The sequence below is a fragment of the Halichoeres trimaculatus genome, unplaced genomic scaffold (genome assembly GCF_033239565.1).
Source record: "Halichoeres trimaculatus isolate MK-OKI-2021-1 unplaced genomic scaffold, fHalTri1.1 fHalTri1_scaffold_5, whole genome shotgun sequence".
NCBI lineage: Eukaryota > Metazoa > Chordata > Actinopteri > Labriformes > Labridae > Halichoeres > Halichoeres trimaculatus.
The window spans coordinates 19,090,313-19,161,952 of record NW_027437183.1 but is presented as its reverse complement, the minus strand read 5'-3'; the positions used below and the strand labels follow the sequence as shown (position 1 = coordinate 19,161,952).

Below are 71,640 nucleotides of genomic sequence, written 5' to 3'. Positions count from 1 at the left end.
GCACCCATGAAATCAGTCATTTTATCCAATACTCTTGCCCAATTAAGTTTTGTGCTACAAGATCAATTCTGATATGATTGTGACAAGTCTATCACTTCATAGTGCACAACAATAGAAAAAAAAATCAAATGAAAAAAAAAAACTTGGAGCCAACATTTTTTCAAGTTTTCAAAATAAATTACTGGGAAAGTAAAAATTTTGCCTATTTCTTTTGTTGCTAAGTGCTACATAGTACATTATTACATGGTATTACTTTTATGCTAATCAATGTTATGATATTGAGAGGATCCATGGAAAAATGTCAAACCTAAAACGGGTCCGTGGTCCAAAAAAGTTTGAGAGCCCCTGCTTTATCAGCCAAGGTTTGGAAGGTGTGAATCCAAAAAGCTTTGAGCTGTTTCAGCAGCTGTTAACATCACCTGTCCTGGTTTTATATCTCTACAGGTTTACCATGCTTTCTACAAACCTCTGGAGTTCACTGTCGCTGAACGAGATGCCAGCCAGTGTTACTTAAAGGTTCGGTCAAAGTATCTCAGTTCTTTGAAAAACACTTTATTGTGATTTGTATTATTTGTGTATGCGTTCATGGAGGAAACAGGTAACAGCAGCAGCAGGTTGGTTCAGGTCCATCTGCTGCTTTTAGAAACAGTCATTCACTTATTAAAAAGTAACAAAATCTACCCATTAGATGATCTCAGTCACCTCTAACATGTCACTTTTTGTCCTCCTCAGGTGGTGTGTGAGCGGGGCGGAGACCAGAAGATCCTGGGCCTGCATTTCACTGGTCCAAACGCTGGAGAAGTCACGCAGGGCTTTGCTTTAGGCTTCCAGTAAGTTCAGTAATACAAAAAGATTTTGTTTAAGATTAATTGAGTGTTTCCCCTTTTTTATATCTGTGTTTCAAAGAACAATAATCAAAACAGTGACAATTGAGGGTTGTATTTGATTTGTCTTTTTTTCAGAGTGAACTCATGTGTTTATTGTTGTTACAGCAGCAAAACTAAGACACTGATAAGAATAAAGCCGCAAGTCTGTTTGGGGAGAATCAGGACTTCAAAGTGACTAAATTTTATCTCAGTGGTTTATACTTTTTTATAGTAATACTGTTTCTAAACAGCACAAACCTGAAGTTTATCAACATATTTCCTCAAAAAGACTTTCCTCGTGCTGCTTGTATTGCTGTAACGGTCAAACTGGTACATTTGTTCAGTAATATTTATCATTGGTACGTGTGTTTGTGATCTCTGGTTCTCAGCAGTCCCCCTTTTTTTGCATGTAATCTGTTAATAAGAACCAATACATTTTGCCCTGACAGGGTGTTACTGATATGATGGAAGGCCTTATTGAAATTATTAAACACATAATAGAAACAATGTGGAGGCAAAATTGTGAGAAAGGAAGAAAACTCAAGATTTGGATAATAATCACCTGTGATCAGTCATGACAGATTATTAGTGAATGCAACTCAACTGACTTCTCTTTGTCTCTTTGTGTCTCAGGTGTGGAGCGACATATTCCCACCTGTCTCAAACCGTAGGCATCCATCCAACCTGTGCTGAGGAGCTCACCAAGGTCAACATCACGAAACGCTCTGGGTTAGACGCCACCGTAACCGGCTGCTGAGGTTAAGCACCTCGGTCTCTGAACATGAGTGAGCACACAGGGTCTCTCTGTGACAGTGGAGAGGTTAGCCCGGGTTGGTCCTGCTATTTCTCCTCGTCCTCTCTTCATCTATTGGCCCCTGCATGGCCCCCGGCGGTTCACATTGCTCGCTGAGATTTTGCTGCACCAGAGTTTCTTTGGGAGCCAGTCATGCAGGTCATCACCGGCTGCCCAGGTTGTCATTCGATAACCTCGACTATGATTATAGCATATACAAGCCTGCTGTGAATATACGCTGTGAGAGCGCAGGCTATAGATCAGGTCGGTGAGAGCCCTGGCCGCAGAGCGAGCGTCTTTTAAATAAACAGGCTCATCAATCAGGATTACGCTCCATGCTCAGAGTTTTGTTGAAATCATACGAGAAGCACGGTCCAAGCCTGAATGTTTTTCTGAATATATATTCTACAAATATTGTTGTTTCTCCGGCTGTACTTCCTGTCCATTAGTCTTGGAGGTGACACATACCACGCACTCCACCCCCCATGACACTGATGGATAGCCCCAGGGCCGTCGCTGCAGTGACACCGCCCCATTTCCCATGGACACACACAAACAGTCGGTGGGCTGCCTGTCAGTCAGACAGCTAAGACCTGTCCAGGGAGTGCTGATTGTTGAGACGGTAGACCCTGTCCTCCTTCTCCCATGCCCTTCTGTATCCAGCTGCATAAAAGAATACACTGATACTGTAAACCTGAGGCGTCTAAAGCTTCGGCTGTGCTGCAGCTCAGGCTCAGAGCAGCTCTTCTCACTGATAAAAAGGACTTTGACAACACTGCAGTGCCCAGCCTTACCTAAAGGTGGCACTATTGTCCTCCTGTTCTCCTGTCTTTTACTGAGCCAATGATAGGAGATAGGATAAGGTAGTCAGTGGATAAAACTTAAGCCTGAATACATTCAGGTTGCACATTTAATCCCTTTAATCCCTATAAAAGATACGCGCTTTTGGGTAGAGTTTGCTCACAGATTGGCTTTAAAGGTGCCAGACTGATAAGGGTTATCTGTTGTGTATTTACATGGATGGCAGGTTTGGTCTAAAAGTCATCACCTTGGAAGATAAGGCCGCTTGTTTATATCAATAAAGCAGTAATAGACCCCCACAGTTTGCCAAAGTGCTCACCCTGCTGCCTGCTCAGGACATCTTAGGTTTATGAAGAGGAGGAGGAGGAGGACTGTTAATAAAGTGGGTTTATTACAGAAATCTCGAGAACCATGAGGAGGCTGCTGGGCGTAGTTTATTTTTATTTGAAGTCTAATCTGCTCAGGCTGATTAATGATTTCGATGAGGGGAGTGACAGTGTGCCAGGAGATGGAGAGAGGAAAAAGAGAGACAGAGGGGTACCAGGTTTATTTGGACCTGAGCCAGAGGAGGGAGAGGGAGCTGGTTTTCAGGCCTGGTTAGGGAGGGAAGGGGGGGATTCCTGTGTGCTCTGTTCAGGGCCGAGGTGCTGACTGAAGGACCCTGACCCCCGCTCAGCAGGAACAGCTTGACTCTATCACTCGGAGCACAGAGGGCTCACATGCTGCGGCGCTGCACGGCAGGGGCCTGGGGGAGCTCGGGGCGGAGTGTGGAGGGGGGAAGTAGGATGGCCAAGAGACGGACAGTTCCAACCAGCCAGCCAACCAACACAACGCCGAGCGGTAGCGGCATGTTTGCCCAGAGTAATTGAGTCTATGTTCCTGTGCTTAACGAGCCACTTCAGAGACCTCAGGGTGGGCCCAAGGCAGCGAGGGGGAAGTTATTGAGGCCATCAGTGTAACTGTAATGTCTGTTTGCTTTTTACCCTCGACTTCCCTTCTCCTTTTTCTCCTTTCTCTCCTTTTTCTCCTCTGCCATGTTTTTTATGCACACTTTGGCCGCTCACGCACAAACAGTTCTCATTGGATTTTTCTATGACCTGTCTGATTTGTAGGATATCTGTTCGTTTATCAGACTCTCCAGGCCCAATACTTGCCACGTTAGCCTCAACCACCCAGGGAGGGGTCAGGGTTCAACTTACAGGTCGACCAGCTAATGATGACCTGCACTAAAACCCAAACCTGGGGAGTGCAGGCCTGATGTCACCTGGCCGACAACTTTAGCACTTGTAAATAGATCAGTGTCATTTTCCATTAAAGCTTTGTGATACATAATTTATATGTAAAGTAATAACACACTGGAATGCACAGTGTCACCATTAAAGTAATGATGTCCAATAACTGAGTGTCCTCTCATCTGCATAATTGCATAGAAGCTCAGGTCTGTTTGGGTTTACAGGAACGGCATTTCAAGCATACATTTAGAAGTCATTGCAAACCTTTATTTTATTTAATTGACAAATATGTCTTTTTTTATTTTTATTATTTTGTGTCATGATTGAAACAAGGAGATTAAAAACACGTGCAATAATGCAAAGATTGCATAAATGTAACATAGTCTAAAACACAATTCACAGGCCATTTAAAGCCTCGCTTTGCAAGACTGCAAACTAGCTGCATTGCCGCATCTAAAGATAACCTTGAATAAAGGGGAAATAAGATATAATGAGAGGGTTTTGTTGGTGGATTTTGTTATTATGCTGTTAAACAGCATCTTGCAACATTACTAAAGTGAGTGTTCCTCAAGGAGGTACCAATAGGGCACTTGAATACAACAAATATGATTCATCATTTACAACGGAATCACCCAACAGAGTACCAGAATCATCAGAGAAAGGGATCGGAAAATGAAGCACATCAGCTATAGCGGCCATATTGGTAGTGGCAAGGGCTTTTCATAAAGCTATAGGGCGCCTGTCAGTCACGTGACCCTGAGCTGTGCCTCTGATGGGTGAGCTTGTGATCTTAATATCCTCTGAACGGCTGAGTTAGATAAAAAATTCTCTCCTTGTATAGTGTGCCAATTGTAAAATTAGCGACTCAGACAAGAGACGTTTGTTTGAACCAGGCTTTAAATTGGTTAATTTCTGTGTTGAAAACTGCTTTTTTTTGGCTTGGTGTGCATGTGACTTTCGGTACTTTCGGAGCCAGCCTCAAGCGGACACTCGAGAAACAGCAGATTTCAGCACTTCCGCATTGTCTCATATTCTTAGACAGAAGGTTGCCGCTTGCATGTGACACATACAGCCCCGCAGCCCAGGTAATCTACACACCAGTAACGTAGGTGGCAGTGATGCACTTTCAGCTAGCTGCCAATCACTGAATAATTTAACAAAAAGGAAGAAGACAAATAAACTAAAGACAAACTAATACAGTAATGACGCAGCACAGTGCATCGATTATGGAAAAATGTTGTCAATGCTTTTACTAATCGATTTTTAGCGATTCGTTGTTGCAGCTCTAAAAAAGTCAGATCAGAGGTCAAAAACTCGTTATTGAGACATCCCTAATACTAAGAATACCAACCCGAAAGTGGCATCAATTATCCTCTTTGAACATCCCTTCAAAATAACTAAAACTAATAATACTCATAATTCTAGGTTAAAAAATGTAAATGGAAAATAAAATCCAGCTAACCTCTCATGATAGTGATTATCAAATGCACTTTCTTGTGTCTCTGCAGGATTATCTTATAATACACTGTATGAATTTGTCTCAATATTGAGCCGTGTCACCAGAGGTGGTCACACTTTGACCTGGACTCGTTTCTGCTGACAGGCAGCCCTGCTATGCAGCCCTGTCACTCAACCCTCCACACCAACAATGGCAGAAATTCCACTGTGTTTGTTTGGTTAAGGACAGAGCTCTCTGAAACCCCTGAACCTCCTCAGGATCCACAGCAGCCTCACTCACCCTAAGAATGAAGACAGTGTCAGCTCTATCCCAGACAGCAGGAGTAAAGTTCACCCGCCACCGCCAGAATAGTCAGCCCTATTTAGCAATTGTGTCTCTTTCTGTCCCTCCACAATGGAGCAAACAAGCTAAATCCACCTTGAAATGCACTTAGTAGAACATGTCAACATGTCAGAGTGCGCTCGGTTCTTCGCTCCGTCTTAATCCTGCCCATTGATCGCTGACAGTTGTCTGTGAGTCAGACATTCACTGGGTCTTTGTCAGCTCAGGCCTTGAGCTCTTGCAGCTTCGCTGGAGGAGCAGAACCTTCAGACACACGTTCAAACACACACATGCTGAGTATACAACCACAGAGTCGGAGCAAAAGCCTCATGAGGAGGAGAAACCAATACATACCTTGTGTAAACATTAGCAAAAAAAATGACGCTTAGAACAGAAAAAGCTCAAGCTAGGTGAGGATTATCCCTGAGAAATGAATAGGTGCCAATTACGATGGCTCTGTTGTTCTGCCAGTATCTGGCTCACAAGCTGTCAGCCTGAGATGCCTGCAGGCTTTAAGATGGGTGAGGGGGGCAGGTAGACTGGTAATCCAGGGTGAGTCTAGAGGCTGGATTTGGTGGTTTCTTCCTCATCTGGCCTCCCAAGTTCAAGACAATTAGCCCAAAGGACTCTGAAGCGATGTGCTAAAACTAATGGTGGCTTCACAAAAACAGCCATGTGAACATGGGTGCTGGGATTAAGTCAGAAGCCTTTCCTGTCATTTACCGAACAAATTTACACAGTTTACAGACAGCACTTCCTTCAGCAGGCACTCCTCCACCCACAGACACTTTTTAATCTTTCAGCCAGCAGCTCCCTGCCAGGACAGTCAAGGTTGTCTCATCTTTTTCAAAGATTGAAAAAAGCTATATAATATTTGACTTTGCTACAACTGTAGCTTCAGAAAGATTCAGTCAAGGACAGCTTCCTCCCTCAACTGATCATTCAACCACAAACAATGAGAATGAGTCAGTGAGGTCAGCTTTTGACAGAGTGGGGTCCTGTTGGTAGCCCAGTCGAGGTGAGGGTCTGTGAAATGAGCTTATCTGACCCCTGATAAGAGCAGGATACCCCCAGGAAAGGTCTAAACTCAATACACATGGCTTCTACAGGGGCCTTATCTGAGGAGATGTGGGTGTTGGAAAAGGAGTTAGACATAGCACTGTGGTTAGATTTAGCCTGCCGGACCACAGCCTCATGCAGAACACAAGTATCACCGTCAAAAATGAGATGTGCTCTGATATAGTCTGTGGTCATGATCTTATTCTGCCACTTAGAGAGCCATTACGACGAGAAACCTCAACTCTTAAATCATTTAGTCAGGTCTTTAGTCACTCAGGAAGCAGTCTTATTACCTCTGGAAGCTGCACAGAGATTTATTGAGCTGATACCTGAAGATGTCTTACAACAAAGGGACTGTGTTTGAGAGTGTATGAATGCCCAAACATGCGTTTTAGTGGATTACTTTTTGGCTTGCAAAAGCACAAAACACGCTGAAGTTTATATTAAAACAAGACAACTTTGGCACTCTTCCCTTAGACTTGTAGATACTTTAACTCAATTGCTGCACTTGGAAAACCTCTGAATCTTTAATCATGAAATAAGATAACATCAGGTATGTTTTTCACTTAATTGCATGGTCCTACAGATCTACATGGCTTTTTAGTTGTTTTTATTAGTACTGGAATAAATCAGAACTTCAGTGCTTCATGCATGGATTGGAGGAGGCTAAGAAGTTGAATGTTTCAACAAGTTCACAAACCAAGACTTTTTTTTTAACCTTGGAAAGAGCAGTAATATTACAAAACAAGATATAAAAGTTATGTCTGTCTTTGCTATTTGAATTTTTTAAGTGCTATCAAAGCCTTCATCCCCATGGTGTACCATTTTTAGTTGTTTTCATATTTGTTGCTTTGTTTTTTGTTTTTTTTTAGCATAATTGCATCATTACTGTGCAGTTGGCTTTATCACTTTTTTGGGAGGACAAACTGCTTTCAGACTTTAATGTCTACTTGCCAATGGCATTACTAGTTAGACAGACACTTTTAGACTCCAAACTCAGACTTTTCTTCTGGCTTATTTGCATCCTCATTTGGACAAACTACAGACAGTATAACACATGGACTTAGTTTCCTTGAGGCCACCTGTTTATTTCTGATACAGAGCTTTTGTTTACAGTGACCATATTAGAAATGCTGAACTCAACCTATCTTCTTTTTAAGGGTATTGAGTTAAAGAGATGGGTGTTCAGCCTCTTTGAAGACAGAAACAGATTGGCCATCTGTCAGTAAAGTCAGTGACCTTAAATGGGCAAAACTCATACATTTAATAAATCTGAAAAACAAGTTATGGAAAAAAAATTACACCCGTAATGTGTGTGCCAATAGAGAAAAAGGTTTTCAGACTGTAATAGTAATTTTAATGTCTTTGTTTTCACTGCTTGAGATGCCCCATATCCTGCTTCCTTGAGACACCCCATCTCCTGATTCTTCAATAAGCTTCCAGACTCTTTTGTCTTATGTCTAGACTTCTAACACCTTCAGCCCAACTTCTAGGCCTCTGATCTCAATGTGAATTCCTGTAGCAGACAGAAGGGTGTGAACAGTACCTTTTGGGGCGTTTTTCTCAAGCATAAATGTTGAGCTCGAACTAGGTTCAGGGTCTTTCTTCACTTTGACCGCTCGCGTGTTGACTGACCTTTTTCTTTGCAAAGCAAATTAAAACCTTGCTGGCCGGCAGAAGTCTCTATTTCATTCTTCACCAGAAACAGGAAAATTTCCACAACAAGACTCAACCAAATTTTTGAACCAGGCTAAAAAATTTTAGTGTTATTTTTGTTATTAAGATCATCTGTTGTGAATTGGTGTGTGGGTGGTTTCTAGCATCCTTGAACAAAATCTCTTAAAGAGCCTTAAGCGGAAAGTTGATACAGAGTATCGCACCTCAGGTGAAGAATGCACTGATAGGTTATAGCATCAACTTTTAGAAATACTATGCCACTTGCAGGAGACTGCAGATACCGCAAGCCTTTTCTTCCTGCCTGGCCAGACTCTGACTTTATAATCAGACTCCATTCAGCTACAGTTAAGTGCCAGAGTTAAGTATGCTAGACTAAGCGGAGTGTGCTATAAACAATATATACCACATAAAAACAAAACTATTTCATTTAGCAGGACAGTCTTGCTTGACAAGTGTACTATTATTGACAAACATGTTCAAATGAGCATATAATAACCTTAAAATAAAAAATGTTTTTTCATTTAAGTTAAAATTGGGGATCAGGTGCATCCTGTTATGCCGCTTTGAACCAGGTTTCTGTAAACCACGACAAACATTCCAGTGACTGTTGTGTGTTTTTTTCCATCCAGTGGTGACCACAGAAAATGACCTGTTGGAAAAAAAAAAAAAAGATGTTATTAATGCAAAATAATTCATAGTAATATGTGATTTTTGTGTAAATTTTTGTAGAAAGTGAAACATGTCAACAAGAGAGTTTATAATCTTGCATTGCTGTGACTTTTTGTTTCTGAAGACCAGCTTTACTTCACCAACAGGAGAAGGAGGTGAGCAAGCAACTATTTACATATGGCAAAATATACCAATTTCTGTACACTGTAGCTTTAATGGGAAAAGGATGGTTTTGAGTGTATGTTTCAGTAAAAAGAAACATAACTGTTATTTAATTCACCTCTAAGTTAAAAATGAGCTTGATTTAGTTCCTAAATAAGCTAGTAGCCTAGCTTGTTCTGTAAGCTAATGTTCCTCTATCAGGCTATTCAACATGTATTGTTTACTTTAATAATGAATTCACTCATGGCTGGTTTCAGCTATGGCTTTAGTATCTTGCAGTTTCAGTTGTGGGTCTTTCAGTTTTGTGAATCAAAATAATGTTTTCAGGAGGTATCAGTTGAGTTATGGCAAGGTTGCAGTGGCTTGAAGGAGATAATTAATCTAACAAGCCTCTGCAGCTAACATAACAAATTACTTCATAGCACTTCCTAAAGGTTTACAGAACACCATCAGATCAGGAGGAGCATCAGTATAAACACAGTTTTCCTCTGAATGTGTGTGCTCCAGGGCTCGTGGTGCTATCAGTCTGACTCACTTCACATAAATCACAGAACCTTCCAGAGCCTCCATGGCTCTGCAGCAAAAAAAAAAAAAATGTGTGGCTACAACTTTGGGCAACTGCCTGGGCCCGAGCAGAGCGTGTAGCTGGCACAGGCTGAATTTCCTGCTGAGGGCTCTGCACATAAACATGCTTATAGAGAGAATACACACACACACGCACACGCACACGCACACAACACAGCTAAGTTGCAGGACGTGTTGTTATGTGACAGGGATGCACTGCATGCTGGGCTCACTACTGGCTGCTGTTGACGCCCCTCTGATTGATTGTGTCTTTCCTGTTTAGCCAATAAAAACTCAGTGTGTTGCACATACTCTCTTACACACACACACACATTTTGCATGCAGTGTGAATTTGCTATTTTGCTCTTGGAGCTCACACCTATGCCCTGCTTGTGTTTATTTGTTGGTCACAGATTTGATGAGAGATGGCTTGTGTGGTATGTTTTGTGTGTGGTGTGTGTGGCTGAAGTGGGGGCAGGTGGGAATGTGTCTCTGTGGGTGTGTCTGCAACGTGATCCCTCTTGTGTACAGCTTATTTGAATGTCTACACATTGTGTATGTTTCAATGGCATGTTGGACACAGTGTAAGGCTGCATTCAGTTCACATGAACCTTCACTAAAAATAAAGCTGCAGAGGCCTAAAGTTACCTCTGCTCTGTCTTTCCAAAAACAAATTCAACGTTTCCAGACGTTCTATAACAGGAGCATCACTGTCACAGCCAAACAGGGGTGCACATGCTCACAGACCAAATATAACCAGCTACTAATTAGTCTTCAGAGAGTGACTGTCCTGTGTGATGAATGGCATATGGTCAGCAACATGAAGACTGGTCATTACTGTTTGCAAAGGCTTCTACTGAAAGCAGCGACATGGTTTGCCTCTCCACTGTTTTCTCTTCTGTCCACCTAGTGGTCTCTGCATTACTCTTTCTTTTTCTCCTGGTAAAGGTTAGGGGTTTCTAAACTCTTCAGCCCATGATCCACAAAATGAGCAGTACCAAAGACTGGAAACCCCCTGCTATGGAAACACACTTAAAGGCCAATCCAAAAACAGACACAAACATACAAAAAAGGCCCAAGGCAGGAAATTAGACTACCTATGTGTACATACTGTTTTCTTCCCTTTAAATCAACCCTCTTCTTTTGATACTATTATAGCATGGCTCAGTCACCTCAGGGGGTCTAGTGGCAACAAAAAAATGTGAAAAGCAGATCAAACATTTTTAGCTTACATGGTTATATAACAAATGAAAAATGGTATCATGAGTGAATGTGTTCCAAATTGCTGAGTTAAAAATAGATTTCACCTCCATACAGTGTGTGCTGATAGCAAAATTGGTGCCTCAAACTGGAGCTGTCTTTCTGCAGCCAGCCTCATGCAGATTCTTTATGAACAGCTACTTTTCACACTTCTGCGTAGGCTTCATTGGCCAAACCAGATGTTGATGTTGCACCTTCACTTCGACACAAGTGCTTCAAAAGGCAGGTAATGATAATGGGCGAATGAACCTATATGTGCATGTGTGTGAGTGTGTGTTGCTATAAATTAGCACTGGTTTAGATAGTTTTTTCTCTGTACAAAAAGTAGCTTTACAGGTTTTCTGTGTCAACAACATAAAACTAAGGTTATGAGTGAATAAATATGTAATTGGTCTCTGGATCTGGGTATCTCTGGGCATGAATATATAAAAATGAGTAAAAATTGCACGTTCTGTGACGTTGATGTCCTGTTTTGTAATATATTATTGACTGAAATAGGCCATCTAGTGTACTTAAGTAGTTATAGCCTTTTTCTAAGTTGTTTGGAACCTTGTCATAGTTATGAAGTCAGCCATGATCCTGCACGTAACTTTTCATTCATTTGCCTGTAAGTATTTTGACATTTGGAGTTCTTAGTATTTTTTTTTTTTTTTTTTTTTTTTTTTTTTACAAAGAGTAATTGTGATAGGTCTCTGTGATGAAAGTTGAAACTCTATTCTGAAGCCGAAGTTATACCAATGTATGCTAACCACTAGCATATCAACTCAATTTCCCGTACACATTAGCATCAAGCTAGCACTCTTTTGTTTATATGTTTTTTTTTGATAAATAAGGAGATTTAAGCCATGTTGAATGTACTGAATAGGAATCTGGTGTGAGAGAGTGACATACATTTCTCCGTGTGTTCAGTTCTTTAGCAAAACTTTAAGCTGAAAATCCAGAATCAGAGTTTTCTTGGGAAACTGTTATCTTAGCCAAGGTAGCTGCGGCAGACCAATCACAACGTCCTGCGGGTCCAGCATAGTGTTAAGAATGGATAAGGGAATTGTTTTGCATAAAGACTAATGATATCAAAGAATTAAAACATTTCTTACTGATTCTCAACAAGAACCGGTTTTGAATAACCATCCCTTGTTTTTAGATTAAAATTTTAGCCACACCAAAATATATGTTCATTGCTTAAGGACTGTGTAACCGAGAAGTGATGAATAGGCTAATAAGTCAACCTTGCCTGCAAATGAGTTGTCATCATATAGATGTAAAAATGCTGTGTGCGAGTGATTGTATCATGATTTGTTGGTTTTAAATGTAAAAATGGAGGATTCCTCTGATTTATAACAAGATAGTTGCATGTTAAGGTAAGAATGGTAGGTAAGTCCACATCCTTTTTTTTCATACATCCTTACATGTCTTTTAATCAGCTTTTACCCCAGAGACTTTCTCAGTTATTGACCCCCTCTAGTGGTTCCTGAAAGTGTCTTTTCTTATCCCAAATGGCCCCTAAAACACCTTTCATTTACCATTTGATGTGAATTGGAAAGCACTACCCGCAAGTAAGTTCAGAGAAGACCGTGTAGCGGCTGTGTGCTCGTCGTTGTGTTGTGTGATGAATCAGGCAAAAGCTTGATATCTCTGGCACCAACTCGCCGTTTAATCTGATTAACACAGAGGAAATATTGGTGTCTCACGTCGTCTTTGGCAGTCTTCAGCATTTAACAGCACAAGGATGACTCAAACAACACATGAAACAAAACAAAGACATCTCATAAGATGAGATGGCAAGTGGAATCTTACTCCACTACAACCCCACCAGTACTCCTAACTCAGTTTGTTTAATGCTTTGACATTTGAATTTCTATTACTATTTGTGTTGACGCTACAATGCCAAGAAGGCACAAGAGGTCACTTGTGATAAGCCAGCATTGGCAGTTACTGCCATGTGCAAAGAGATGTCTCGGGAACCATTAGTTTGCAGCAGGTCCACCTCAAGCTGGCATTTTAAACACCAGAGTTGGTCATCATGATGGAGACCAGTTTGATGAAGTAAACAGCAGTGCATCTTGAGGCCAGGCTTCTCCTAGATATGACCAATCCAGTAACAAGCAATGCACCTGTGACTCACTCACTTCCCTTGCATTTCTGCATGGGAATGAAAACTTGTGTTTCATGATGAGAACAATCTGAGTGATGTTATCCCAGCTATAGAGAGTCAGCCACCAAGCCACATTGTACCAACCACTGTATTTGATAAGCTACCTCAAGATGAGCCCACCACAAGTGTTCCACATTTAAATGAACCACTGATTAATACTGGTGTTAGTACTAATGTGCCCAATGACAGTAAGGCCAGGCTCACAGAGAGCCAAAGGGACCTAAGGAAAAGTCCTCCTAGAAATCAAAAAAGAGTCTGGCTAATCTCCCCTCTCGGCTTCAAGAACACTAAGAGGTCATCCTTGAGAGGGGCTCAAAGCTGATGAGCACAGATGAGAAGCTGCAAAAAGCTCAAAGAACAGCAGTCCATCGAGAACTCTATTCTCCAGGTTTGGCTGGACAAGATCATTACAGAGAATGAGAACCTCAACATTGAGCTCAAGTTGATCACAATGGAGCTTCAGAGGCAGCTGAAAACAAGGCTGAAAGACTCAGCAAGATAATTTTATCCTCCTCATCTGAAATCAGCCGGGACTTAGAGCTGTTGAAGATCAAGAGAGTCTTCAGGAGGTTCAGTCAGAGTCCTCTTGAGCAGTTCCCCTGCCTTGGGTATGTTTTTATGTAGCTACTTTTATTCTCATTCTCAGGACATCTCCCTCAGAATTATTTTCATCTGTGCTTTTACATTAAGGTATTAAGTTATTTAAAGCTTCACTGGAGCTCCTGACTGAATTTTGTCATGAATCAGAAACCCTCCCAAACCAAAAAAAATAGCACACAGACTGCTGAGTCTGGTTCATAATAAAAGAACCAGAAAATTACGTCCATGGGCCTAAACCAAATCAGGATATTAATGGTTGTGTATTTCAGGGTTTATGGACTGGTTAACAATTTCATGGTATTCCGTAATTTCACTTTGATCATGAAATCTTTTTCTGTTAATCATTATTTATAGGTTCACTTATTATCAACTCTCTATATTGAGGTCATATTTTGACCGGAGTCTGTTTTATCTGGTATCAAGAAGCTTCTTTGTTACACAACACTATCAATAAGTTTATCTGAAAGGACCGTGGCTTGAAATCATTTTTTAAACCTCTACAGTACAAAGAAGGAGTCAAAATGAGTTGGCCTGTTGCTCTCTGTGGACATGACCATGAGAAATAGCTTTATCATTGCTGAGGAGTTTCAAAACAAACTGATAAGAATAACAACTTTAGACACTGGGTTCCTCCTCTTCTTCACTGTTCAAAGGGAGGATGATTTAGTGCTGCTGATAGTGCCTGTGCACTGGGCCTCTCCTTCCTGCTACACACTGATTCATTTTTTTTGAGTGAGAGGCAGGCCAGTCACTCCTCACCCTCCCTGAGATCTCTCCATTCACACCTGCAAAGATGCCCAATGAAAACATGAGCCGGGAGAGCCACACCGTCACTTCTTAAGATACCTGCATACTCAACACACTCACCCCAAACACACTATCTTCTCCTTCTGTTCTGAATACTTGATGCATATTTTTTCTCTGACACAAATATGGTTGATTTCATTCCACTTACATACTCATTCTTGTGTACAATTGGTGCGACACTTCTGAATCTGGCTATACATTCTGGACTATTCTGGATCAGCCACTCAAGCTTCATAAAAGTGAAATAAAAAATTCATTTTCATTATACACTCAGCTTATGGACCCAAATTTCAACACAATTGTCATAATTTTGGGGGTAGCACAAACAAATGGTATCATTTCGGGTCCATTGGGAGCAAATGTGGGGCTGGGTGATGTCATCGCCAGAAATCAAAGTGGTAATAGCTTAAAAACCGTAGCAGCACAAAAGAAAGTTTTTCGGCACCAACCAGCACAAACAAAGCACAAACGAATGGTACCATTTCGGGTCTGTTTGGTCCAATGGGGGCTGGGTGAACACTGAATGACCCATGAAATAGTATGTAATAACTTAAAACCATAGTAGCACAAACAACAATTTTCACGGCACAAATGAAGCACAAACAAAACATACTATTTTCCAAAAACTTTGCATGGGGTGGTGGGGCAGCTTCACACAGGTATCTGTTTGTGTGTTAGCTCTTTTTGTGTACACACTGTATTCACTAAGTTACAGTCAGTCTTTATCGGACCTGAGTTTTGCCCTACAAGGTGCAGAGGTGCAGTCCTTTACGTCTCCATGATGAGAGAGCAGCCTGCTAAATGAAAGTCAGTGGACTGCATCATAGCTTCTATTTCTACCTCTCTGTGGTCTGGCTGCTGCTCGGGCTGACCCGCAGCCTTTCTAATTTGGTGATGAGCTGTAAAGTGACCTGCTTGCCCCCACTGCAGGGCGACAGGAGCAAGAGTGGGATTCCAGGGATTTCCTTACCACGCAGTCTCTTGGGTTGGATGTGTGATGTACTCTCTTCCACAGACCCACAAGGAGACCAAGGCTCCTGCTCTCAAGTGCACCCTGGCATTGTCCCTCCAGGCCCCTGGGTAAGCTGAGATGCCAGGAATAATTGATGATGATGTCAGCCATGGTATCTGTCCAGGCATGGCAGCAGACACCTTCTCCCACCTCCTGCTGAGGGGTTACCATTCTGCCACCTCCATTTGCACTAATTGGTTTGAATTCACTGAAACCCACCCTTAGATGTATGTCAATGAGTGCATATGCATTTCATTTTGGTAATTAGTAAATATGATACACCGCTAATCTTCTTCCACAAATCTTATATGCCTCACTTGGTATAAATTGAATATGATACATCTAAGAGATGAATTTTAAGTGGTTTTAAATTTGCATTAGCACCCATGCACTGCACAACAGTAATACACCAGATCTTGTGGTGAAGGTTGTTGGTGTTGAATCTCAACATTGACTCGCTTAAAATTAAATCATATTAGCTAAGCACTATGTCTTGACCTTATGGGTCTTTTTGTTTCTTTGTCTAATAGACTATTTAGTTTTCTAATGCACTGGACTCGACACGCTGTGCGCCTTCTCCCACTGAGCCACCTGTACTCCTCTTTGTTTCATTTCAGACTGCAGCAGGGGGACTGTCTGACTCTAATCCACAGCCACTGAAGAGGTTTAAAACACTCTGGTTTCATCTAATCTTCCAGCTGAGACCTAGCCGAGCTTGAAACCCGCTTTCCCCATGATAGGAATGGACAAATAAAGGTCTCCCCCAGCACTCCCATGAAAGGGGCCTGTGTGCTCTGTGGATTAGGACCCTGTGTTTTCTCTGTCTGTCTTTCTCCATTAGACTGAAAAGGATGAAAAAATAAAGACTCTCCTGTTTGAGCAGTATTGTAAGGCTTTGCATGTTCTGTAGATATTACTCAGTTCTGCTGGTTTTGAGGAATCAAAGTATTTGGGAGCCAATTTTAGAAGGAGGTTATTGTGATCATTTTTAGTATGTTGTTGTGAAAGTCGTTTTGAAGGCAGATGATGCATTTTTTTCTTTCTCTGCTCTAACAGGTGGTTTTAAGCCCATTTCAACAGTTTTTATAATCAGGTTTTAAAAAGTACGTTAGTTAAGTAAGGATTTTTATGAATGCATCTTTGAAAAAAAAATGTCAAAGAGCTCTTTACGAATAATTATTAAAAGAAATTGCAAATCTTAAACTTATTATGGTGTTACTCTTTTCAGTTATCCCCGTGTATTAAATGAAAAATAAAAATTGTAGTTTGATTAAAAAAACAACAATAACTCTTGTTTAGAAGAAGTCACAACACAGGTTTTGTATACATTACACACACATGTAGTCAATGGAAATAGATAAGGGAGGGGTGAGGTAGTCAAAGAAGGACAGGAGACAGAGGGAACGAGAGAGAGAACATGAATACACACACACACACACACACACACACACACACACACACACACACACACACACACACACACACACACAAATAAAAATTAAAAAAAAAGCACAGGAGGAAAATAAAAGTACATATGTTTTTAAAAATAGTGACTGTTAAGATGCCTCTACCATTTGGTAGAACACATTTGGAATCACTTTATCTCATTGAAATACGTTGAACTGAAGTTTAACTTCATTGCTTTTACAACTCTTATTTTCTTAAAGTAAACATCAGAGTGTCAATTGGCTGATGTCCTAAACTGTCATTATTTACCACTGTTATTAAAAAAACGATATATTTTTTTCTTTGCCTTTTAATTTGTTCTTTAGTTTTTATATTTCTTTCATATTAAAGGTTTTACAATGTGATTTGTTTTTATGTCGTGTGGTTTTGGGATGTACAGTCAATCCATTACAGCTCGCTGAATTTAATTAAATTTCTAGAGAGCGCGCTGATCATTTTGGACAGGCACCTCTGTGGACAGCTAACCTGCAGTAAGTGGTCCTTCCTCTCTCTGGCTCATGTTTTGAAGTTTCTCTCCTCAATGCTGTCTGTCTGACTCCTCACTGTCGAAACACCGGGCTCTACCTGAAATGGTACCTTTCTTTGAAAAGTTTTGTCAGTTTGTTTTACTTTGTGACCGTACTTTACCCTGCTGTGAGCCTCTCATTTCATGTCAGCGGAGTATGTTTGTTAATAGCAGCTGTTGTACATGTTTGCTAGCCCGCAGCTAACCTTCCTATCACAGAGGAGGCAAAAGTTTAAGAAGGTGTCTTTAGACAACCAGAGTATTCTTTAAAAATGTAATATTAGAACTGAAAGTCGAGTCACTTACTGAGGGACGGGCATTCCATAGTTTATGTAAAACGCTTTAAATTTCACGACGGATTTATTCATGATCAATATCAATCAAACTTATCCCCTTTCAAGTGTTAAGATGCATTGATCTATCTGCTGGGTATCGGAATTGAAGAAGTCAGCCATGTCGAGGGTTCTTTGCAACATGTAAGCCCCATATAAGCAAATTATTCGGTAAAATAAACCCCAAACCAAAGCTGAGCAAAATCTAAATTTATAATTGTAACGGTTCATTAATATGTTTAGATTTAACTGCCATTTTCAATTTTGTCCTGGAATTTATATTTTAAATATCAGTGCTTTAGGTTTCTTCTTTTAATACAAGATTTTTTTCCTCACTTTTAAAACAGTGAAATTGCTTTTAAGCATGCAATTGAAGCAGTTATATCTTCTCTAGAAGGTTATCTGACAGATTGTTTTATGTACAATTGCATATGTTTTTTCCCAACAATAGTGTAAACAAGCCTGAGTAATACTGACAATGATCTTTGATATCATTTTTTTATGATTGAGTAAAGTTTGTTTCCCTGGCCAAGATGGGGTAAACAAAGGTAATAAAATGAAATAAAATAATCCAAACCACAAAAAACAGTCAATCAAATAAGTAAAAACATGATTTTTCCAGTAGCTGAACTGTTATTATCACAGGGTTTTATTGGCCGAGTTCACAAAAGTGTAGTAAAACAAACACGTCAACCCCCTCAACAAAGAAAAATACCATTTATCCAATGACCTACAAGCAAAAACACTTTTTGGGAAATATAAATTTTGTAACTAACCCACATTGTAAGCCAGTCAGCTTCTAGGCTGAAATTAGGAATTAAGCTTTATCCCAACTGGAATACTGGTTGTGAAGTAGCCAGTTCTAGTACATTTGACCTTATAAGAATTTCATCACTAAAAGGTCAGCACTGACAAAAATAGAAAATGCATTTACAAAATCAAAAAACATTCAGATTTTCAAATTAAGTTTGGTGTGACTAGTCAAAGATAAGAATTTCAAAATGTCTTGTAAACATGGTAATAACAGGGCAAGATACTAAAATTCCATTAAAAAAATATTAAAGTAAGAGGTGGAGAAGTTGGTGATTATGAAGGTGGCGTTTGCCGTTTTTGAGCACATGCAAATACAGATGCATTCAAGTTCAAAAGTTGTTATGATCTGAGCTTTTGAATCACAACGTTTTATCTTAGTCTTTTTTAGTGTCTTTAATTCAGCTGCAGAATCCTGGCAGCCCTCCGGAAGCTGTTTGTCATGTCCAGATACTTTGCACTCTGTCAAACTTTTCACCGTCCATTAGTTAGCTCTCATGCAGTCACTCATCACTCACTGTAGATGACAGGCAGATGTAGCACTGCGGGGTGTGCCGTTTGACAAAGTGTAGCTTATTGTTGTTTTCTGTGTTCCCTCTCCCCTTCCTTCATGATGTCTTATTGGGATTATTGCACAGAAAACATTCACTTGTTTTCATGCTCTTGCTGTAAATCCTCCCCAGCTATCACACCCCTAACGTGTGGAGATGTATGATGACACTCAAGCTGTCAACCCTCTTGTGTCTCTTTATCCTCTGGTGTCCAGGTAAATGACCTTATGGAGGAAATGGATGATAATGCAAACAGATAAGGCTCCTGGTACCTGTTGACCACAGTCAGGACCTCCTAAAACCGAGCCTCTGACACAGTGCTCCATCAGTGCCTGCCTCAATGACACCCACAAGGCATTTAGCTCTTATCTGCAATGGCCCCTGCTTAGCATTCACGCCATTCACGCGAACAATGCCACCTCTTCCCACTCAGTGGATCTGTGACTGACAGTGGGTGTTGGTGCACTTGTGTCCAGCTTCGGCCTCTGTCCGCCGCTGGTCTGTTTATCCAGCCCAGATAAACCCACCAAGACACAATAAAGGGCGTGTGTCTTCCTCGCCACTTCCCGTGTTGTTTGTCTTACTGGACTTTTATAATGGAGCGTGCTCTTTATTTGGCAGGTTGGTTTCCTTCTTCTGAGGGTCTGTATTAGCTGGGGGATGGTTAAGGGAGAAAAGCTGAGTAATGGTCGTAGATCCAGCTCACCACCCACTGACCAGGGAGGAAGTGCTCCGTTGGAGAGATGAGGAAAGCAGGGAAACAGCAGATAAGAGCACTGCCTGTTGGTAGAATGATTAATAGCTGAGGTATGATGCTGCTGCAGTGGATGGATGAAGTGTCTGGCTTGCAGAAAACTTTGTTATAAAGTCGCCTTTTCATTCCCAGCATATCTCGAATGCAGCTTTTGAGTGGTGTGTAATCTACTTTCAGTTTTCATCACGTAGCTCAGATCTCATATTTGATGAGACTTATATCAGCAGAGGATCTTGGGATCCCATGCCTCTATAATGGCTCCTGTGAAGCTGGGGCACTATAAAGCTTCTATAATAAACCTCTGTGATCAGCATATCCCTTCCTCCATGCTCTTATTTATGAATGGCTGAACTTGACAAGGGGGCAGCTCAGGTAGGTAGCTGCCGATCACATGACACTAGGACTAAAAAGGCAGGCGAGGAATGTGGACAGGACTCCCTCCTAGCCTCTGTTTAAAAAAAAAAAAAAACTTTGATGCCCCATATCATAACGAATACCCGCTCTGCCCCCCCGCCTCAAGCCCTCATATGTGCGGCAATGCCGAGGAGGGAAGGGGGGGCACTGATAGTGGCTGCGTTTGATCTGAAGGTCGCCAGCCCCTTGCTGGTGTTGAGAGATCCTTGGCGGATGAGGCTGGCTCTTATTTAATAACATGAAGGGGAAGCGGACCTTTCTCTCATAATTAGGCCTAATTACCCAGTAGGTGTGGACAGACGGCCCAAGAAGAGACAAACTGCCTTTATCCACAGACTTAGAGTCAGATTACCCCCGAGCTGTCTTATCTGTTACAGGGCAAGCAGGAGCCTCAGTCCTCCACTGCTGCCTCTTCCCACTGGCTCAGGTTTATTAATCAGTCAGTCTGATTTATCACGGCCTGTCCACCACTCACAGGTTTAATTAGTCGGAGCTGGTTACCCTGTTCTGCCATTTTTCTGATGCTCCTCCTGTGGACATTTTAATAAGAAGACGTGTTCTGACCTATTGAGTATCAGTTATCCTTCCCTCAATCACTGTATGACAGCTTTAAAGTTCATTAAAACCTCAGTGTGCAGAGAGGTCTGTTTTTCTAGATGAGCCACTATCTTTTACAATCTTTGGCACTGTTGCTGCTTCAGAAAGGTGTCTTGAAATGTTTTCTTTAAATCAAAGTTACTAGCTTGACAAGTGACCAGCTTGATTGTTTGCTCTAGGAACAATTTGAAGGTCCTTGCAAATAGATTTGAGTGACATCCCACTGCCGTCTTGTTTGTTTACAGTCTCTCTCTCCCCCTTCCTGAGCTGCCTGCATGTTTGTATTTGGGTTTGTGGGTGACACACTTGCAGCCACCACAACGGAGCTATTGTTGAGGGGAAATCAGACCCTGGAAATGCTGACGCCTGGAAAACTCTGAGGTAACAGTGGCTTGGGAAAATGGGCATTATATGCACCCTTTGTTTTCCATTTTGCATTGGCCTTGCAGTCCTCAGGTGACATTTCTACCACTGTTCTCACTGCTTGTGTGTGATTGACAGGGCGCTGTGGTGGCTCAGTGGAAAGTCTTGCAGCCCCTGACCTTGAGACAATAAAAACAGACAGTTTGAGGCGGCTGTGCCCGTGACTCAGAGCTCCATGCAGGTCTGCTACTAGAAGACAATAAGGGAGTCCTAATCCACCTGTTATCAGGGTCAGCCTCACCCAGCGTCACACTCACACAGGCGCAGGACTCGAAGTCAGGAATGCAGCCATACCCACCCATTCACAGCTTAACTGATAGACCCTCACAAAAACCCTGTTGACGTTTTTTGCCATTTCTGTCATTCCACACTGAAACTAGTTTGTACAGTTGTTGTCCAAAGAGTTTCCTGTTGGTTTAGCTCACAGATATGAGTGATACATTAAGCTCAGTTTCTTATCCAAACAGACATTTTCTGAAGCAGTAAACATGGAAACGTTATATTCTTGAAGTTTTTCTTTTTGTTTAGTTTCTAGAGCTGGTAGAAACTAACTTTCGTCATCAATTTGTTGCAAAACTGGTGTCTTGACTCTGTCCCGCTGAATCCATCAGACCGCAGCATTGTGTCTTAATTAGGCAGGCTGGTCAGGGGTCTCTGTCTCTGTGCTTCACAGATTCACACGCACAATTTAACCACTAACCTCCTGAAATGAGTTGCTCCTGAATGCCTCAGGCTCTAGTTTCAGCTTCCACTGATTACAGGGATCAGGGGTTATGATAAGTAAAAGTGGAGGAGGGGTTTGAAGGTGGTGAGATCAGGTCAGGCTTATTAACTCTGATGAACCTGAATAATATTGTGCTCTTTAAGTAATGTAACACACTTATACTGATACCTGAGCTTTGGTATCGGTCAATCTGATCCAGTACTAGTACGAATTTAGCTGCATTTCTCAATGTGAGGTTAAGAGTGGGAATTTAACTATTCTTTAACTGTAAAAACCAAAATGTAAGATATTAAAACGTAGATGTAAACTCATTTAATACCATTCTGAACCTGTTTTTGGATTTTAAACCTTTAAAATCAGCTGTCAAGAATTAAAATTCTTGCATTAAAAATGCATTAAGTGAAAAAAAGATAAGTCAACATTTACTCATGGTTATGTAAGGAGAGTGCAAAAAAAACCCTGATGTACTTTATTTACCATGGTGTTCTGCTGACTAGGCAGATAATAACTGCAGTTTGTGGCCTAGCCCAGGTTGTGTGACCCGGAATATGCATTTATGCATTGTCGCTTTTATTTGTCATCTGTAATAGACTGAGTAGCACAGACAGATAGACACACAAAATACATCTCTTGGGAAGTTCACTGTTTTCACTCAGTTGTTGCAGCTATCAGGGATGCACCAATCCTGGTGTTGGTCTGGTACAGACTTAAAAAGTTTCACTGGATATTTTAGACAAAAGGAAGATCCATAGAACAGATCTATGAAACTCTGTTCTATGCTCTCGGGTGAGCAACAACCATGTGCATGTAATATGTCATCAGATGCGCAGTAGGTCTGATCACTTTTGCTTTGCAGAGCTAAAAAAAAAAGAGGAAGAATACTTAGTAGTTTTGGAGGTGTTTCACTTGTTTCTCTGACAACTCTGACTACAACTTCCTGTATGTTCAAGTTTAATTCTTCACTTATCTGCAACTGAGATTTACAGTTAAAGTGTAACTCCCATTAGTTTTAGAGCTCTACTCACCACATTTACACATTTAAAATCCCATAAAACATTAGTAAAGTCACTTTGAATATGTTTTTATGTCATGTTGTTTTACAAGAAGCCTTTATCTTCACAATAAGAAAATACTGAATGTTTGATTTATGCTGGTATAGGATCAGATAAATACCCATAACACCTGACATCAGAGCCCAGGTTTTGGTACTGGTATCTGGACTTAAAGAGTTGGATTGGCGAATCCATAATTGCTGTTCACACATGAACAGTTTTATTCCTTAGAGCAGTTGAGTTAGCACTTTGCTGGGGGCACTTCAGTTGTGCCAAGGTTGTGATGTAGCATCATTCAACCAAGCAGCCTCAGTTTAAGAATTAGTCTGTAATAATACTTAAACCAACAACCCCACTGCTACTGCTACTCCTTATCATCACTTTTTTTTATCTATTCAATGATACAGATTTGACACGTCAAGTTGGCGTGATCAAGGCCGGAGCTAGCAGTTTCTCTGTTGTCACTCTTGTCTCTGGTTTCAGTGAAACAAATGAATTAAAGTTTCTTAACTCTTCTTGCAGAAAGACAAGTAAAGATCATTTTCAGGATATCATTTCTCTATGGAAAATTTTAATGCCTTGCTTAGTTTGATTTTGCTTATTTTGATTTTGCCGGAAAGCTCTATTTAACTTTTGTTCTTGTGTTTATGAACGTGTTTTTACAGATAACCAGGTCTAAAATAGCTGCATCTTGGCACGGGAGGAATTCGTTTAAAATCTCAAGGTGTGGCAGTTAGTAACAGCGACACAGCCTTTTATTTTTAGCCTTTCGGAGGCTAGGCTTACTTTGGAGTTTTTAAAATGCTCAGAGCCATCTGTCAGTACACACGACAAGCAGCTCAGAACTCGTACGGTGAGATGGATCTTCGGTTTTGGAAGCTATCACTAAAAGTCATTTATCTGTGATTGTGCTGCAGGTTAACAGTGATGCATCATTTCCTCGCAACATACCTGTGGTCGATTTGGTTTCCTCAGCTGCCCGGCCTACAATCGACATGAAAGCCTGAGCTGTTGCCTCTGCCTCTGGGACAACGGCTGTTGATCGCAAGAGCAGAGAGAAGCTTGAATCTCTGTGTGTTTACTGTAATTAAGCTGTCAGGAGCTGTGATTTATGACGTATTGAGTAAGAGAGGTGTTATCATGTCGACTGGGGGCAGGATGACGGAGAGAAGGAGAGAGCTGCAGGGTTTGTAGCTACCAACAATAGAGAAAGTACAGACAGCGCATTAAAAACAGCCGTCTGCTGTGTGCAGGAGAAAGGCTTGGAGGCAAACTGGAGTTACTTTCTTAAAGTCTGAGCTCACTGAAGTGAACAAAAACAAATGAAGTGATCACATCGAAGCCTACTCTTGACTTTCATGTTAGTGTAATCCAGAGTGTTATTATTCTGCTCTGACTGACACAGACCATAATCTGTCTGCTGAAGCAGCACAGGATGATGTGATTGACAAATGTGAGCTTTTACTGCTTCTGCTACTTTAGTTGGCTAAATCAAATCTCTTTCCTCTTTTTTTATGCAGGAGTCCCTGACGTAAGTCTGAGGTTTGCGTACTCTTTACATCCATGCATTGATTGTCTGAACCAGAGATGTCTCGTCCTGCTCCGACCCCTGTCTACACCCTGAGGGGTGCTGGTGGGCCCCTCAACACCCTCCACTTTAGCTGCCATGGAGGGGACACTCCTCTCCTGTACTCTGGGTGAGTCATTTATCATAAAAATTATACTTTAACTTTCTGGTTTCACATAAACACTGAGGTTTTCCCCCTACGTGGAATAGTGATACAGAAGATGGATGTGTTAGAATGCAAAAATGTGCCAAAAGCTTGGTGTTGTTTCTGTTTTCTGCATGTTAGATTTTAAATGCTGTTTTATTTCTTGGGGTACAGTTGAAAGCAGAGTTGTCATAGATATTGTGCAAGAAGTGTAAATATTTTGTCGGGTTCTGCAGGTCAGGGAAGGGCTCCATCCATATCTGGAACCTGAACACCCGGAGAGCTGAGAGGATTGTGGAGGGGCATTCTGGTAACTCGATCATCTGGGTGAGCACGCTGCAGACTACAGATACCCTCATCAGGTGAGAATGATGCTTGATTTGGCCTCTTGGCTGCTTAAGAAGCTTTGAATCAGAATGATGTGGGAGGATGGCATTCTCTAGAAAACATATATGGTGTACATGCATTGAGATGAAAGTTACATGAAACATTGAAATGACTCCAAATTGAGGTGTTTGACTCTTCCTTTTTCCGTTTTGTTTGAGCAGTCAGGGTCGAGACATGCAGGTCCATCTGTGGGATCTGAGTGAAGGTCGCAGTGAGGTGGTGGACTCTGTGTGGACCGGCAGTGTTGGGTTCTGTCAGTGCTCCAGGCTGGAGACGAGCCCTGGAAACCACCTGCTCGCCTTTCCTGGACAGCAGACAGAGGAGGTGAGACATTATGGATGGAAACTGTCGTATGTCTGTCTGGATAGGAGTTTGAATGTATCCAGTGAGCAGTCCATAGTTACCTAAGCCTTCACTTAGTGCATGCTGGGGTGTGTTCAAATCCTTCATAACCTTTGGGTGCATAGAAAATCAAATTAATGGTTTATTGCTTGAGTATTGTTTAAAATTCAGTCTGATTTGTTTGATTTTAGTTCTTCAATAATTACTTTAATTTATTATAGCATTAACTTTATGGATTCTTAATTTGACCCTGACGCCCTCCAACTGGAACAAATCATCGTCACATGCTGTTTAACGTTCAACAGGAGGAATCATTGTTGAGTTTATTTGCGGGGGAGGTGGGATGGTTAATTAGTTAAACTGCCAGCTTGAGTATTAAAAAAAATGCCAGCTTGCTCAAACCTGACCAGACTTGCAGTTCCTATTTTGCACGTTAGACATGAAGCTCTCAAACATATTTGTGGTCTTTGGTTCAGTTAATCTGTTAAGAGATAAATGGAAATCCCACAGTGAAACTTTTCCTTTCACCTGAGATCCCCGTCACCTCCATGCTAGCTTGCTGTGATCTCCTGCAAATGCTCATCTACATGAATTGAGTGATATTTCAGCTGTCATGAGTCAGTCCACTACACTTTTCACTGCCAAAAATGTTGTACATGACTCTCACCAGCATCATCAGCACAAGCCACTGATTCACTGATGCACTAGCTGATTTCCCCACTTAATTTTCAGGTAAACAAACTAACCAAGGGATTTTATTTATTATATTATTTAATTTAACTAGTCCTTCACAAAGCCAATATCATGACTCAGCTGCACATTGCAGTAAATTACTTAGGATTAGCAACATCATATTAGCAACAAGCTAAATGCTTGTTCATTTTACTAGTGGCTGCTAAAGTGAAGCTTGGCCAACAGATTTATGAAACTTAAGACTAAGAAAGAGTCACATACTAACACCAAATCAAGCCTTAAAAGACAAAAATTACACTTGAATTGCTAAGAAAAAAAAACCGCCACTTGTGTAAGAAAAATGTACTTGCCAAGTATCTTGAATGAAACCATTATTCTTTTTACAAGAAACTAAACCATTACATTTTCTGACAACACGGACAGATCTTTTTTATCTTTCTCAAGCAATTCAGGTGTTTGTCTTTAAAGATTTTGGGAAAAGGTGATTTTTCAGGTAAATGGTTCTCAAATTAAGTCTAAAAATAGATTTTTTTTTAACCAAAAAGACAAAGACTTGCTTAGTTTTCAAATATTGCATTGTGGCATTATGTTTTCATAAATATGTTAGTTGTATTTTGCTGTTCTGTTAATCTTGTTGCCCTGTGTGGGCCTCAGACATCAACTTTAGTTTGGTTTCTTTACAAGTAGCTGCTTCTTGACTAATGGAGCACTCGTAATAGCTGTATATATTTAATCTTTTGCTTGGCTTAAAAGAAAGTGAATTCCCTGGCCTAAAGAAATCGGGCACCAAATGAGATTACAGCCCAGTCTGCAAAGTGCGTCTCCCAGTTAATGAGCGAATGCTCAACACCCACGAGCCTGTGGGCTTTTTGTGCAGAGTGAAGGAGGATGAGGAGAGGGCAGCCAGTGATTCAGCCGTCTTTTATTGCCTCCAGATTCATGTTACTTGGTCCTCTGTGGAGGAGGCACACTTGAAAGGGACAGAGCGGTCACCTGATCCAGTTAAACGTGCCTCTGCTAACCCCTGTCCAGCAGGCCAGGCATCAGGGCGCCTGTGACTCCCTGCACCTCAATAATGCCATTGTCCCAGCTGACACAGACAGACAGAGAGACACACACACACCCATACAAGTCAGACCAAAACAGGCCACGGTTGATTTTTGTCATTCAGTCTCCTCACCTCATTCCTCAGATATAACCAGCCAAGACAGATGCTTATCGTGCGCCTGCACCGAAAACAAACGTTAATGAACTCCTTTAAAAAACAATATGACATGATCAAAACAGACAGGTCAGTATTCAGGTATGTGACCCAGACCACAGAATGAGTTTCCTCCAAAGCTAATTCAGGTGGTTTCACTGTTTACTGTTCACACTGAGATCTCTGCCAGCAGATTTCTTCTGTGGCAGAAACATTAATTAATAGCGTGGGTGTTTTTTTATGGGCAGCGTGATGCCACACAAGCACAGCAATTACCTGAGGCATGAGGAAGTCCTTAAAGGCCCTCTTTGTCAGGCACGCAGACATAAACATGCAGGACAGATGTAGCCTAGCGCTAAAATACAGATCGCTCCCTTAAAGCGCTTTTAGGCCCTAATGAGGATGAATATGCGGATCATCAGCACTGAGGAAGTGGAAGGAATGACTTTTTGGTAGTGATGTGGGTGAGCACTTTATCACTGGCTCCATTAGGCTGTGTATTTTATCAGAATCAGTGCCAATGTGTGCAGGAAAACACCATTCACGTCACAAGGTCTGGCTTTAGCAGGATTTATTATAGACAGTGGGGCGGCTGCTCTGCTCTGATGGATTGTACTGTACCGCTGGTTAGAGGCGCTCTGATCTGCGGAGGTCCTGAACCACAATGACAGATTCAGGTTGCTGCTTTGTTATTGAAGTTCAGAGGACAAACAAATCATGACAGGGTGCACAGCTTGTAAATAAATAAGTATGAGCACAACTGCATGCTTTGTGTGGAGCTGGAACTGGGTCACAGTAAAAAAAATAAACATAGGAAGCTGTTAAATTACAATAAAATGCATTCAGAAATATTGGGAAAGGCTATTAAAAATGCCCTCATGGTAGAGGACAGAGGAGGTCTGCTAGCTAAAGCCTCAAAACATAGACAGGCTAAAAACTTAGCACAGTTGGTCAAAGCAAATTTCAGCATGACAAAGGTCACCTTCATATGAACTGATCAGGGCAGTTTTACAAGTTAACGCACATAGGTTTTCATACAGTGCATCAATAGTTTTTCATCAACATCAACTCTCAGTGACAGCTCTTGGACAGATTTCCAAGGTGGTTTGTTCCTAGGAGATGAAGCACACTTACTTTGGGATACTAGACTTTTCCAGTGAAGCTTCAAGAAGTTCACATCTGTGGTTTGCACTTAATGTCCTCACCGCTGTCAAAGTTCTCAGTACTTAGATCTACAGATTTACACTCATTTCTGCTCTTTAGCTGAGGAGAGTGGGCAAGAGTGTTGAGAGAAAAAGTCAGAGAGCTGATGGTGCCAATGTAGGCAAACAGAAAAAAACAGAAATTATTTTCTGATTGTTTCACAACAATTACAAAAGTTACTGTATATACACTCCCACACCTTGGCATAAACATGAAGGAGGGTGCCAGACTTAAAGTTGCACTTCTTCCTGTCAGCTGTGTGTCTCAGTTCTCCTTGTCACCATTCACAGGGAGAAAGAGCACCCTATGCTCATAGACACATCACCATGCAACTCCTCTGCTTTATGAAGGATAATTCTATGAGAAAAACACTCTTTTTGGGTTTATATTCGTTTCAAGAATGATGACCTCTGAATATTATTCATCACAGTACATGCAGTCTTTTACATTCTGTCACACAATAATCCTTGTACCAGGCGGTAGTTTCCACTTTGTCTTTAAAATAATACTAATATGTCCATCCTCAGTTAATTAACCATAAACTGAAATAGATAATATGTTTACTTTACCAGCACTGTGTGCAGGTTCGAAACAGAAATACACAAAATGGGCATATTTTAAGTGACCAGAAGTAAAATTTGAGTTACTGTGGTTTCAAAACAGGTATCAACAACTTTTCATTTTAATTAGTATCATATGAGAACTCAAAAGTCTCACCATAACTAATTATTATCTGCTAATCAACTATGGACTAATTACCATCCGAATTGGCCCAAACAGCAAGCCATAGTCTAAAACATAAGGCTTATGCAGAAATGCTATAAACGTGTAAAAGTGTCCATTTGAAGCAGTCGAACACAAACCAAGCCAAAAAGACAATTTTAGCAGCATAAATATAAACATATTTAAAGCCTGCTTCCAAAAAACAATTTGGGTCTGTGGAGCTTATTTCTCTATCAGAACACGCTGTACAGATAAGAATTTTTTTTCACAACCAGTTATTTTTGAAGTTATTAAACCTACAGTTTTTGTCCATATTAGTGCATGGCTGATATGACTGACAGGTGGGCACCCTGTAGCTGTCTGCAGAGAGGCTTTAACCCCATCTAAACTTGAACAAAGCTAAGTTGAGTTCAGTGTTTCCACTATGGTCCCCGTCATTCAGAAACAGACAGTCTATACGTTATCATATATACAGTAGGGGTGCATTGATCACAATTTTCTGGGAGATCACCGATCTTTAAAAAGCCTTACCTGCGGATACCGATTTGGGCCAATACAGATTTTTGTTTTTTTATTTTTTTTATAACTGACAGCATATACCTTCAATGTTCCAATCTTATCTTATTGAAAATCATTGAACAATACCTGTGAAACAATGCAATCTTGATGTTTTAACTTAAACAACCAATGAAGTGTCCTGAGTTTTAGGTCTCGGAGCAAAGAGCAACAATAACTGGCTGTCAGACCTACCCAGAGGTGTATAAGATCAGTTTTATATGTAGGATAGGCTGATCACCGATCCCCCAAAATTAAGGAAATGAGCACGATCGATTGGCACATGACTAATATACAGTCTATGATTCTTCAGCTGACACTAGTATAAAAATACTTCTTCTTCTTCAAAAAGCATTCAGATAACTGTGTCTGATTTTTAAATCACATTTATTGAGGTACAAAATTTCAGCAGATTCAGCTGAAGTCAGATACACTTTTGTATGATTATGTACATTCTTTCTGTCAGTGACAATGCAACTCAGCTAATAGCAGTGAATGCTGGATTGAAGATTTGGGTGTGTTGCACTAACAGTAGCTTGGATTCTTTATCTGTAAACACACCAGTGATGAAGTTCTCCTGTGAGACTGAGATGTGAACTTTCTAGTTTTATTGTGAGCATGTTAGACTAATGATGTTAGCATTTTATGTGTGACGTGTTAGCATGAAATGGTCAGTAGCTAGTTCTAAGATTTTCTTGTCATGTTCTCTCTGCAGATTAAGATCATTGAACTGCAGAGTAAGACCCCTGTCTGCACCCTGAAACCAGACGCCAAGGTGGGGATGGTCATGTGTATCAAACTCTGGCAGGTAAGCACCAAACAATACTCTTTGATGCTGTTTGAGGAGACATGTTGCAGGGTTTATTACTTCACCCTAACAAATAACTTTCAGTTCATCCAGTTTATCCTGGCAGCCATTATCAAAAAAAACCTCTGCACCTTCTCCTATTTTTGTTTGCTTGAATAGTAACGCCTAGAGTCTTACCTGCTTTGTTCTGATTGGGCAGCTGCCCATAACGAGGCCCAATGATAGAAAAGTCAACAAAAAATGCACACGGGAGCTCGGGAGACGTGGCACATGATTTACAGCCCAACAACTCGTCCCGGGCCTTTTTTCCGAGCATTTCTTCTCAGCTGGCAGCGAGTTCCGACACTGTAATTAGAGCGTTTGGAAGGGCCGGGGGTTCACAGCAATATATCAGCCTGCAGCTGTACATCCAATCTGATCCCAGCAGAAAAAAAGTTTGCTCTGTTTTGTAAATGCTGTCGAAGGCTTTATTTTTTTCCCCAGCCATTAACGAGACCCTGTAATTATTTTTATGGCTAATTATTAACTTTTTGGGTTTGGGGCTCTTGGGGGGAGTGAGGTTTCAAACTAATGCAAGACTGAGAATAGTTGGAATAAATATTATGTGCTGTGCAGTTTACAGGCAACAGGACACACAGAACAACCTTTAATTTTAAAGCCTGAGTGTAACAGGGTTTCTGCTCGTACACACTCTGCCCTGTGTCCCTCTGACTTTAATAAGAGGGGCTTTAATAGGATAACTACAAAGGTGTTAAAGTTGTTTGTATAATTATTACAGAGATGTGTCGAGAGTTACGCCGCACGCTGATATTGTGTTTGTGTTTTTCCCTCTCTCTTTCTCTTTGATTTCGCCGTTACACCCTCCTTTCATCATCTGATTTATGAATCGACGCCGGTTGAGTGTTGAGTGCCAGGAAACATAATGATCAATTATATCATTATAAATTATACAATATCATTGTAATACAGCACAGGCAGCTGTCTGACTTCAAAGCCGAAGGGCCCAGGTGATTCTAAATCATTTCAGGCCGGTTCCTTTCAAGACCGAGGCATGTTCATCTGTTACCGACTGAGTGATTCAAGAGGACAGAGCAGAGGGAATAGACTTCAAAACCCTGTGTGTGTGTGAGAGCGTGTCTTAAAATTATTTTATATACTCACATACAGGCAGGTTTAAATCACTCCCTTCACGTTTTGTCGGTCAGTCACATTAAGAAACTCTCATGCTGTCTTTCACATCAAATGCTCAACTGGTACCTGCTGTTTCCTTAACCTCACACAGCAGGAGGCACCGGCTCTAACCATGCCCCTCTTTCTCCACCCTGTCTCCCTCCATCACACACACATCATGCAGAAGAAGAAGCCACTGACAACACTCTCCTCTCTGTCCTCCCTTTCTTCTCCACTGTTAAAGACAAGAAGTGATTATCCTCCATTATTTCCACGACAGACTCACCAACAGATTTATAGTTGGCCTTTAAACCCTCTCTCTGCTGGAGTTGGTGGAAAAGATTAAACGCAGCACTAAACTGCACTTTTTTCTCACGTCTGCTTCCCTTTAGCAGAATCCCTCCAGCCTTCAGATCCTGGCCTTTACTCTGTCTGAAAGGTGACATACAGTCACTATCTTGTGCACCTGAATCTGATTGGCTGTTAGACACTGAACAATAGAGCGGACACAGAAAAGGAAAGTCTCCACACGTGGGTTTTATGTGTGTACGGATGCAGAGCTGTGCTGTGGGGGCAGCACTGATGTATGATGTGCTAGGCTTTTAATGTGAACAGAGGCTGGCGGGGGAAAGGAAATGTTCCTATACAGATATCCATCACTCTCAGCTCATCACCTTGCAGCCTCGTGGCCATGACATCATGGTGGAGCAGGACAAAAAGCGGAGGAAGCGATTGGTTCCTGATGTTGAGGCTGTGGCTGCCTGAGGCCTGCAGCGGCCACATCAGCAAACAAGCTGCCGGTCTCTGGGTAGTTCATGAGCTCTGAAAGACTCACCACATGAGGAAATGACATGAAAGTGTTTGTGGAGGATGCTATCGATCCAGGATGTCACTCATCATATTTTCTCTCATTACATTTGAATTGTATTAATTCTTTTTCCTCTTTTCCCTTTACTGGTTTACAGAAAAATATCTGTAAAAAGAATTTTTAAAAAGTCAAATATTTTACTACACCAGAGCGCTCGAGGAATAATACCAGATAACATATTCCCTTAAGAATATGTACACTGTACACACAAAATAGCCCAACATACAGTATAAAAATGACCCAAAGAAACAACTGAAGGACAATATTTGTTTAAGAAAAATAGAAAATCTGCTCTTTTTGCCTCCTTTGAGAGTAAGTTTTAAATTGGTATGTCATCATTAGTGTTTTTGTTGTCACATTTAGGCTTTTCATTTATCATCCAGTTTATAAATGGCTGTTCTGAAGACCTTGGTGTTTGAGGCCCACCCCTCCATGTGTCATGAATTAGCCAGATGATTTTAGCAAGTCTTGTGAAGATCTTGCTAAGATCTCACGCTACTCTGTAGAAAAGGTGGTTTACAGATTCGGGGATATCCACAACATACGAATATGTAGTGCTCAGATCCTTTTTCCCTCCTCCGACACATTAACTTTAGAGACACAATGCTCACTTGCTGTCTTACACTATGCCCCACCCATTGACAGAGGCCATTGTGAAGAAATAGACAGTAAACTGATGGTTCATCAGTGTGTATTAAGAATGAATGATTCAGATTTCTTTTTAAGCCCATTCCTCTTTTCAGCTGGTGTTAAGAAGTTATTCCAGGTGCTGATCTGGCAAAGCATTCAGAAACATTTTAATGTATTTAGATGGGTAGCAGCAACTTTGAACCATAAATATCAACGTTATCCATGAGTGTTTTTATCTGCCTTGCTTTCTTTAAACAAATAAAGCAGATTATTTTAAATAAATTAACCCTATTTCATTAAGCACCTGCTTAAGTAACTTGAAAAACTTAAAAAATGAGTAAACATCATGCAGTGAAACTCAGTGGAGCTCATTTCAGGTGCCTCTAATATAGACAACTACTGTGGATTAAAAAGGTTATTTACCAGATGTCTTTACATTTACAAAGATCTGGCAAGAGTTGGACTTAAAAGGAAGTGGAATAGTTATTTTGCAAATAAGACAGTGGACAAGTTAGTCAACTAACCTACTTTCTTCTTCTCCTAAAGACCTCCTGTGTTTGTTTTTCATATTCCAATAAAAATTAAGCCTTTGTGAGCTTTAGGTTGTTTGTTGAGAAAAAATGTAATTCAAAAAGAGACCTGTGTTATGTGGAATTGCACAAGAAATTTTTCCACTCTTCCCTGAGATGTTGTTGATTTTAAACAAAGATTAAAGAAGAATGTTGTACCATGTCAAAAGTAATCCCTGGATTCAGTCCTAATCTAATCTGTGTCCGCTGTGGATTCATTTTTAACCTGAAACTCAAAGGAGCTAAAGCAGATTCAAAGCCAACACCTTACCCATAGTTTTACTGTTTCCTAAGAGCAAGTTATTTTTCTGGCTTTACATGGTTTTGTTTTGAATGACAGTGGATCATGCAGTAAACAGGGTGAGAGTGGGGTGTCACATGTGGGAAAGAGGCAACAGGTTGGATTTGAACCTCTTGGGGAATGTGACCTAACTGCCAGCCTTAGCTGCATCCAGTGTGAGAGCTTGTTTGAGTTGTTTAGAAAAATACATATTTGATGTCCCGGCAGTAAAGAGATTCAGGTTCTCCCTTCAGTTTTGTCCGTTGTAAAGGCCTCGCTGTTGACCTCATGGACCAAAACTATCTAAACTGAATGCCCTAAACAGATCTAAAAATCGTGTTTGCATGGTTACATTATTGATCATCTTAATCATGCTGAATCACTACAGAAATGAAAAAAGGCATAGGATTTGATAGGATTTTGTGGGTTCAGGTCCAGCTTTTTGCCATTTTGGAGAACCTCTGTCTTGCTCTGGCTCTGCGTCTTCAACCAGCTTCCATCCATCTGTCTCTCCAGCTGTTCTCTGGTGATGAATCTGCTCCCTGAGCCCCAGCCCCACTCCAGCAGAGAGCCCTCTTGTAGAAAGGCCTGTGGAGGATATAATGAATTAGGTGTCTACCCAGGGTTCTCTGACCTCTGACCCATGACATCATCAATCAAGGAGGTCCTACACTTAAGTGAAGCGGTGGGCCCCAAGCCTGGAACGCTTAGCCCTGCCCCTGCCGGTGAGCGAAGGCCACTGATTTTCACTTGTTTTTATTTGTTTTCATAATCCCTTAGTGTTCGTCCTGGCTGATGTGTTTGGAAGGAATACACGACTCTGTCTATAATTTGTTTAAAACTGGGAGACGAGAAATATCGAGGGTTAAGTGAGAAGAGGACTTGAAGATGGATGAAAAAATGGCAGACGAGGCCCCTTCGCACATATGGAAAAAATTTCTTTCTCTCCTCGCTTCTTCAGGGCACCGAGCTTCAGCTCGAAGGCCTGATGGTAGTTTAGAGCAAAGCCACGAGTCAGCACTAATAGCATGTTAGCACTGTGTATTTACAGGTTTTCCTATGGACAGGAGAATAGTTTAAATTGTTCTGTAGACAACAGTCCCATCATATATGGATGTGAGGGAGCACTTTACTTGCAAACACTGCAGAATTTGAATTTCAGGAGAGTGGGATCATTTTCTTATGTTACAAGTTGACTCTTCCTCACCGTCTTCATTCCTTTCTTCTTTTACTGAGAACTTCTGCACAACCTCCAAGCATACCATGCACAATTGTGTTGAGTATTAATTGTATTAACACATACTCCTTTGTATGTGTAAAAGATTGGTTTAGGTTTTGCACCTGATGCCTGTTTATGCACAAGGTTTCATTTCAGATTTTCTCTGGTATCTTTAACAGTTTGAAACATCACAGATTGAGACACAATGTCCGATGACAACAGAGGCAGGACTCCACTTTTTTTTCTAAAATTGTTTTTCATGTGATAGTAGATAGATCAAACTGTTTTTATCTTTCCGATACTAACATCATTACCTGGTTCATCTACACTAATTATTGTTATTTTTAATTAGAAAACCACTTGTGTAAGTATGGTAATTTAATTAAGACAAACTCTTGTTCAAGGTTCCTCAGTGTGAGGGTTTGTTTGTTTTTCTGTAATCATAATGAATGTTGGGTTGGTTAAATCTGAAAAAATTGGGATGAGTAACTTATTGACAAGTCTTATCTTAGTGCTTAATCCGCATAGTTCAAATAAATTATATAATAGTCCTTTAAAAAATAATGAAAGTTGCAGCCATTGTGTCATGCATCACTATTACTGTGGAAAAAAAGTCCCTTACTTCAAAATGACTTCAACAGCAGCAATAGCCTTAAAGAAGATCCTCCTGGAAACTGATAACAAATATCACGACAGAGAAAATTTAGCAAAAGTAACTCATGTTGGCATAAAAACAACAAGAAAGTACATTTTACATAGAGCAAAGTAAACGGCTAAAAATTAAAAACACAAAGAATCTGTGAATGTGAAGAATAATGAAGGGTTTTACAGTTCTGTAGCCAGTTCCTTTACTGTAAGTATGAGTCCCTGTGCAGCCCTGTGGCTCAGTAATACAGATGAGGAGCAAAGTGAGGAGTGGTGTAATGGACTGCTACACACAGAGCACAGCCGGCTGACGAATGGAGCCCACAGCCTCTCTTCGAGTGTCAGCGGGAGCTTCCAGGATGATAACCTCTGCTCTGCTCAGCTTCCAGCACCAGGCGGTGGTTTCTTCTGTGGTTTTTACGACACAGCTCTCTTACCTCACTCTTTATGTCGCCTCTTCTCATCCCTCCTGTCTCTTCTCTGCCTCTTATTGTCTCCCTCATTTCCAGCCAGACTCTGGGCCTGGACCTCTGCTGGTGGCTGGATACGAGGATGGTTCCCTGCTGCTGTGGGATGTAACCCAGAGGTCCATACTGAGCCAAACCAAAGCCCACCCTGAGCCTGTCATGTGCCTGACCTTTGACCCTGAGCATCTGAGGGGCATATCAGGCTCCTCTGAGAAGAAGCTCACCTCCTGGATGCTGGACAGACAGAACAACCTGCAGGTCAGAACATAGACTCAAAGGAGGGGAGATGTGGTTTAGTGAAATCCAAAACGTTGTCTGCCAAAAGTTTGAAGAGGGAGTAGGTATTAGTTTGTAAAACCTCTGAAGCTTGAAATTCATTAATTTATGATTTACTCTGGGGGCTCTCATCTTTTTCCAACTTCTGCTAACCTCAGGTATCTCCAAAGTATATTTTTTCATTTTTAGAGATCTATTTCATCCTTTAACCATTAGTCTCTGCAACATTTGCTATCCATTTTAGCTACACATTTAATTTCTTCAGCAAAATGTTTTTACAATTAATAAAGCCAAATTTTTAATGTTTTATTTTCAATCTAACCATTTATTTTTTACTTTTACCTCCATATACTATCATTAGTTCCTGCAGGGGTGCTTTTACTGTTTTCTCATCATCTCAGGTGTCTTCCTCATTGCTTATCTGACACTTTTTAACTATTGAGTTTCAAATGTCCTCCATTAATTTATTTTTATTCATTAATTTCAACTTTTTTTTAGCGTTTTACAAGATTTTACAATTCACAAAAGATTTTCCATGACATTTTAATTTGACTTTAATTTTTTCATTACTTTTAGCCAAATAAAAAAGATATCCAATATATCAACCTACCCATTAAAACTATTGTTTCTTGCTAATAATGTCCCTGGCAAAGAAAATAATAAGTGGCAGTGCACAGGAGAGCTGAATTGTGAGTCATTTTGGATTTTTTTCAAGTGTGTGCTGATACGTCATGAGCTATGGCCCTGGTTGGGTAATAAGTATCAGGATCTTGCAGACTATTGCAGAGTATCGAGCTTAAATCCTGCTCGCTGACTAATTGTTGTCTGCTAAATCTGTTAAATGTAATAAAAAGGTATGGTTGGGGATGGGAGAGGAGAAGTGTTGCCTTACTTCGGACTCTCTCAGAAAACATCAGGGGCCAAAGAGGAAGAGGCTCAGCAGGGCTCCTGGGGCCATAAATCAGCCGCTGGTTACACAGCGTTGGCAGGGCTAGGGGCCAAGGGCCGGTCTGGGGCTGTCACTCCAGACTGAAAACCACCCACAGACAAACACTGACTCACAGTCACACATTGGGTCTGGACAACATGCTGTAAATAGTTCTGGATCAAAAAAAAAAAACACTTGAAAACACTTTCACAAAAATTTGTTTTACTCATTATAAACTAATGAATGGAAGAATAAATAAATATCTATCATCTTATTTTGTGAGTTAAAAAAGTCTGTTCATGTGATCTGCATACTACTGAGATACAATAAGACCTAAAACACAAAGCCCACATACGAATGAAAATTGTGGTTGATTCAAACTGAGTGTACAGAGTCTCTCCAGCCACCAAAAAGATCACATCAGCCTTGCAGCATAATTCATTTTACATAACAGCTAATACATCAGAGACTTGCCGCCTCATTTGAAGCTCTATTTTCTCCAGATTTCATGAGCTAAAGGGAATGCGCACATTTTGCAGCAACCCCTCATGAATCAGAGCAGAAAGGAACGTGAGGCAGATATAGTACACGGCTGCACAGTCAAGGGCTATTATTCTTTCCAAGGCTCTTTACAAATGAATGCTTGAATTAGAAATATTTGCAAACCCTTGTTTTTTTCCCTCTGAAAATGTGTCTACCAAAACACCATGAAGGATTTGTTTCGAGATACCAAAAACAGGAAAGAGTGAATATTGGGTTTATTTTTCTCAAGCTACAAAATATTGATTCAGCGTGTAATCCAGGATGAGGATGACAGGCAAAAAGCAAAAGGAGCAGGAAAAGGTCCAGCGGGGACTTTTAAATTATCCTGAAGTGCAGCTCAGTGTGACGTCCAGACAGCTATCCTCAGTTCTTCCCACAAAAGTATTTTTGTGTGGCAGCAGTTAGGAGGAGGGAGGACCTGCAGGGTGGCAGACCCGGGCTCGGGGTCCTGACGGACGACCCGTGAGAGGTAATAAAAATAACAAAACCTCGGAGGCCCCTTAACCAAACAAAAAACACATCTGCAGTAAAGGGAACAGTAGTTCACAGTGGGAGGCTGCAATAAAGGCTGAGGAGGCTATAAGTGCCACAGCATCCCACTTCCCACAAATTACCCTGGCGATACAGTCCAGTGTAGTGGAACCAGCTGGCAAGGAAGATAGATGCTTTTTGTGGAATGGAGGGGAAACTGGATGTGACACAACACAGCACAGTTATGATTTAGTGAAGCTGAAAGGCTGTGAAGTGAGCTTATCAAGGCCAGATAAAGACAGATAGCCTCAGGAATGGAGGTTAATGTCTTACACATGGCTCCCAGAGGCCTTTATCTGCTGTTTGACCTGGCTGCCCTGATACATTTTCATAGTAATGAGGCATCATCTTCTGCCCTTTTTTCCTCCTCTCCTTCCCGTGCACATTTCTAGGAATGTGTCAGGGTAAGACGGTGGGGCGTGGGTGTTGGGGTTTACAAGCTGTTAAGCCAGATGGACACATATTTAAGCGGCCGCTCAAACATATTGACAAGTGACAAGTTCCTCTAGGACAAAGAAAGAGGTAGAGGTTGCCAACTGGAAGAAGAGAAAGCAGGTAAAGACAGAAGAAGATCAGCAGTGTAAATCAAGCATGGCTGACAGCTGGTCACTCCTGAGGCTGATGACAGTTTCTACAGGTGGGACTCCTGCTCCTCATCCTCACTGTGTGAGGCTATCCACTCCATCGTCTTTGAGCAGTGGTTTCTCCTGTGAACTCTGGCACTCATCAGCCAATCCTGATGTGACCTGACGTACAGGTCAGGTCTGTCCAAGTCTGCTTCTGATGCATGTATGAGCTGCTGTCATAAAAATTACAGCTTTCCTTTTGGAGAAAGCCCTACCCTCTCTTTTTTTGAACGGAGACACTCACCAGTTTGACACATCCATCTCCTGTCAGCCGCAGTCGAGCTTTGACAGGCGAGGTGACAAAAGGCTGTAATCTCCCCACCGCTGAGTGTGATTCAGGGACAGGGTGTGTCAGAAATACCTGCGAAAGGCCTCCCGGCCGCTAGGCTCGAGTGAGTTAGCGATGATGGGATGTTTCAGTGGACGAGTGTGAACGCCAAGATCCGTGCCAGGACTGCAGGGGGAAGACAGGGAGGAGAGGGGAGCGCGGCTTGAGTGAGATCTGCCAAGGTGATGCTTTTTTGTAGTGTCTGCTCTGTCGGTGAGATGCTATAAAAGAGGATCTTAAAGTGTGAGTTTGCGTTGGATCTTTCATAGGCCCCAAAAAAGTTAGTGGGCACAGCTGCTGAGCAGGGCTGGTAGCTTCCTGACAGCTGAGAAAGCTGGCGTTCAGTCAGCAGGCCCGCTGTGTGTATGTGTGTGTGTGTGTGTGTGTGTGTGTGTGTGTGTGTGTGTGTGTGTGTGTGTGTGTGTGTGTGTGTGTGTGTGTGTGTGTGTGTGTGTGTGTGTGTGTGTGTGTGTGTGTGTGTGTGTGTGTGTGTGTGTGTGTGTGTGTCTGCAGAACGCAGGCAGGAAAAGAGTATAAAGACAAAGAGATGGTAGAGCATAAAGATGAACTCTGTCCATGATCAGATAGTAAGAAAGCAAAGTAAAGAAAAATTAGGTGTCGGGTGAGACAAGCCAAGACTCTTCGAGTTCAGTCTAATAGATTATATCAGGGATTGAGACCTGGTTAATAGCTGTGTGTGAAGGATTTTCCAAATATTCTTTCAGCATTTGTGTGGCTCTGCAGCAAGAATAACAATTCTGCTGCTGCAGAAAACTGAATTACAGCAACAGCGAGATCATGAGATTGATTTTTTTATGCAAAAAACAGAGTTAGCCCCAGGTTAAGGAATAATATTTCAAGGGCTGGCACTAGTTTATTTTTTTATTTAATAGTGTGATTATTATTGATTTGAGTAGAGTAAAATTCATTGTAACTTTTGCCATATTGGATCTGTCTCATCTGTGTCTAACGTTGAAAAGTAAATTTACTCTTTGACTGTAATTTGAAAATAAAAGGTCTAAAATGTTTCTGATTTTGATGGTATTTCAATTATATAAACTGTATACATAATATAAAAATTCCTGGGACAACTTTTTAGATAATGAATCTGAAAAGTGTCAAAGTTTTATAAAAATATATTTGGTGCCAGCAACACGTTGAGACGGGGCATGCTCATCATTGTGTTGCATCACTCCCTTTAAGCTAGTTAATGTTTTGGAACTAAGCAGAGGAATAGAAACTGCAGGCAGGTCAGTTTAGCAACTGGACCCTTCTACTACAGAGCTGCGCTTTTGTGATACGTACTGAATGTGGTTTGACACTGTCTTTGATTAGATTTGAAAGATCCTTCTGAAAACTTTCTCTCTCTGGATGACAGCACATGTTGCTGTCCCGTGTTTATTGTTCAGCATGGATGGTTCCACTCCAGACGTGTAAGCTTCCAGTGTCATGGGAACTTGTGCACTCCCATACCATCATGGATGCTGGCTTATGAACTATGCTCTGCTGAATAATAAGAGTAATTGCTGATTTCAAAATAAAAAAACATATTTTTCTATGAAACTATAAAAATATTTACTGAAAATATTTAATTTGTCGTTGCACTATTTTTGTTTTCATAAAGGTTTAAATTAATTCAAAGACAAAATCTGTTTGATTAAATTTAACACGGTACCCCAACAAAAAATTAAATGCCAGATTAGTAATTATAAAAACAAATTTTCTAAAATTCAATTAAAATCATTAAGTTAACCTAATAACTTGACACTTATTTTAGAAATATGCCAGGCTCAACATGTACAACCACAATTTAAGAAAACCACTTATAAAAACTTTGTTATGAAAATCGTTTTTTGTTTGGAATTGATTTTGTTATATAACATCATTGACAATCTTTTTCTGTATTTTTCCATTAAAAACTTTTATTTTGCTCCTCTGTTATTTAAAGTAAGGACAAATAATAATCAGTGATAGATAAATGTTTTGGTTTCTTTCAAATTAAATCACAAGCTTATTTAAAAAGATAAAAAATAAATAAATTATAATTAATTATCACATTTATATTTGTCTGTAAGTTTATGCTGTAAATCTAATTATTTTCCGCAGAAACGAATGTCATCATTTAATGGTAAAACAACAGTATGATTGTGACAATAAACTGTCTTTTTTTTTAATAATTAACTTCTCATTAAAGTTGTGGGCAGATACTTCTCTGTTTATCACCCATCAAATTTGTAAACTGTACAAGTTGTATCGTGTTTATCACCAACCACCATGGCCACATGAAATCACAGAGCAAACACTGATTATCTGCAGCTTGGTAACCAGCAAAGCTTCACATGAGCATCATTAATTCTCAGTAACAGCTCAGGACAACCACTTTTCTTCCTGTAGAAAGTAAAAACGATGAGCCGAGCTGCCCGGCTGAATGACCATTAACTGTTTACCGTTTACAACTGACCCCTTAATGAAACAAATACCCTTTCCTGACACAAACTATGGGAAGCAAAACAAACAAAAACAGACACTTAAACCCATCATTATCAGGCTGCTAATGCAAACCAGATGGAGAGAGGCAGAGCCATACCAACTTCTTGAGGTCATAACAAAGCTCCAAACAAGCTTTCACCCCCAACGTTTCTCTGTGTCAGGGTTTCACCTTGTTTGGTCCAACCTGCGTCACTCTGTTTCACTCCAGTGACACCAGCGATGATGGTTTGATTAACAAAAACAGCTTTTTCTCTCTGTTTTGATCAATGACATTCCTCTCCGCTCCCGCTCTGCCTTACATTCCACTTCATCCACTCGGGCCACGAGTACCTGGCTTATATCTTCCACATGGAGCCTGTGGATGGTTCCTGCCCGGAACAGGAGCATGCAGATAAATTCTCTACCCTCTCCTCCCCTAAAAAACCATTAGTCTCCCTGGACACAGCTTACGAAGCCAATTTTACGCCGTCTAGTTTGATTGTAGCCCCCATATCCAGATGTTTATGTCCCCTTTACAGGTCTGGCAGAGATCTCTGCATCGTAGGAAGAGCACGTTCGTTCCCGGGAATGCCCTCACACAGCAGGCTCTGCAGATAGTGATCTTAGCAGCCATTCATTATGTTATGTCAGAATGTTGCCCCTTTAGAGAGATTGATGCCGTTCTTGGGACACTGTAGATCACAGGAAGAGAAAGCTGTGGCTAATCTTTTGCAGGCAGATGCTACAACAGTGTATTTATCGGGTCTCTTCTCCTGCTGACCAGACCTTTCAGTGTGAATGTAATTCATCAGAGGCGCTTAAAGCAACAAGGCCTCTGCAAACACATATTTCAGCGAGATGGTATTGAGAACTGTGACAAAGGTAACTCTGGCCCAGTCGAGCTCCAAGAACAGGCCCCCCCAACTCCAAACCAAATAGTGGGATGCGGAGAGATGTGCTAGCAGCCGCGTGCCTTAATGTTTTATGGTCGATGATTGAGTCCCAGGAGTCTCCAGCCAGGTTCAACAGACATCCAGCTTACACTTGGACCTCAGTCACCAGATCAGCTGATAGTCTGACTCTTTCTGTTTTTCTTGGACTCAGTTTCCTAGACGGCAGTGATAAATTGACTTATTGGCCTGATGAGTCTATGATTATTTTTGTCTTCTTGTTTGAATGAAAAACAGCCTTATTTGGTTCAAGATTCCCGTAACAGCTAAGATAAAAAAACCCCACCGAGGATTAAGCTGTAACCAGAAAACTTTGACTAAGATCCTCTTCCTCTTTGTGTTTTCACAGCTTCAGGATAACGTGACACTGGTCAACCCTGGGGTTTCCCAGCTGTGTATCAGGGGGGATGGTAAACTTCTGGCGTCAGCGGGCTGGGACCATCGTGTGCGGGTGTTTGGGTGGAAGAGGCTGAAACCACTGGCAGTGCTTCAGTACCACACTGACATGGTGCAAAGTGTGGCCTTCTCTGACCACCAAGACCCGAGACAAAGACTGCTGGCCGCTGGATCCAAGGACCAGAGGATCAGTTTGTGGTCTATCTACAATGAGGGAGCTGACACTGGCTGAGACTCAGAGCTCTGCAGAGATTTATGAACAGATAAACAACCCTCTCTTAACTCTTACTTGTACTTATGCTTGTGTGAAGTCATTATTGTTTCTGGACAGGCCAAAGTACTGTTTCCACACAAGGAAATGTGGACTGTGATCATTATGCTACATAGCAAACTAGTTACAGAGCAACTGAATATTGAGAATCACGTATGTGACATGTTCACTGTGACTGCAGAGCTGTTTATATTCTGTTTATATTTCTTAAACAAAACTCAAGTTTGACAATGACTTTTGAAAGTCTGTTTAAGTTTATTGTGACTCAGAGTATTGTGAGGCAGAACGGTGACTCAGGTTAAAAACATGTAATAGTAGAAATTGTTTTGAACAAAGTCCAACTGATTTTATTTAGTTATTATAAACTGGAGTTAGATCAACAGATTTAGATTGGGACTCATGACAGATTTTGTTTTATTTAGGTAAAGGCCCCTGTGCCATTCCCACTTCTTAAAAAAAGTAAGTCAGTGGTAAAAACACTGCCAAACCCTTAAATTGTGTGATTCCCATGCCTTTTTTCACTCAGTGTGTCAGGTAGAATGAAACCCTGCTACTAAAGCAAGCAGATATTTATATAGTGCTCAACGTAAGACCACCTGGTAAAAAGGAGAAAACCATCCAGCATCATGAAGAGCTTTATTTCAGACTCTTTATATCTCATTGAGTTGTCTGTGTATCACCATTTTCAACAGGAGTGAGAAGTTTCAAACTGATTTTATGTTTTTATTCCCAAATGTGAGCCAGAAATAATAGGAATTCTTTGAAAAGTCAGAGATTAATCAGCAATAACAAATAATCACTGAAACATGTTTTTCACGAAGTGAATGCAAGTGGTATTTAAAAAAAACTTTTTTTTTTTTTTTTTTTGTAAAACGGAAAATGTTAGATGTCATAAATAGCAACAAAAATAAACTTTTATCATTAAAGATATAATTAGCCTGCACATCCGAGTGGATTAACCACCGCAGAAACATAAGAAGTGATTTGGTAATCATCTAAAAACTGTTGATTTAAGAAAGTGGAGGCAAACACGTTACACAGGTTGGTGGTCTTCTAAATTTGTTGAGCTCTGCATATAAACATAAAATCTCTGTGATGCTCTCCTCAGCAATGTGACTGTGTTTTCTTATGTGATGGGAGATTTGCTTGACTGGGTTTGAATTTGTGAGGTGTGCGCTGCACCTGAGCAGCTTTGTAATCTCTTGTTGTTTTTTTAGCAGGTCTTAACCTAACACACACAGCCCTGCAGTCTGACCTGAGCTGTGTTTGTCAAACACGGTTAATCACAGCACGGACTTGAATAACAGAGGAATGTTGGTTCAGTGGAGGAGCAGATTGTGATAGGTCAAAATTTCTGTCATAGAAATTTTAAGTGTTTTTATCTCGATATTGGACCATTTTCATCTCCTATATGAACCTCAGTGTAACTCACCACAGATGTCCTTTTTTTAGAAACATTCCTCACAATCAAGGCCAAAGGTCTTGTTTTGAACATGCCGGAGAACATATAAAGGTGTTGTTTTCTGTCCACTGTCTCTAATAATATCTGTGTGAGTCAATGAGCAGCATGGGAGCTCATGTGTTTCAGGCGCACTGTGACGAGGGGGCCAGGGGCCGGCGCTTCAAACGCTTTACGTTCTGCTTCATATAAGCTTTGTCTCCTGGGATGACCCTAAGTTGAGGAGCTCATCATGCTGTACAGGAAAGGCCTGAGAAATCAAAGAGGCAGACTCGCACGATGGCCACGAATCATTAGTGAGCAGAGGAAAGACGGGGTCATTGGCTAGACAAGCTTCCTTGCTGTGAGGCTACTGGTTTGAGAAATGGGTGACTGCAAGTTTGGTTGTTGAGTTTTGGTTGTGTTCACTTTATGATTTTTATTTATTTTTTACTTAATATTTCATATGATTTAAAATAACTGAAGTACATTTGTTTGTTATCTTTTTAGTGGCCATTTTCATGTTTTCCTTGTTCCCTGCAGAGCTCTGTCCTTACCTTTTGTCCCTGACCCCTCTGCTGACATGTTGCATTCATAACAGCTTCCTAACCCTGCTGTTGGCTTTGAACAAACACCAGAGGTGGCGTGGGCCAGCTTCCGTCCGTTCTCTGATAAATCAAATGTCGGGTGTGTTGGTGCAGATGTGTGCTGAATAGAGCAGACAGCAACCCACCGGCCTTTAGAAGTGTCTGCTGCAGAGGCCGTGGACCTCGTAAATCACTTCATAATGGATCATTTAGGAAGTCAATAAATGGACAGGGAGACCGTCTGCACAATAGAGCCTGTGCTTCACTTATCGCCCAATGTATGTCTTCCTTGGCCTGAGGGGTCAAAGGTCAGCCTGGCTCCAAGATAGGACATAATCCACTGTTTTTTTAATGGCTTTGGTTTTTAGACACCACACCAAGCCAGATTATTGATGTTTGACTGTCCTATCTTAATTCCCTGATGATTGAGCTGTTTTATTTATTTTTTCAAATGTAAATTAATACAGATGTACACAGATTCCACCCCAACACTGATGATGTGTTTTGATGTTCCACATAAAATATCCATCAGCAACCTTATGCACACTACGTACCGTGGCACTCTATGTGAGCTGAAAGGCCATACAGAGAAATACGAAACATGTGTTGTGCTGTTTAGGTGGAGAACTTCAGTTGGTTTACCTGGATTGTTATTGAATAACTTTCCCCAGATACAGCATGGAGCAGAGGAAATGCTCACAGAGGTGAAGGAAACGAATCGAGACCCTGATCGGCCTGTCACGACAGATGTTCCAGCTGCAGCTGAGTGTCGAACGATGCCTCAGGTCCTTATAATCATCCATCCTCTGCTTCTCCATATTTTAGTGACAAATCCTTGGCACTGTGTCTCTCTGAGCTCGAGACATCTGAGCACATCAAATATTCAGCTGTATGCCATGGATTATTTTTAATACGGCTTGTTCTTTGTGAAGTGAAACATACATTTAAATATTGTGCTTAATAACGGAGCAGGCTAGTCAAAACCATGCTGCAAAATATTTAGGACGTGCATTCAAATGTAATGTAGGAGATTCAATCCAAACAGACCCCATACTGGCTCCACAAGTGAGCTCTAAAATGCAATTCGATACAAATCCTCCAGTAGGCGCACTCTCTCTGATTTGCCAATCTTAAAAAATGATAATGATAATAAATTCAGTTTGCAAGGACTCAAATGATGTGCTAACTTAGCTTATTTGTTACTTTAAAATCTATTTTAATTTGCTAAAACTGAGTTTAAAAATTATAACAAACAAAAAAAGTTACAATCTGCAGATTTGGGTGACATTGTCTAACATTTCCATTCTGGTGCACTTAATTGTGTAAAATACAATAAATTATTTTTTATTGCCTATTACTGCTTTCAATTTAATTTCCCTATTTAATTGTGCAGATGTGGACAGAAAAATATTGAAATTAAGTCAGGTAATTCAGTTAATCAGCTAATGGATTTAGTATGAAGATGTTTTTTTTAAGTTCAACTGCTGTTTAATTAGACTAACTACAAATTTCAAGGACTAAATCAAATTCTCTGCCTCGTTTTTTTTTTCAAAAAAACAAACAAACAAACGAACAAAAAACATTGAAGAGTAATTTTCACTTGGCAAGTATGTTTTATATTGAGTAAGCATTTTAGAGCCTAGTGCAGCATTGCTTTTGAAATCAGTGATCTAAATTCTTCGCCCCTGCTCTCTTGTAACCCCACGTTGCTGTCTATAATTAGCTGTCAGACTGAAGTTAAAGTTTTCTGGCTTTTCAAGTTGGCCACCTTTAAAGTGGTTCCTCATGGTGGGTCTTGTCGCTGTTTCACATGGTTTCGACCTGTTCTATGCAGCCCATAGTGAGATGCTTTTCGACAAGCGCATTTTGATGAAAAGTACATCTTAAAGGGAGTAGGAAGCAAACCAAGGCCGCCTTCCTTTCCTTTTTTTTTCTTATTTACAGCTGACTGTATTAAACTTACTGTGGTCTTAGAGGTCAAAATATCCCTAAACATAGCCTAATTGTGACGTGCGCTGTGAGTCTCCAGCAGTCCAAATTTCCCGGAGCGCGCCACCCTTGCCAGCCTCCCACGAGCCCCGGCGGTAAGCTTTTTGTTCGACGGTCCTCCCCGGCTCCTCGGCACCTGCAGGCCGGCGTCGTGCCACGCTGGGCGGCTTCCTGAGTAGACAGCACTGGAAGTCGAAAACAGGTTGTGCGTGGGAGTACCAAGCTGTTTAAAATTATTTTGTTATTTTCTGTTATTTGGCGTAATTACGTGTTTACGCTTAGATAACTTTAATAAAATGATAAAGGGTAGGCTACACAAAGATTTTAGATACGGCCTCAGGAAATAGAAACACAATTATTTAAAAAATCAAACTTGAAATAATGATTAAAAAGCCTACCGTCAAATGAAGTACTCTGACAACGCTGCGTGATATTAACGGTTTCATTTCCAACAGTAAGGCTAATTTTTTTCCCTCTTCATAGGCGAAGCATTATCATCGACCTGGTCTAAAACTGCTTACAGGCTACGGTTTGTCCTCATTTTCCAAAGTGGCTTTAAGATATTGTTTCACTGCAAACTGAGCATCCTCGGTGCTTTAATCAGCGCACAAACAACGATAACAAAAATGATACAACCAATTAGTCCGTCGTTTAAATGAGTGGAAACATTATTTAACCTTTGACACCTTTACAAGCCATTAAACAGTCAGGGGTCACGCGCCCCCGGGCATCCTTTTCCCCGCTCTGCGCTCAGAGGCAGCGGGGTTCAGGCAGAAAAATACATGATTGGAAATGAATCATTAGGGTACATTTCCCTTTGTGCGGTGACAGGCACAAGTCCCTGTACAGTTTTTTTCTTCTTCTTTTTATGTCTAAAGAGATTAACCTTGACAACAAAGCATTCCTCACATGACTTCAAACAGGGGATGGAAATGGCTGCACAGATAGGAAGGTTTGACAGCCTTGAAGTATCATCTGACTGTCCCATTAGATATGAACAATAATATCCTTTTGGAGTGAGAGGAAACGTAGTTTCCAGTTTGTGTGACAAGAGGGTTTTAATTTTCTGATCAACAAGCTATAGTTAGGCTTGTTGACAAGTATATAATATGAATAATGATATTTTGATGCAATTTTTGCAAAACAATTTTAAAAAATTGTGTATTAAATGCACTTAAGTTGGGAAAAATATCAGGCTACTCTAATTCTATAGCCTACAATAATAGTTTAAATCCTCTGTGGATTTAAATTCAAAACTTCAAACAGATTTTTGCTCCAAAAAACTTTTAACATTTTCTTCCAGATTTATTTATGAATCACTGTAAGACCTTTAAGAAACATTCTGCACGGTCAGCCATAACTGTATTTATTTTTTAATTAAAAACTTGAAGTGTGTAGAAGGAGAATGTGTTTCTGGTAAGAGCATGTGTGCCTGTTTATATGTTTTTTTTCATAGAACCTGGAGCAGATTTGAACTTCATCACGGTCTCTACAGACTTTTAAAACCTGCCCACCAGTGACTGGAGGAGCAGCAGACGCCTCGACCCATTTCAGCAGAGCAAATCCGGCCGGAGAACCCTGAACAATGCTATCAGTGAGGTAAGCCTGTTTTAGTCCTCCCCCCTCAGGCAGTGCAGCAGCACAGACAGCTTTGAATGGAAGACCTGCTCACAGATGGATTTTCTTTTTTATGAATTACAAGAATTTAATGTTTATTTTACAGATACAGAACAGTCAGTCTGCTTCATTTATTTACTTTGAATTGCTGCAAGTCAGTGCCATGGTACAAGCTTCTCAGAGCGGCTCATGATGTTCAGATGTTTCAAAACCAAATCTAGTATTTTTTTTTAACTCAAACAAAAACATTTTGATGGGTTTCGACACCCCGTCTGATGAGCTCAACATGCAAACATCTCGTCTACCTAGAAGGTTGATGGACTATATAACATATGGCTTTTTTGAAAGCATTAAAAACAAGGCAAATCAAAAAGTGCATTCAACACAAAAATAAAAGAAAGAATTCAATTCCAGTCTGTGATCAAAGTCTGTCCCTCCTGTTTCTTCTGTTTGCCGGCTCAAGGTCTGCACCACTCAGGTAAGGGAAGTCCTGGTGTGGAGCTTTTGCCATTTGGGTTCAAAGGTCAAACAGACATCTTCAGGGACTCAGAGCAGGTGGCCGCGCTTAACGCAGAGATTTCCTTTAAATAAATACGGCAGGGTTTATCCAGCAAAAAGGAGTCTCAGCCTGCTGAATGCATCCCCCAGGTTGCATAAGCCACCTGTACAGACAGGAGTGTGTTGCCTTCCCTGCCTCTTTCCATTTCCCAGAGTGCTGTGCGCCATTAGCCCTTGCAGAGAGCTGTCATTATCTGGGCCCATAGTCATAGTTAGAGGGGCCACTTGTGGCTGAGTACATGTTAGCTGTGGCGGGGTTCATGTGATGGTGGTACGTGTGTCCTCTGATACTGGGTAAAGGATAGGGTGACGGCCGGGTCTTGGCTCCCAGATAGTGTTCATAGGTGGTGGGGTACTTGTAGGGGTGGTGGTGCAGGGTGTCTGGGCCTAAAGCGTGGGGGTCTGAACGAAGGTCGTGGGGAGGGCTGGGTCGGCCGCTGGTGAGCGGGACGGCGTGAAGGCCTCCTGGGACGGGCAAGGCGGGGCTGAGGACTCTGGACATTAGCTGGTGAGCTGGGTCGGCGTGTATGGGTGTACCAGTGGGATCTCGCTCGTACTCCCGCCTGCTGTCCTCTGTGAGGGCAGAGGAAAGACAACAGGATGAGCAAAAATGGTGGGAACACTTTGTATCATGGAGCAGAAAAAGTGAACTAATACCATCTTAAACAGGCTGTGGTTTATGAACACTCCCAGTAATATAAAGACACTATAGTTTTCATATTATTGGGTGTACTGGTTGGGTGTGCTTTTTTTTTTACTTAGGTGTGAATAGATAAATACATTCTCATTAACATTGCAGAGTTCATCCAATCATCACACAGAAAAAATAAACTCTAATTTCACCACAAGGGCTATCTTTAGATCTCCTAAATATCTTCAACGTTAGACAAAAAATAAATTTTAATGATCCAAAAATTTTGAAAGGTTGAAAAACATACGAATATCTTTGAAAATAGCAGCTTCTGAACAATTAATAAAAGTCCCTGAGAAGCTAATTTTAGATTCTGTGACTTTTTACTTTTTTAAATGTTGATGATAGAAAAAATGTAAATTAAGTTATAATAAAAACTGTGTTTGGCTGTATAATTTAGATTTGTTTAGTTATATAATGAAATATGTACTCTACATCATCAGTCAGTGGATGAAATTAGACGTCTGTATTTTTGTTTTTAATTAAAAGCCTTTAAAACCATGAAACACATTTAGAGGTTATGTTTATAAATTAGAACTAATATCCCATCAGCCAAAAGAGCATTCTTGAATAAAATGCTGCATGAATCAGCGTTGCAGTGTGATCACAGGCTAGAGTTTTGAAGTGAAACAAAGAGCAAGCCGCAGACCTTTTTCTGAGCCGTTCTGCTGCGGAGGGGATGACATTGGGTTTCTTGTTCTGGCAAAGGCACTCATTATTGGCAGAGAGCCTGGCCTGTGATTCCTGGGCCTGGAACAGGAGAAAGGATTCAGTTACATTCTCATTTAATGAACGTCAAGGGCACAATTTCTTTATTATATATATAAAAATGATGAATGCACATTTAAGAGTTTACACTGATGCATGTAATGAGCATTTACACAATGACAGGCCCCAATTTACAAAGGATGAAATGAGCAGTGAACTATGATGTGACTCAGATTGTCCTGTTATATAAAATAATCCAACGCTCTCATTAACTTTTTACATAATCTCAGAGGTTAATGCTTCTGAGAAAAAAGTCCTCCACAGACTCTGAGGGGCAGCATTCTACATTAGTTGATGCTTTAGCTGCCAGAGTTCATCAGATGTGTGGCTTTTACTACACTGTGATACAAACGAGTGTGTTTGGTCATTTGTCAGTGACAGAAATGCACAGTCCATTGACTTTCAAACAATATCCAGTGATTTCTAAACTCCATGCCGCACATTGTTTTCATTTTTCATGTTGCAAACCCCACCCATCTGGCACCCATGTTAGCTAAAACATACAAAAAAAAACTATTTTGTAAATTCTTCATAACAAATTCAAACCAGGTGGAAACCTGCCAATAAGACAGTGATGTTAAAACGTAATCGCTCACCAGTCCTCTGGGTCACAGTCCCTGAAGCCTTTTGCAAATGGGTTGCTGGCTATCTTCAGCTGTGTGATCTGAAATCCACAGAGTAAAACAAAGTCATCATCAGTGCTGCGTGAAGCAGTCGTTCACAGTCTTATATCTGTCAGCTACAGGTAGCACTTTTTTTTCTAATAAAAAGGACAGCAGTGCTTGTTTTCTGTTAAAACTGGAGCTTTTCTTTGGAAAAATCTTTATGACCTATATCCAAAAAAAATGAAACCATGAAGGAAAAATAATCACATTTCAGCACAAAGCTGTCTTCAGTTGTTATGTCAATATATGTTTTATTTATACCTTTGAACACAACTTAATATATCTACTGCCAGTAAAGGCAGAACTTTATTCCCATTTTTTTTTTTTTACATCCTGTCTGTTTTATATTTTCACACTAGTCCAACACATGTAGATCCCAAGTAGGAAGAGCTCAGTCTCCATAACTATTCATCCGTACTCAAGCTTTATTATATCTGGCGTCACCGTTATGCTTCAATGTTTACAGTGTTTTTTTTTTGCTTTGTTTCCATTTTCAAAAAAACATTAAAAATGTCTTGCTCTCAGCACTGTACATTCAACTGTAGCCATCACACCTTCAAGTGTTAAAACAGCCGATTTAATTCTAGTTGAATGGGATTTTTAACTGATGATGAAAAATAGTTTTATCACTCACGCTAATATTGCCATCCCAATTACGCACCGCCTCACTTAACGTTACTTTGCTGATAGGAGCAGAATTTTATCAGATGCTTCACTCTCTATGAACAACGGATGTCTGCCCTGATGTGAAACCTAAACAGATGCTGTGGCTGATGGAAAACAGAGCAGAGACGGAGCAGTGAAGAGAGCCCAGTTATGCGTAAAGAGCAGAGTTGCGCACAAAATCGCCCAGAGAATAATACTCTCGGGTTCAAAGCATCAGAGAAATAATGTAAAATCTATAATTCTCTACCGCAATATATAAATATTCAGCTATATATTTCCTGATTAAACCGTAGTTGAGGTTCAATCTTGAGGCATAATCCGTCTTATGATTTCTTCTGTATAACCATGAGTAAGAAAAAAAAATTACAATTACAGGGTGTATATTTAAAGAGCTTTAGAATCAGGTCAAATGCCCACACAGCCTCTCTTCGTTCTCCACACCAAACACAATGTTCCTGAGACACACTATAATAAAAGCTTCTTACCCGGTGGTTCTGGTATGCTGTGACTGCCGTGAATCGAGTTTCCTCAAAAACAAAGGTTTTGTAATTCTCCTCGGCGTATTTCTCGCTGTCCTTGCGGGGGTCCACATAAACCACGTGAAACCTGGGCTGATAGCGGTGCATGGAGTTCAGAATAATCTGTAAAGAAAAGGTGGAAGCCATTCAGCAATAAGGACACAAAACTGTAATAAACACGACCGAGAGATTCGGTGACATGACGTTCAATAAACCCATGCGTACTATGAGGAGAGACTTTGGGGAAAGGGGTTAATTTGAAAGAAATGCAGAAATTTCCTGATGCTGTGTTTTTTTTCTTTTACAGCAGTTACATTAAACCTAGTTCCTCAGAGGCCCCGTGAGACTATTTCATCAGCACATTCCCTTTAAAAACACTGAGAAAAATACAAGGCTCGTTATCTAATCTTTGCCCCTGATCTCCTCATTTGCATCCAAGAGTCGTGAGAATATTTCATTAGATGCTCAAATAGTCAATCATCACTGTTTTTCTTTCCGAATTCACAAACACTGCAAGAACTCGAACACACACAGGCAGGGAGATCAAGTTATTGGCTGAAATAATTTCCAGTGGGGAAATATTCCACCTCCCCGCCGACACGTTTGGAGCAAAGCTTGCTGCGAAGCGCCTTTTTGTGGACTGAAAATAAGCTTCTAGAAACATCTGGCTATTTATTAAAGTATCCCTTCAATCAGTTTATTTCTGGAAGAACAAGATGCCAAACCTCTGTACGACAGTTATAATCTATCTGCGGGGACTTAGTGTGTGTAAGAGATGAGTTCAGATGTAGTCCATAATTCAAAAAAATGTAGGCCTACCCAGTGTGCCAAAAATGCAACTCATAGCGAGCAATCAAACTATGTATAGCACACAGCTTTTTTTTTTTTTTTAATTATTATCTTGTGCTAACATTCATTTCTGCTTGTGCACACTCACATGGCCGTTGTCATCCAGCAGGTTGTTGGTGAGTTTGAGTTTATCGAAAGACACGATCTGCTTCATCCACTGCGCGCCTTTGGCCGGAGAGTCCGGGTGGTAATGCACCCTGCCCGGTGTGGCGGGGTCTGCTTTACCGGCAACCAGCCAGGAGGAGCTGTGGAAGGCATACCTGCAAGAGCGACAAGGTTAGTTAGACACAAAGTCAAGGCTTTTCGACATTATTCACAATATTAAAATCAGCATACCGACGCAAACTGTGTTTCTACTCAGGAATGGAGACACAAAAACGTGGGCTCCAGAGAATCAAGGGGAAAATATGGGCTATTACTGCATTACCTGTGTCAAAAATTAGTTACAAATGTGTATAAGTAAAAATGCTCGATGATCTTTTAGAACTATCTACGGTAAGTGAGGAACATAAAGACATAAATACTGGGGGAATACGGGTTAATTGATGTTTTGTATCTTTTTACACTGTAGTATCATTTTTATTTTGCCCATGTAAGTATTTCTTCTAATGCCGCACGCGCAGCTCAGTAAAAACCTTCAACTGGTTGATTTTTTCCCCAAATTCCTTTGGTGACGGATTGCAGTTGTGTGTTTCAGTTCCAGGTGTGTTTTTGTTTTCTAAACATCCAAAAAAGGTACCTGTAACGTTTGTCGTCTACAGGCAGGAAATCCATCAGGAGCATATAGTCCGACATGGGATCCATCCCAAATATTTTCACTTGGAAAGTTGGAAACATTCTCCTGAAAAGACAAAAAAAAAGACAAGAGATCATTAAATATTGCTGCGCAGGGTGCACTTTTACTTAGTTTGTGCCACTCTGTAGGCTAAAATAATGCCAGCGTGTGGACAGTGCTACTGTTTTCTCTGTATGGGTTGGAGAAACAGAAGCGTATTTGCAGAGGGATGAGGCCTGCAGAGATCATCTCGGCCCGTGCTGGAGGCTGTAAGGAGACAGGAGCCTGAAGCTGTTTGGAATGGAGTGATTCAGTCCCTGCGTAGCCAGATAAAACTGCCCCTGATCTGAATGGAGCTGTAGTTTGATTACTTTTAGCTTCCCTTTTGGTGATTTTTGGCGTTAAGTTGTTCTGTGACTTGCTGATGAAACCCAGGCACACGAAAAGGCGAACACACGCGTGCGCATGTGCAAACACTGTGGAAACGCACTTTCGACTATTTCTTTCGGTGGGGAGAAGAGGAGTATTTTTGGATTATTTGGCTTGAATATTTTTTTCTCTTGCGCGACTGTAAGTGAAAGGACAACATTAAGAAAATAAAACTTGAAAAGAAAGAAAAAGTTTTATCGTACATGGATGTAGTCGTGAGTTTGTTATTATTATTATTATTATTATTATTATTATTATTATTATTATTATTATTATTATTTATATTATTATTATTTTCCAGGTTTGTCTCGATAGAGAAAGTTCCACTTTGGTATGACACGTGTGTCAGTTTGGTCAGCGCCCTCTCTCTCTCACACACACACTTTTACTTTTCTCCCTCCATTTCACGCTGGTCACTGCTCAGTGTAGATCCATATCCCCAAGAACACCAACTGAAAGCTGAGTAATCCGCCGAGTCAGTGAAAGGGAGCCTAAAATCAACGCTCAATTAACGTCAGTGTTGTGGCTAGGTGAGACTGAAGGAGCTTTTAAAGTGCTCTGCTGCAGATCTCCTTTCTCCTGTCAGAAACTCAACCCTCACTTTCAGGATTAAATCAATTATCTCATGCCTCTTTGTATTACTGCAATGCTGGAAAAACACAGGGCGGTGTTTGGAGAGCCATAAAAGCGTGCTGTACGTTACAAGTTAAAAATATCAGTGTGCAGAATATTAGTGTGGCGTTTTATTGGCTCCTCACAAAGGTCAGGGGTCAACGTTTGTAGAGTTTTCTTCCTGCCAAAGGATAAAACAAAACAAGATCTAAAATTTGTAATAAAAACTAGCCTATTAAAAATCTGAAAACAAAACAAAACAAAACAAAATAAAACAAAACAAAACAAAACAAAACAAAAAGACTAAGTCCAGCTGCTGGAGCTAAAAGTGAGCATATTCTTCTTATAATTAGCAACCAAATTAAAACCAGATTTGGGTGTATGCATTCAGCTTATATAACCACAAAAGATTTTTATAGACTGGAGAGGAAAACGGAGGGAGGCAGATAGACACTCCTAAAATGAGGAAATAAGAAAAAGGTAAACACGTGTCGAGGCCTGAAGAAAACAACACTACAGGTGTGTGGCATTTGCTCGTGTCGGAGCTCATCTTCATTTTATCAAATTATGACCTCCTAGGACAAATCAGACCTAAAAGTTCTTCGGAACCGCGGTGCGTAAGCGTTTCTGGCCGTGAGGGAAACCAGCCGAGGGCCACAGCTCCTAGTGGACCTACTACACGGTGCAGGATCTGAACATGGTTTTAAACGTTCACATGTCTGTCTCAAAGCCTTGGGCCTTGCATTGCATTGCACTGAACTCATCTCCTGATTAGGTTGCCTCACACAAACAATGTGTATTTTGATTAATTAAATCAGTTTGGGTCCCAAACGTAAATTACAGGACTAAAGTGTGCATGAAGCAACATAACTTCGAGTGTCATATGCAGGAAGGTTTTATTAGTTGTACCCAGAGGCACGTTATTTAAAAAAGGGAGAAAATAAATATATACGAATTAAAACCGAAAAAGAAATGAATACGAATTAGAACTGAAATAATTGTAAAAGCTATGAATCATGAGAAAAAAAGTTAAGTCATTTTGTATCCAGGCAGCAAGAAATTAAATCCTGTATATTTTATTAAAATGAATGAATAAACTTGCAGCGTTTGGGGTGTTTGTTGTATTAGCACTAATATCAAGGTCAAAACAGGACAAAATATGTTGTAGAAAAACATAACCCGTGATATCCTGAAAAAACCACCGTCCTGGTTAATAACAATGTTGAGAAAATGTTTTTCATAAAGTTTTGTTGCCATTCCCCACAGGTCGAATTGTGTTACCTGCTCTTGTAAAAATCGGTGTGTTTAGTGTAATTTTTCTCGTTGGTCTACTTGTGTTTTCAGAATGTACTGGAGCAACTTCCAGCCCGTGGCCTGGGAAAACTTTGTGCTCACCTGCCAGCCTTCGTAACGATCATCTCCGTCCCGAGCTGGTTAAACTCGTCCCATAAAGCTTTCATCTCCAGCTGGACGTTAATGTTGGCCACTTTGGGGTTCTTCTTAACGATAGTTTTACTGTTCGGTGTGGAGTTGGAGGACGACGAGGAGCAGTTGGGAGTCCCGTTGTCGCTCGGTGGGGCCTGGCCCGGGTTAGACCCCGGGTAGTTGTAGTTGTGCTGAGCGGCCGGGCATGGCTCGAAGTGGGGCTCATGTTGGCTGTAGGGGTCCCCGGGGGACGGCGAGAGGTGGTAGCCCCCTGGCGTGTTGAGGCTGCTCAGGCTGCTCGTCGTGAAGGCTGCAACATCGCAAAAATGGGACAGCTGCGTCAGCCACGGGCTGGATATGGCTGAAATCATCCCAGAAAACTGGATTTACTAAATATGCCTTGAAGTGAGAGTTGGTTATTTCACAGATGGAAAAATCAGATACAGGAATCAGCGATTTCCAAATGAAGGTGTCACGCGCGAGAGCAACCCTTTCGGTTTAAAAGTTTCCGTCTTGTCTGTTCATAAATCCCCGAGGTTGCATCCGCAGCCAGCATGCTACAGTCTACCGAGTGTAAGAAGAAAGCGTCCGAAAAGTGCTCAGATGTTTCCAAAAGCTGCGGTGCCTGTGGAGGAGCTCTGTGCTACCCGCAGAAACGAGCGTCCAGCGCGTATGTGAGCTTTCGCTGAGGATCGATTGCGCTCTGAGCGGCCTGTGTTGTGCGCTGCTGCAGTGTGGTACACTGCAACCCTGCCTCGTCTCTTATCTGACGCAGAGGGCCTCCCCTTTGCGATAAAACCGGTTCTTATTTCTATTTAGATAAGGAACTGCAGGTAATGTGCCTTTTCCTCGCCTTGGGACGAGACTGATTGACAGAGAAGTGCGCCCCTTTTTAATGGGCTTTCCGGCACCCATTTAACTTTTGGATAAGGGTATCGCCCACATCACCCCGTTAGCAAACAATAGAGGATCAGGTCGTCCGATCGGAGGGTAAACGGTTTACAAGGTAAACACACATTGATTTGCATGAACAAACAAACAGGCAGCAGGTGACTGTTGCTTTCGCGTTATTGGATAAATAGATCTCTGGAATGGATATACACCTCCCTCTGAGCTGGAAATGCGCATTATGGTCTGTTTTTACCATTACGCACAGGGTGCCCGTGTTAACCCTCCTCCTCCTGGCTTCATGTTCAATCTTTGCGACCCTGTGCGAATTAAAGCTGACTCTTTGTGCTGAGCTTTGGGCTTTTAGGAATTGGAAACTTTTTTTGCTCTCTGGCTGCAGACCTCATGTCTGATCGTTGTAGTCAGGGCTGAATTTACGTTAATTTTTCCTAAGTTGTCTTACTGTAGCTACAGACGTGCAGTCAAAACAACGCACTGGTTGGTAATTTTACGTTTTTGATTAAAACTTGTTTTGGAAATGTCGATTAACCGAGCAGACGCAAGGGTGTAACGTGATTTTGGGTGAGATGTACATGCTCAAGCAGCTCTGTGGGCATCAAAAACAGATTTACCTTCCATTTCCCGGGTGACAGTGCTGTAGTGCATTTTAAAGGAACTGTGGTTGTGCAGGTCTGGCTTGTCCAGGCCGGTGCTCAGTTTGTCAAACGCTGCGTTTCCTGCTTGTTCTGCAGCCGAAATCAGAGAGGCAATACTGAAAGCATTTGCCTTTGGAGAGAGGGGACTGCCGTCGTCCATAGGCAAGGGATCGAGTCGGGAAAAGCCGTCCCTCCTCCTCCTCCTCCCCCGCTTTCCAACCGCACAGAAAGCAGGAGAAGGCTGCTCACAATGGAGAAGAACATGCGCCAAAATGGGGTTTTCACATTCCGCCCCCGGAGCTCCGTGTGTAAGAGAGTCTGGGATGGACTTTTCTCAAAGTATTCCCACTGCTATTGTGAAGACACGAAAAGCTCTCCGGTGCACAGAATCATCTGACGAGCTTCTAAACACGTCCTGGTGTCAAAACATAGTTCATCCGCAGAGAAAGGAGAGGGAGAGAGAGAGCGCTTCGCTTGTTTCTCCCCCGGTCGGTGGCGGGGTGGTGTCATCTGAGTCCTGCCTTGAGGAGAAGCTACTACAGCAACGAGAATGTCAAAAGTGAGCAAGATCCACGCCTCCCCTGCACCACCAGGAAAAAAAGTGTGCGCGCTCTGTACTGGATGTATTATTTCAATAAGACCATGTCAGTCATTTGAATTCAACTCAAACGTCACCGCGATGTCCTGCGTCAAAGTGCGCCTCTTTTCCAGTAAAACACGAGTTTATATACGCGTTTCCATAGTTTAACTGTTTGAGCACACATCGAGCTGCTCCCGGAGCTTCAGGGGCTGCTGCGCAAAACTTTTACCCAAAAGTTTACTCTGAAGAGGTTCATAACAGATGCAATGGACACACAGTGAGCTCATAAAATTAAAATTGTGCCCTCTCTTTCAAAGGTCCTGAGTATTTCATTCATCAATTAATCCACAGGGAGAGTGGTGAATAATTTCACATTTAACACAGAGAAGGATTGAATGTAGATGAAAGAGGTGATGTAGGTGACATTCTCCACATTAGAGGTTGGATTTTTAATTCACACAACCATCCATCCGGGGATCACTCATCTTTCTACTGCGCATGTTACCATAACATCGGTCATAGTTATTTTACGCGTTTTATCTGGATGCACGCTGCAGTACAAACAGAGTAAACAGAAAGAATAAACACACGCGCCACCCGAGGCCTCAGTTAAACTTGACCTCTGCGCCTCGCGCCTCCACTATCGCCTCGTTGGTTCCTCAGCTTATCGAGGTTCAGCTTTAATGTGCAGGAACCAAGGATGTGTTTTGTTGGATCCGCTGTGATAGCGAGCTAATAGTCTAATTTACACTGCGGCCACTGAATGAAGCGTGAAGGCAGCAGCGGGGATCTAATGAGATAAAGCAGTTAGAGGATTAGCTGTGTTTGTTTTGGATGTTTCTCAACGGGAGGCAGGAAGCATAAATAAACTACTGCAGTCTGCTCTATAGAACAAATGTTTAGATAGATAGATAGATAGATAGATAGATAGATAGATAGATAGATAGATAGATAGATAGATAGATAGATAGATAGATAGATAGTAAAAAAAATTACGAGTCACAGTCTAACCCAGAGTAAACTTTAACTCGGTTGATGTTTTCCCTCTCTGTGTGCCGGCCGTTTTATCAGATATGATGCCATCGATACAGTCTCACTTCATCATTGCCAAGTCGGAAGCCTCCTTTGTAAATACTCAGGTGATAACAGACAAAATACAGGAGCAGAACAAACTGGGAAGCGACTGTGTTGGAATTTGCTCGCAGGCCTCAACACCGGCCAAAGCACAGCGGTGGGATTCATGGCAGTACATGAGCACATGTGTATGAAAAAGGAATTCACTTTCTTTGGAGAACAGGCAACTTTAAGTCGACGAAAAAAAAAATCCTACTTGATTTCACGAATAAAAATGTGGAGGAAGAAGAAGCGCCAGGACAGATTATTTCAACTTCCAACCAAATTGACAAAGTGCGTTAACAGGCTTTTTTTTTTTTTGCATTATCTGAGTGCAAACCAACATCCATATGCATAAAAAAAGATAAAGAAGGCGGTTATCTATGAATGCAGTGGGTAACTCAAGGAGTCAAATTATCTGCAGTCATATTGGATGTAAGTTTTTATAGCTTCAAGCATTTTTGAAGATCACAGCTGATGCATTTAAACGCTGCTTATGGATAAAGCTATTACGATTTTGTTGTAATTTCGTCATTAACATCTTTGACTGAAAAACAAATCTACCGGAAAGCAAATCAGGAACAAGTGTGATTTTTACGCACAGCTTTCACTGAATTTTTGTCTTTTCTCCGAGGGACTCCACGTGCTGCAGACTCTATCCCGAGGAGTTTAGCACGTTTAGACCAAAGCTGACAACAAGTAGACAAAGTGAGCAAAGTATGTGAACAGCTCTCACTGATTAGAGGATACAGGCCTGAACAGCCGCTGCAGCGTTTCTCTGACAGATGGAAACAAAACAGTGTGAACAAACTGTACAGTCACATCTCTCTGCAGCTGCTGCTCTGTTGTTCCTACAAACCAGATCACTTCTTCATAATACATTTTTTATGATGGGGCCATGTGCCTTTATTCAATATTTGTCCAGTGTACCAAAATTATTTATTTATTTTTTCCTATATTTGAATAGAAACTCAAGGTCTTCAAAGAAAAAAGTAATTAAATGTGTTTAATTCTAAATAATTTACCATTAGTTACTACTGAACAGAAACTTTGGTTTTGAAGCAGCTCAAGTTCAACATGTGTGCAAAGATTTTTTTTTAGAACTATCTTAGTGGAAAAATCCGTGGTGCGCAAAATCCTCAGAGTCTGTTCCCCTTTCGCCCAGGCTGACAGGGAATGATATAAAATGCAACATGTTAATTTTTTTTAAATTAAATATAATTTTACAGCAGAGTATTTATTGAGCGGGCAGCTTTAAAATTTGCAGCAGGCCTATTCTCCACTAAAAGATTTTTTTATTTATCAAGATATTAGATTATTTATTGACAGTTGTAGTTTTTTTGGTTTAGAAAATAGAATTTATTAATTAACACGCGTTATTCCCTTCCTGTCTAATGCAAAGCTCAGAGACTATCTGAGGGATATTTATACCAAATACAGGGAAGATAACGACAGGGCCAACAAAATGTTAACTTTGGAGTGTGTTGTGCGTTTTTACGCACACAATGAAGCAAACTTCACTCGTTTTGACTTAAAACAACAACAAAAAAGAAAATAAATGTTATTTTACATTCTCTCCAATGTCACACAGTTTGTATTTTAACACACAGATGTCACGTTTTGACGATGACTTCTCTCCGCACAGGATGAATCCCCTTACTTTTGCTTTACTCCTGTTGTCCTTTGAAGCACAATCCAGAGCTTCTCCTGAGCCACAGAGGCCCGTGCTCTCGTGTGTGTCCTGTTGTGGTTGCATTACAAATCACCAAACCAAAAAAAACTCCCACCCACGCCTCATTAAAAGGCACAGATCTCGTAAACGTCAAATATCAGCGGCTGCAGTTTTCTGTGTTCTTGTTTAGCAGAAATGTGATTAGATCATCACTTTATCTGGGAGGATCTGTAGCTGCTGCGCTCCCTCCTCTCTATCTTCCTCTCCTTTCTCGTTTTGCTCAACTTCTTCTCCCCTCAGATGTCAGTAAAGCGACATAATCTCGCCTTTCATGTCTTTATGCTCGAGTTCTTGAGATATTTATTTCTCTGGTCTCTAATTTAATGATCCCGTCTGAGCCACAACAAGACCGACGCGATTATTAATTACACGCTCACATCATTTAACAGATAATAAATCACTGCGTATTCCGCTGATCATAAAAAACAACGATTTTCACTTTCACGTTGTGTGAGTGAAGCTGCAGGGACCGAGGCGGCGCACTCCTCGTATTAAACCCAATCCTATCTAAATATTAGTCTGGATCCCTGAAGAAGAGGGAGAGGAAGTGAGCAGTTGACCGCTGACAGCAGAGGGCCCGGGGTGTCCGCTCTCTCCGCGGGGCTTTAGGAAATGCTCACAGAGACGCAGGTATGCGGGAGGAGACGCTCAGGATGCAGCCTCAGTTTTTCGCAGACAAGAAATAAATACAAAATCTTTGTGTAGTTTGGAAGAAAAGCACATCCGTACTAAAAAGGGTAAAAAAAAATACAATCATTGTTTGTTAAAGTTTCTTTAGCACCAACTAAGATTTATCAGTGGTAACCTGCATGCAAGAGAAAAGTCAATACTTTTATTTATTATTATTTTTTACTTTTTAAAGTGTTTTATTTACTTTTCCTCTCAATTGTTTTGTAATGTCCCTTTTAAATGTGTAAAGGAGCCTGTCGAAGATGAATTTCTGTCACTTGTGGCAGACAATAAAGTTTCTTTATTTTTATTTTATCTTATTATAAATTATTGAATCTTTATCGTTTTTTTCCTAATTTCGTTTGTGTAAATATTTATCACACAGAAACCCAAACTATTAAAAAAACAAAAACAAAGAATGAATAAATTGTGTTTATTTATACCTCCGGTAAGCTGTAGTTTTCAAGAGCTGAATCCGTCCTATGAAGATGAGAGTGACTGCTTTAATTTGACCTTTTATTTAAGGCCTGAGCAGTTATCTGTTAGGATTTTTTTCTGGGTTAGTAAATTAATATTGCACAGCGTACAGAGCATAGTATCACAGAAAACCTGCGCGCCGAAGAATCGTTGATTTACCTGCATGCAAGAGAAAAGTCAAAGCTTTTTTTCTTGTGCAGGTGCAAACAGTCTGCCGCCTCCCAGCACCATAACTGATCTAATTTTGTCTCTCGGTTAAATCAGTGAATGCCTTCATTCAACCCTCCGCTCATAAAAAAACCCCTCCACCTCCGCACCCAAAATGAAATGTCCACATCTGCGTAAATCCTAATTGGAGTTTTTCAGTAAAAACGTCCAAACATTTGACCGCAGTGATGAATATTTGTCCGATGTCTATCACTATTTGTTTTTCCTTATTTGTAATTTCAAGTTAACGTCTTTCACCTTGTGGTCACTTTGCATTTTAGGAGCTTTCGTGGCGTCGGTTGGTGCCATCATGAATAAATAAATAAATAAAATCATCTCATGGAGTATAAGCTCGTTATTTTGTGGAATATGCGCGTGATTATTTATAAAAACGATTTTTACAGCGTAAACGGGTTTGATTTTTGCACATGCGCTGATGTGGAGAAATAGTGATACACGTTAAGCTTCATGTTGGATAATTGGATCCTTTTAAAAACACGCACAGGCGACCATGTCACATCAATCCAACAGTTCGGTAAAATTAAAGCCTTTGGGAGAGCAATGATGGTCATTCAGCCTTCTACATAAAGAAAAAAGTTTTTTTTCTGTAAAAAAGTAAAAAAAAAAGGCCCCACACGTTTCCTCGTTGGCATATAAATGTGGTTTTCCTGTCCAGCCCTGCTCTCTTTGTATTTTGGGGGTCATCATAAGAGAACATGTGCATAAAAGCACAATGGAAATGAACACAATGGCTGACCCAAGGTGAAAATCATGATTCCCCAGTGTCTGTCTCAGGCAAATTCCAACAAATATTCCCACACATTGTTAAAACATGGAAAAACAAACTGCTGGCCTCAGCTTTTATTACTCAGTTTGTTATTTATTCTTTACAAGTCCTGTTAAAAATCTCAGTGGAACAACCAACAAGGCTCAGAGAGAACAGCGTAACAGAGCTAAAGTATTGTCTGTTTCCCCCTGATATAACGTTAAATGTTCTCAATTTGGCTTTGCATCATCCAAAGATGTGGATATTGTGATGTGTGCTTGCCACAAAGATTTTCATCTCACTCGTAATGGACTCTGAGGTTTGACAATCTCACTACTTGGCTCTGTTTGTCCAAGCCATCATGCAGAAATATAAAGAAACAAAGGAGGAACAGCACAGTTTTCACTTTCTCCCCTCCCCTGTGAAGTTGTCTGGAAAGATGTGTGCCACTACTCTTTGTTTATTTTGGGAAGGAAGCTCTTCTCTCCACATATCTTCTCTGAGTTAACCAATATAGGCCTGACAGCTGCCAACTGTGCCCGTCAACGGGCCTGTGCTGGCTGCTGCAGGCCGGCCTCCACACTCCGCTCCCCTCAGCCCTATTACACCGGAGCAACATGGTAAAAGTATTTATTATCTGACCTGGACACTGCTGCTCAGATATTGTCTCATGTCTGTGAACAAATGTAAGGGCAGAGGGCTGCACTGTTTCTGTTAGTTGTGTGTGAGGAACTTTTTTACAGCGGGATACTGTGAATATGCTTTTCACAGTTGTTAGCAGTATTAATCCAGTTGAATTTCTCATAAAGAGGCTGGGTGAGCGAAAAAAAAAAGAGAGGTTGGAATGTGTGTGTGAGATGTAGGAAGGGTGGCGGAGGGGAGGGGATGTGCTTGGAGTCAGATCCCTTTTCAAAATCACTTCTTCTCTTTCCCTCCTGTCTTTGTTTTAAAACTGGGAAGCTTTTAGCTTTTGAAAAGTATCCTTTCCCTATCTGTTGCACGGCGGCCCCAGTCGTCATCACCTTGCCTCTCCCGCAGCCCTATTGGAGCGCCGGTAAATAGCTGACATTCCTACCACAAAGAACCGATGATGTGGGCCCGGGGCCTCCGTGATCTCCCAAATTAATTAAGGCCTTTCTTCTTCCCGGGCAGGATCCACGGCTTTTGTCTGTCTAATACATCTTAAGCCTGGTATTAAATGCAAGGGCAAAGTCTGCTCTCATTATAAATCTGTCACTGCCTGCTTTGCTCTTCTCAGCCCGGCCCGTGATCCTAAAAAGGCTTCAGAGTAGCAGAGAAGCCATCCTGTAGTCTGGGTCTTGCCCCTCTCCTCCTCCTTATCTACACCCCTCCATGCCCCCCACTGGCTCGGTATTTATTTGAATATGAGAAGGCCTGCTTGTTGTTTCTGGCAGAGGGGGCCCAGGGCTGCAACCCCCTCCCACCACCACCACCACCTCATGCCCCTCAGCCCCTAAAACTACTTCTTATACCATCATCCCCACAACATTGGCTCCATCTTTCCCTCTGCATTGATATGTTCGCTCTGCACCAGCCCAAGCTTTGGTGACCTTGAACCAGAGGCTTCCAGAGGAAATACAACACTGCATCTGTGCTTACTCCAGTAACAACTGCATTTAATAATCACCAGAGCATGCACCTTTCATCTTTAGTGTGAGCTAATAGTCAGTTCAGTATCACTCATGGTCATTGCTGCTCTCCAGCTAACTGTCTATTTGGCCCGCTCAGAGAAAGGCTTAAACCTCAGGGGTTGATGGGGTGATGAATCCTCCAGTGCGTGTCCGATTAGCAACTTAAATGTTTTAAACAGTGATTCTTCTGTGATTAAAGGCTTGAAATCTGCTCTAACCAGCAGCAGGACATCCTTCACGTCCATTAGAAAGCTCCCACACTTATCTGAAGCAGTGAAATTAGAGGATCTACGGCAGGGCAGAGATCCGACCTTGAAGAATGCCATTACCACACCCCCGGCTGGAAACGCAGAGCGGAGGAGACAGGAAAATGAGCTACAATGTGGCTTTTTGTTTGGGTGAACAGAAGATTTGGGTTGAGTGGGGACTGTCGGGCCTTCCTGTGCTCCTCTTCCAAGATGAAGAAGCAGGAAGTCACACAGGAGGTAAACAATGTGCAGAAAGGAGCTGATACCAAGGACTGGAATTTACACCCCCATCATTTCTGCTGGCATGGCTCTGGGCCAGCTGATAATGGACATGGCGCCCGCCAAATACCCAGCTTCCACATGGCAAATATTTCTCCAACTTGAAATGTTCAGAAAAGAGAGAGACGGAGCAATCTTTGCTCTCTGGTGTTGGAATCGAAATCAGCCACATTCAGGGTTCTCGTCTGTGTTTAGGTCACAGATCATTCTCTGAGCGACTTGTCATTCAGTCACTCAAAGGATCTGTCAGAAGCATCATCCACCAATCAGAGCGCTCGCTGGGCTGTCTGATACTGATTACAGCGATTCATCATGCTGGGCGCTCCCTGCCACCACATGTTTGTTTTGATCTCTTCCTCCCCAGCACAGTGACAGTGAAAGATGAGGGAGCATGTGGCCGTGCCGGCACTGTGCCATGGAAACCAGCAACACAAGCTGCAGCTCTGGGTCCAAGCGTGGAGCTCTACGGGCTGCCCACAGCCCCAGCTTGGAGCTCCATGTCAGGGCTGGGAAAAGAGCAAGCTCAGAAAGTAATAGGGGAGATTAGGCCGCCTGGCTAATTGCAGAGCAAAAGTGTAACTTTAGGTGTTGGGGGGATTAAGGCATGTTGACTTGTGTTCACCGGGGGGCTAAACTGACACTCTGTTCCCCCAGAGCGGACAGTTCCTGAAGCCCCCTGGAGTCAGTTAGGGGGTCTGGGTCACATTAAGGGGGTACTGTGTGGCCCGTGAGAGCAGACCACATGACCAGCTCCTCTAAAACAAGCACTGCTGTGTCCATAATGTCAAACACTTCCTCCATCTGCATCCATTAGCCAGCTCTGGAGGTGGCGAGGAACATTTGAGAGCTGAAGGAAAACAAAAGTCGCAGAGATTACTCGGCCTGTAATGAAAAAGTTCCCTCTCCTATTGTGCCAAAGTGGTCAAAGAATTTACCCGAGCCGTCCATTCATTTTGGAAAGACTGATAAGCTTTTGTCCACTCACAGAGAAGCCTTTTTTTATTTTACAATAAATTTTTAATATTTCAATTTTCTGGTGTTATATAAAAAGGTCCAAACATAAAATGACTTCTATAAAATAGTCTGTAACTTTTCTTATCTTTTATAAAAGTGATCAATTTTATTGTGAGTTAATTGAATAAAGATCTGGTTGATACAAATAATAACTAATGTGATGTCCAACAGTATATTTACATGCCTTTAATGTCAGATTTGACGTATTATTTTTTAATCTTCTGTATCTTTAGATGAGGAATTGATTCACATTAATAAAATCAATACGATTATTAATCCACATTTATAATAAATCCCAAACTTTGAACAAAAAAAATCAGATTCAATATTCCTCCAGTTTTCAAAATATTAGTTTTGTTGATTGTTTTTGCGCAAATTTTCAAACAGAACTGACCTTAGTCATGGATTGCAATTGTAAGTATGTACAAGGGTTGTCTTAAAACTGCATTAAAAATACACATTTCAAATTTATGGGGCGTTTTTCTACATTAGCAAATATTTTTTTGCAACAAAAAATAGAAGAAAAACTTTAAACTTGCAGATATTTTAAAGACAAAAATTGTTTTTTTCTTGTCTTTTTTTTTTCATTTCAAAGCAATGAAAATTATTTTTTCAGCCATAAGAAGTAGAATAAAAAGCGAGCTCTTCAGAAATGTGGATGTTAAATCTCTAAATTCTTGATTAAAATAACTCTGTTGTTGTTGTTGAATATAGAGAGCCCCACTTTGGATTCTTACATTTGTTTCATAGTTTTATTTGCTATGAGGTGTTTGGTTTCTAAGTCTCCTGAGTGTGTCTGCCACGGTTGTTTCTCTACCGTTATTTACTCTGATATTACTCGACCTCACCCGTACTTCCATAAAGGTATTCCACAGGCCCCTATTGTCCTCTCTGCTATGCAAAATATGGGTGGACCGCCTGACAGATGAACCAAGCAGCTCAGACGAGCAGAGGGCCTTTCTCTCCATACATGTAGCAGCAACCTCCCATGTGGTGCACTCAGAGAGTTCCTAAACATCAGCGTGAGGCGGACGTGGAGAAAAAATAGTCCCTGTGTTTGGCTCTGATTTCTCAGCTCATTAATCTTGACTGTAGTCACAGTGTGCCTCACAGACTGGCATATTTTCAGCCAGCCTCACTGTAATGATATTTATTAGAACATGTCTTTGCTTGCTGCATGTCTCTTACCGTATCTGACATCATTGTCCTAGATACCGGCGAGTGTTTACATATGACTAAGAGGAAGAGGGTTGGACATCAGTATAATTCTCCTGTGTGTTATTTTTTTTCCTTTGCATAGAATTCTTTCAACTTGGCCTTTTTTCTTGTTGAAACATTACATTTTGTTGGCTGGCTCATAAAATCAACATCAGCTTTTAGTATTTATCTATGGTGTCAAACAAAAATATATAAATATAATTGACAAAACAGATATTAATCATATGAACAAGCTTCTTTCTCCATGAATTTACGCAACGTTTAATCCTGCAAAAGAGAAGCTCCTTTTGACTGACCTGTCTGTGATGGCAGCTTAGTATAAAACCCATAATAAGATTTAAAAAAAAATCCAAATTGCATCATTTAATAATGCAAAAACTATGTAAATCAGGGTTTACTGATAAGCACGATACATGTGACCTTTGCAGTCATGTATTTATGTTATCACTTCCTGCTTGGACAGCTGTCATCTTTTTTGTTGCACTTAATCTTTTCATAAGTAAAGTGAGAATATATGAAAGCAAAAAGCTGCAGATGTAATGTCTCCAGACTTATTATTAAAATACAAAATGTGACTCTTCCTCTGGCTGCAGAGAGAAATCACTGCCTCTTTCTCGTTTCCAGCCTGACTGCTGATGCGTGCTGAACTCTGTGCAGCAGGTTGACTGAAGGGAATGTTTGGCTCGGGAGAAAGTATGAGTGTGTGCGTGTGTGTGTGTGTGTGTGTGTGTGTGTGTGTTGGAATTGGAAATAGCAGTAGCTCCCCTTTGTGGTTTTCTGATGTAAGAGCACCTGGCCTGGCAGGGGGAGAGGTGGGCATTTGGGTACCGAGATACAACTCTCACAGCTCTGCTAGCTGTGAGAGCACAGCAGGAGGTCAGACATTTACTCCTGAGATGGTGATAACTGGATCATCTTACCTGGAAAAAAACAAATGCTTTAGTGGTAGCTCAACGTCACTGTTTCATTTTTTAAACGTTTAGCCCGCGGCTGTTGGTTAGCATGTATGTTTGAAAGCATTTTCCTCTCCATGTTTAGACCACAGCCCGTGTTCTTGTTGTGGAAAACACACCGAGAGAAGCCTCTGTCATCACTTTCCTCTCAGTTTGACAGATGACAGCAAACCCTTGGCTCACAGGCACACAGGCACACACACCCACAAACACACACACTTAAACTGCAAGAAATCTATAATATACACCCCTTTTTTCTTTACATTACAAGTATTCACTCTTTTTTAAGTTCCCCTGATTTTTTTGATGTACACAAACACACACTTATCTTCCAAGTTAAGATACTTACTCATTTATTCACACTTGCAGATATTTGGCCAGAGGCCCCGTGGTTCAAGTTGATGTTTGTGGTGAGCTGTGATATTGCATAGCTTCAGAGACGACCTAATGCAGGATCAGGTGTCTCTGTCCGTATCAGATGACTGTTTAGAGTGGATGGATCTCTTTCAGATGGCATGTGCCCTCTCTGGACACTGGACACTTCAACTTACCCCCTCCCCACCAAATATTTACCTGAAGTGTCTCCGTGGGTGGTGGCCCATCTAAAGAAACATGTATACACACATTCACAGTGATGGATTCTTCAGCGTGCAGATATACACGCCAGAGTTTCACTGATTTGTGTTTTGAAAGCTGATACGGATACTGTTTGGGCCGGAGCTGTCAGTGGTCAGATAAAACTCTGTTTTCAGACCAGATATGCACAAAAATGCCACTACTGATGAAATGGGGTAACAAATCTTCTAAAGTGATTATCATTTTTCTCCATAACTGCCTTAATTTAATATTGACAAAATCATCTTCAATGACAACACACAGGTATATAAACTGACGCACACACACATACACGCCTGCACACATGCTTAAACACAAGTCCATTCCCGTGTCAGGCCTCATTGGCGCTGACACTTTGAAGTTGTCGGCTGCTTGTTTACTGATGCAAATTAGCAGGTAGGGAAGCTTCAGAGGAGCAGAGAGCGTGGCAGCTTCGTGGGTGGTGGGTTCTCCTTCTGATTCTGCACCCCGACTCCTCTTCTTCCACCCATACCCTCCTCTACACGCCCCCCAGCCCCCTCCAAGTAAAGGAATGCTTTCAGCTGGACACACCTGGCAGGGGGGCTTGGGTCGGGCCTCTGGAGGCTGCACTGAGTCTACCTCAGGGGGGCTACTCTGCCTGGCCTTGAGCTGCAGGAAATGTTTGCTACTTATCGTCTCTGACCAAAATACACCCCTAAGAAAAGACACACTCTGTTTTTTATTCATTTCATTTTATTAAGGTGCCAAGCTGGCTATCTGGAGAAGCCAGAGGAATAAGATGTCAGGGGAAAGCTAGACTGATACATTTCGCTGTTTCAGGGGTTTGAGAGTTATTCATTTTTTCAGACGGATTAATAATTTGAACAGTTTTAGGTGGAGGTGTGGGCTGTTAGGGAGATCTTGTGCTCACTGGGGGAGGATGGCTCTCTGTGTTAAAGGTTTGAAATTTGGGGTGTTTGTAGGATGTGTGTTTATTATTTACTTTGAATCAACATGCAGTGAGATGTGTATACTAAAGGACTTTTTTTTTAGAATGTCTCAAATAAAAGTTAAAGTTTTCTGAAAGATTAGAATTTCTTCAGGAAAATAATCCCTGAATGTCAAAACTTAAAAGATTTAGAATATTTCGAAATAATATTCTAAATTGCTGA

The 71,640-nt window shown here is 41.2% G+C and overlaps 3 protein-coding genes across 6 annotated transcripts in view; 2 read left to right on the top strand and 1 right to left on the bottom strand.

The window, feature by feature from the left end:
• txnrd2.2 (thioredoxin reductase 2, tandem duplicate 2) overlaps positions 1 to 4,233 on the top strand; it is a 29,033-nt gene extending 24,800 nt beyond the window's left edge. The window contains exons 15-17 of the mRNA XM_074670631.1: positions 445 to 516; positions 733 to 830; positions 1,500 to 4,233. Of these exons, the coding sequence (XP_074526732.1) occupies positions 445 to 516; positions 733 to 830; positions 1,500 to 1,623 (294 nt within the window). The 3' untranslated portion in view covers positions 1,624 to 4,233. The remainder of the gene's footprint in view (positions 1 to 444; positions 517 to 732; positions 831 to 1,499) is intronic.
• Positions 4,234 to 17,371: 13,138 nt separating this feature from the next.
• gnb1l (guanine nucleotide binding protein (G protein), beta polypeptide 1-like) lies at positions 17,372 to 46,998 on the top strand. Of its 4 annotated transcripts, none has more exons than XM_074669332.1 (8): positions 17,380 to 17,473; positions 23,981 to 24,135; positions 24,584 to 24,760; positions 25,012 to 25,137; positions 25,324 to 25,486; positions 30,595 to 30,687; positions 36,578 to 36,793; positions 43,536 to 46,998. In XM_074669332.1, exons 3-8 carry the CDS (start codon positions 24,651 to 24,653, stop codon positions 43,812 to 43,814), a joined length of 987 nt encoding a protein of 328 aa, XP_074525433.1. In that variant the 5' UTR covers positions 17,380 to 17,473; positions 23,981 to 24,135; positions 24,584 to 24,650; the 3' UTR covers positions 43,815 to 46,998. The 4 variants fall into 4 exon arrangements, with proteins under 4 accessions (XP_074525432.1, XP_074525433.1, XP_074525434.1 ...); XM_074669333.1 differs by lacking the exon at positions 23,981 to 24,135 and adding an exon at positions 21,110 to 21,245; XM_074669331.1 differs by lacking the exon at positions 23,981 to 24,135 and having other exon boundaries at positions 17,372 to 17,473.
• A 2,640-nt stretch (positions 46,999 to 49,638) lies between these two features.
• tbx1 (T-box transcription factor 1) lies at positions 49,639 to 59,506 on the bottom strand. Its single transcript, XM_074670714.1, has 8 exons — positions 58,961 to 59,506; positions 57,411 to 57,750; positions 54,939 to 55,040; positions 54,288 to 54,459; positions 53,318 to 53,473; positions 52,098 to 52,165; positions 51,383 to 51,483; positions 49,639 to 50,615 (listed from the first exon to the last, which is right to left on the bottom strand). Exons 1-8 carry the CDS (start codon positions 59,142 to 59,144, stop codon positions 50,233 to 50,235), a joined length of 1,506 nt encoding a protein of 501 aa, XP_074526815.1. The 5' UTR covers positions 59,145 to 59,506; the 3' UTR covers positions 49,639 to 50,232.
• Positions 59,507 to 71,640: the final 12,134 nt, after the last annotated feature.

Bases quoted from the DNA above. Each gene is read 5' to 3' on its own strand.
- gnb1l (XM_074669331.1), top strand. From the start codon at position 24,651: ATGTCTCGTCCTGCTCCGACCCCTGTCTACACCCTGAGGGGTGCTGGT. The intron at 25,138-25,323 runs GTGAGAATGATG...TTGTTTGAGCAG, and splicing joins ACTACAGATACCCTCATCAG to TCAGGGTCGAGACATGCAGG. The intron at 25,487-30,594 runs GTGAGACATTAT...TTCTCTCTGCAG, and splicing joins CTGGACAGCAGACAGAGGAG to ATTAAGATCATTGAACTGCA.
- tbx1 (XM_074670714.1), bottom strand. From the start codon at position 59,144: ATGGACGACGGCAGTCCCCTCTCTCCAAAGGCAAATGCTTTCAGTATT. The intron at 53,474-54,287 runs GTGAGTGTGCAC...TTTTCTTTACAG, and splicing joins TGCTGGATGACAACGGCCAT to ATTATTCTGAACTCCATGCA. The intron at 51,484-52,097 runs GTGAGCGATTAC...CTCCTGTTCCAG, and splicing joins GACTGTGACCCAGAGGACTG to GCCCAGGAATCACAGGCCAG.